The sequence below is a fragment of the Ovis aries genome, chromosome 1 (assembly GCF_016772045.2).
Source record: "Ovis aries strain OAR_USU_Benz2616 breed Rambouillet chromosome 1, ARS-UI_Ramb_v3.0, whole genome shotgun sequence".
In the NCBI taxonomy this organism is placed as follows: Eukaryota; Metazoa; Chordata; class Mammalia; order Artiodactyla; family Bovidae; genus Ovis; species Ovis aries.
Genome location: NC_056054.1, coordinates 240008176 through 240069123, shown reverse-complemented (window position 1 = coordinate 240069123; position 60948 = coordinate 240008176). Strand labels below are relative to the sequence as shown.

The 60948-nt window shown below is 38.0% G+C and overlaps 1 protein-coding gene across 1 annotated transcript; it reads left to right on the top strand.

The window, feature by feature from the left end:
- Window positions 1-1798: 1798 nt before the first annotated feature.
- Window positions 1799-34194, top strand: CPA3 (carboxypeptidase A3). The gene is made up of 11 exons (XM_004003271.5): window positions 1799-1877; window positions 1975-2050; window positions 5099-5223; window positions 13477-13579; window positions 13689-13790; window positions 15164-15265; window positions 17190-17300; window positions 18407-18497; window positions 19838-20040; window positions 21716-21800; window positions 33609-34194. Exons 1-11 carry the CDS (start codon window positions 1810-1812, stop codon window positions 33794-33796), a joined length of 1254 nt encoding a protein of 417 aa, XP_004003320.2. The 5' UTR covers window positions 1799-1809; the 3' UTR covers window positions 33797-34194.
- The last annotated feature ends 26754 nt before the right edge of the window (window positions 34195-60948 follow it).

The following is a 60948-nucleotide window of genomic DNA, read 5'->3' as shown; positions in this document are numbered from 1 at the left end:
AAGAGTCAGACATGACTGAAGTGACTTAGCAGGCATGCACTTGGAGGACACAGGCATGTTTTTTGTCCCTACAATCTACCAAATCCCTTACATATATATTCATCTCACTTAACCCTCATAACCACTTGATGAGGTCCCATTTGCATGCCCAGGAAACTAAGGTCTGGAAGGCAGCATGCTCAAAGTAAAGCAGCTAGTTCTTCCTTTTCCTCTGTTCTCTTGCCAAACACACCCTTAGAATCAATGGAGCAAGAATCTGCTCTGGAATTTTCTAGTGCTGATACACTTCTCCAATATCAATAACATGAAGGCATTTGTAATCCCCTCTTCTTCTTTACCTGCAGGATCATGGCAAGGGGACCCTCCTGAGGGACAAGTCATACTGTACATCCCTCAGATGGAGAGGAATGAAGCTGTCACTGCTGTACATATAACAGGAGTACCTCCCCAACAGAGTTATTTTTATAATAAAAATATAAAACTTGAGAAGTTTCATTTATGATTGTCTATACATCTGTCAATGTGAAGAGGGAGTTTTAAAAGGAAATCCTAATGAGCTATCTGATCAGACAACTTCATTCACTTTATTACCTTACCTATAATTCTGGATAAAGCTGCTGCCTTCTCCAATCCATAATTAATTGAGTTGTGTTCAAGATTAAAGATCCCCTGCCAGACACTTTAAAAATGACTTATAAATGACGTTTATAAATTCAACTTTCAAAAAGCACTAATTGGGCATGTATAGCATTTAGACCCTAACCAGAATAGCCAATGAATAAACATTTGAGCAACCATGTTATCTTGCCCTTTATATGTCTTCAAGTTGCTTTATGAATAGGGGTTCTCTCTGAGGATGAAGGGATAAAAAAGGGGAAAGGAGCAGGGAAGTAATTCATCAATTTCTGTAATGTTTACTTCTTTACCAAGAGTAATTTAGCAGTTACAGTCAGGTTCACTTCATTATACTTTTGCCATCATTTATATAATCATCATTTATATAATGATGGTAAAAGTATAAAATTTAGACAGTGACCATAACAATGTTTTCCAGATTACTTCTAATATTTTTAGTATATTCAAAATAATTTGTAATATAAACATTTTTAATTTAACAACTTACAATGGGGCTTCAAAAGCATAGTTTTTGCCATCAAGGTTCTGTGGCCAGATACCCTAATTCCTCCAAGGTTCCAAGTGCAAATTTAAACCGATTTCTTCCATCATTTACATCAAGTGCACGATAGAGTAATATTTTAGAGCAAAGAATTGGATTCAAAGGTCAACTTTGTGAACTTACTAACTCTGCTCCCTTGGGCAAAAGTGAAAGTGTTAGTCGCTCAATCGTGCCAGATTCTGTGCGACCCCATGGACTATAGCCCGCCTGGCTCGTTTGTCCAAGGAATTCTCTAGGCAATCAAACCGGAGTCGGTAGCCATTCTCTTCTTCAGGGGATCTTTCCAACCCAGGGATCAACACCAGATCTCCTGCGCTGTATGCCGGCTCTTTACCATCTGAGACACCAGACAAGTTATTTGCTAAACAAGGAAATTTGCTTCCCATTCCATCTATACATTGGGAATTCTTAATTATAAAAGGTCTGTGAGTAGCATGGAATTCACCTGTCACAAAGAGGGCAATCAGTGTTAACATTGCCACCCTACTCCCCTCCCCAACCAGAAAATGGTGGGGCAAAGGAGTGGGGGCACATTCTATCCACCAGAACCCAAAGAGGAAACTAGCTGTTCCTCCAGATAAGAGTTGAGACATAAAACCAGCAGAGTGTCTTTGGACAGGCAAAGAAGAACCATGAGGTTCCTCCTGCCTGTGGGTTTGATTGCCACCACCCTTGCAATTGCTCCTGTCCGCTTTGACGGGTAAATCTCACAGCCCTGTGTTCCAGACTGTGTTTGGGAAGACAATGAGGAAATGCTCCTTTCCAGTTCACAAGTTTCACCTTTTGCGTTCTTACAGGGACAAGGTACTCCGTGTGAAGCTCCAGGATGAAAAACAAGCAAACACCATCAAGGACTTAGCCAAAACCAGCCAGGTAAAGCATGTAAAGGGCTATCTTATCTTTTCTATTTCCTAAAAGCTGCTTCCTTTGCCTTTTATTTTTAACAGCCACAGAGCTACCAAAAACAAAGATTGGGGGAAATGGTGATAATTGGATAACTCACCTCACTGCTAATCCTTTCATTGTTTCTGTTTATTTTTCTCCAAATTACCACTTCTTTTTCCCAGCCAAAAACTTTGCAAACAACAACATTTTCTAGGTGGAATTGTGAAATAGGGAGACATTCCTGGCCTTATCATGGCCTCTTCTTCAACCTTGACAGTGCCTGCCTACTCCATTCTCCTTACTACCATCCAGATCTATACCAGTGGTCTAATTTCTGTGGCATAATCATAATTATGATTACATCAAAGTACTGGCTTAACTGATAACATCAATGCACTGTTTGATAATACCAAGAAGTGTCCCTTTCTAAGAGCAGGTCCATTTTGAAAGGAAACTTTTAAAGTTAGCTTTGTCTTTTAAAATCCAATGGACTAAAGTAATCATTTTATCATTTGTTCAACTGCTCCTCTGTACAAGACACACTGTTCCAGCCACCTTGTTGTTATTCAGTCACTAAGTCATGTCCAACTCTTTGTAACTCCATGGACTGCAGCACACTAGGTTTTCCTGTCCTTCACTGTCTCCCAGAGTTTGCTCAAATACATCATTTCAAATTCATTAGATTTTCAATGTCTGTGTCCTAATTTACTGTGTTTAAAACAGAAGAATTGAAGTTCAAAGTCAGTAAATTAAATGACCAAGATGACATGTCAAATTTAAACCCAGAATGGAATCCGAGATCTGTCTAGTCAGATACTCCCTTATTTCCACATCAAATCAATCTGCCTATACTAATTCCCAGATGTTTCTCAAATCCATACTTTCCTCTTCATTCCCCTGTCACTGCCAAATTCATGTCAGCTCTATCTTTTTCAGGGACAACTTCAATAGACAATTACAATTTCTCCTATGATCAGGGTTCTAGCCTTGCCTCCCACAAAGTTAAGCTGCAACCTGATTGCTCTAAAATTGGACACTTACATTCCTCTGTTTGAAGGTTTTCAGTGAGAGGTGGCCTAGTACGAAAAGAGCATGGTCTTCAGAGGTTCAAATCTTAGTTTTACACTAGCTCTGTGTCCTTAGGCAAGTTACTTAACCTCTCTGGGCTTCAATTTCCTCCTCTATGAAGTGGGGACATAATAATCATACCTTCTTTCTAAAGTTGCTATAAAGACTAAATGAGCTAATATTTGGGTAATGCTCAGCTGGCCTGGTCATAATAAGTACTGTAGAAAGCATCTTCTATTGATATCGATGTGGTATTCCAAGAACTTCATAATCTCCAACCTCTTTACTCCACCCTCTTTCTTACCCTTTAAGCACTATTAATACCAAACACTCACCCACGTTGGCCCTATACACCTTTTCTCGGGAGAGATGTATTTTCCTCTTTACTTGGCTAAATGCTACTTATTCTTCAAGATCCAGCTCAGGCAGTATCTCCTGGAGAAAGTCTCTCTCTGTTCATCAGCTCTCATGACCCAGATGGGTTGCTTCTTGTGCTCCTAGAAGCAACCTTGTGCTTGCCCCTGGCACGGGTAAGCATGTTGGAAATGCATAGATGGCCTGTCTTCCACATTAAGCTTCTTGCTTCTCTATTATTAACCACCACAACCCTGGCATCCAGCTCTGCACCCGATGCTTATTTAGTTCATGAAAGTCCAGTGAGCCCTAAACTCTTGCACTGTGCTTCCCTGGTGGCTCAGTTGTAAAGAATCCACCTGCCAATGCAGGAGACTCATTTTTGATTCCTGGGTCAGGAATATCCCCTGGAGAAGGGCATGGCAACCCACTTCAGTATTCTTGCCTCGAGAATCCCTTGGACAGAGGCGCCTGGCAGGCTAGAGTCCATGGGATTGCAAAAGAGTCAAGGACATGACTTGGCAACTAAATGACAACAAATCATGCACCACATAACCCTGTTAGGATAGAGAAATTGCTATTGTGATGGCCTAACTCACCTTTAATCATTCTTATACCTCACAGATGTCTAATTTATACTGTAGCCTTTTGATCAAAACAAACCAACAAATATTGGTTGGTTCACAGCAGCCTAATACTGGAGCAGGACTGACCTAGAAGTAGAGTGGGATTCATCTACAGAACAGCCGGGCAGGCTCAGCTATGCCCACAAGCTTGGCACGATGGGTGGAAAGTTAGCATTTTCTCCACATTTCCAAGGTTGGGAAATGATACATCATTTGGTTTCATGATTGAGTATGATTTTCAAGAATAAGAACTGGGAACTTCTCAAATTATTTTAATCTGAATTCTATCTTTACAGTGCTGTTCACCAAATTTCTGAAATTCTCAGCTAGCAGAAAATAAAGAGAAGGGAACCAGCAGCTGCTAAATACTGTGTGGCCCAGATGTCATAGCTGCTTCATAACCTCCACAACACTCCCAATGGAAGGCTGTTAGCTGCGTTTCTTAGGAGGAGGATTGAAACTCGAAGAGTTTTAGTAACCTTCCCAAGGACATACTGCTGGGAAAATGACAGGGCTAGAGAATATGTCTTCACTGGACACAATCTTTCCAGGAATTCCAGAGTTTACAGGGACATCTGGTTCTGAGGGATGCCTGATCCAAGAGCAGGGGCAGGGGAGGGAGAAGCCACATATGAATCCATATTCCCAACCAGAGGCAGATGCTGTGGCTAAATCAGTTGTGAAACAACTCCAACCGGTGGTAGAAGAAAACAGATTACCGAAAGCTGATCATTCTTTTTGCATTTGAATATATTATGTCCAAAAAAATATGATCATTATAGTAGCTTTTTTTTCCCACTGCCTAATATTCAACAGTTTTTAAATACATTTGCAAAAATCTCATTGGTTTATTAAGAGAAGAGCTCATACTTAGCCATGTTGAACCCAAAATTCTTTTCATTGCGTATCACACATGGTCATTTATTAATAAATATGTGTTGCATGAACAAATAAACAACTGTGAATAACACTGAACTCATCTGCACAGCTTGACTTCTGGTACCCAGATGCCACCCACCATGTAGCTGCTAACATGACTGTGGATTTCCAAATCAGTGCGAAGGAATCCCAGTTTGTTCAGTCTGCGTTGGATCAAAATCAAATGCACTATGAGTAAGTCCTATGAAAATATGCAAATGTGTTAGATACTCAAAGTCTGAGGAGTCTTGAAATTGAGAGTATAATTTTATACTGGGGCCCCTCAAAATGAACACTCTAAGAAGTAACACTTATTGTTGCCTACAAACAGAGTATGGAGGCCTGCTTATAAAAACGATGAGCTCAAACTTGGCACTCAAGTTCTATCTTATGTTTATTATGATCTGCAAGAATGACAGTTATGGTATCTGCCATCCCTAAAACTCAACCCCTGGTGAGGACAAAGAGCACGTGAGCAGACATGGATGGTCTGGTCACATTCATTACTCCTGACAGGTAATCAGCCCGGAATTCAGCACTACTGATGACTACCAGCATTGCATTTTTTTTTCATTATTTAAACTTTTTATTTTATACTGGAGTATAGCCAAGTAACAATGTTGCGATAGTTTCTGGTAGGTACACAGCAAAGGGACCCAGCCATAGACATATATGTATCCATTCTCCCCCAAACTCCCCTCCTATCCAGGCTGCCACATGACATTGAGCAGAGTTGTTCCTTGTGCCCACACCAGATTCTTATATTCAAATTCTCCTGATACATAAAAAGAGACCCAAAGTACAATGTTTATCTTTGAGTCAGAGATGTGGGAATATAAAATTTATAATAAATAATTCTTTATGAAAGAAATTCTTCCTCAGAGAAAGCAAAACAACACAGTAAAATAAGACTTAAATCTAAGAGGAGAGAATTCTCAAAAGGCCTAAAATGCAGAAATGAGTCACTGTGGTCCCATAAAGAAATAAGAGGAAATTAGAAATGATCAAACACTAGCCACGGGTCATGCACACACAGTCTGGGCCCTAGGGCAACAAATAAGAAGGGAGCTCAGAGATGAATATCACAAATCAACATATACTAGAGAAAACAAAGTGTGTTTTTATACTTTAAAATATTTAGCAGTTTGATGTACTGAGGGGTCCTGTTTGAACTCCCCCAGCCCTTGTCATTCCAGCAGCACCCTTTACAGGGACCCCATCACTCAAAACTGCTACACATCAGTTCTTTCTTTTTGATTTAACATTTCATGCTTCTGCTACCTAACTTAGTGCTATTATCTCAAAAAACCTTCTACTTCTGGTTCAAAGATCCTACAGTGTCATATTAGAGAGCGGGATTTATTGCTGCTCATCATGACTTGATTGTATTTATTAAATTGCTACAATATCCCTAACAAATTTAAATACTATTAAAAGAAATACACACACAGACAAGTAAACAAAAAACATTCTTGCCTATGGCTTAGAGTCACAGGTTATTATGTGTGATTATTGTTAGTCACTATCTTGGTTTTTGCCATTGTTTCAAGAAGGCTGTGAAACAAATGTGTAAGTTCATGTATGGTGAGAATATATTCAAAAGTAAGTTATTCCTTGGTGTTTAATCACTGTCATATTTGACTCTCTTGCAACTCCATGGACTATAGCTTGCCAGGCTCCGTTGTCCATGGGATTTTTCAGGCGAGAATACTGGAGTGGGTTGCCATTTCCTTTTTCAGGGGATCTTTCGGACCCAGGGATTGAACCCACGTCTCCTTCATTGACAGGCAGATTCTTTCCCACTGAACCACCAGGGAAGTTAATATATGAGAAGAACATATTCAAAATTGTTAATCTAAACATTTTTAATTAATACATTGATAACTTTTTCTATAATTTTATAAACTGTGCCATTAAAATTAGAAGCAGAAACTCTATAAACGTAAGATCACAGAAATTAGTAGGACATTACAGACTCTGGGCTTATGTTGAGGTTGATATGCTATCTTGAATATTTCTAAAAGAAATCACCTCTCTATACTATATACTTCCTGGTGACCATCTCTTGAATCACTTGACAGCCAGATTTCTAAAACATGTGCCTCGATTTATACAATCTTTACTTTACTCCATTAATACAAACCTGACCCAGATTCCTTATGCTCAACTAATTCTTACAAAGTATCTGCTGCTGCTGCTGCTGCTAAGTCGCTTCAGTCGTGGCCAACTCTGTGCGACCCCATAGACGGCAGCCCACCAGGCTCCCACCATCCCTGGGATGCTCCAGGCAAGAACACTGGAGTGGGTTGCCATTTCCTTCTCCAATGCATGAAAGTGAAAAGGGAAAGTGAAGTTGCTCAGTCGTGTCCGACTCTTAGCGACCCCATGGACCACAGCCTCTCCTCCGTCCATGGGATTTTCCAGGCAAGAGTACTGGATCTAGCCCAAGCTAAAATAAATTTTAGCTAACTTTGTATAATTTGATTTGAACAGCAGGTTAAAAATAAAGTAGTACATTTTCCTCAATATCCTGATACTGTAGACAAGAAGCTGACTGCTTGACACTGAGTGTAGTTAGTGGAATAGATCACTGTGACAGGAGACTCCAAGGCAGGAGGCTGCCAGCCATCCACTCTATCGGCCTTTATTCCTCTTCAGCCTTCTCCAAGCTTGGCACAAGTCTGACTCAAACAGAGGTCTGAATCCAGATCCTCATAAACAGTGTGCTTTTTGTTTTGTCATATGCCAAGTACTTTCTTTCTATTTACATCAAGAAGCAAAGTGTTAAACTACCTATAAAAATTAGTTTTATCTAATTAGGATATGATTTCTAGAAATTGGTCCAAATTAGACACAGTTGTGGGAAAGCCACATAATCAGATAGCTACCTCCCTTGGAAATATAAATATGTAAAGTGATCTGTACAGACAAGAACTATTTAAAATCTTATCTCCAAGTACTAATTATATAGATAATTTTATTTGCATATTAATTACATGTGTTACTTGGTGTCAGTCAGTAACAGAAGTGGGTTCTAAGCACAGAAACATCTGGTTGGGCCAGACACCAGTTTGAATAAAACCACATTAAGAGGCTGGTTTGACACAATGATTTACTTAGACACCCTTCATTAGACAGTGCATATAAACTACTATTTAGTTTAAAGCATCTGTGTGATTTTTTTTTTTTAATTTCCAGAAAATTAAATTACCAAGACAGATTTTACCTTAAAGTAGCACGTTTGCTCCCTTTCCCACAGAAAAAGAGCAACAGGATAACTAGAGACTGTCAGCAGTGGCACACACATCAGCAGTGGCACCCTTTCCCTCCTACTGAATAAAAACTAGTGCCTTAAAGTTTATTATCTAACATAGAAATATGCCTCCAATGTTGGGGGAAATCCATGTCCATACGTGCCGAGTAGGATACAAGGTAATTCAATTAGGGAGTCCCTGGAGAGAATTGAGATCATGCAGAAACCTGGAATCATGCTTTTTGAGTAGACCTGCCGTCTATGGGGTCGCACAGAGTCGGACACGACTGAAGCAACTTAGCAGCAGCAGCAGCACCCTGCAGGAATGTGGGTATCAGGGAAAGGTAGTCCAAACCAATTTATAACATGACTCTGCCTCCCTAAAACATCCTTCCCCACTGCACTTACACACACACACACAAACACACATACGCACACTCCAAAACTCATGGTAACACATACACTGGCCCACAGTTCTCCATTCCTTCTTTTTTTAAAATTGAAGTACATTTGAGTACAATATTAGTTTCAGGTGTATAGCACAGTGTTTCCATATTTTCATAGATTATACTCCTTTAAAATTTATACCAATGGCTGGTTCATGTTGTGGTTTCACAGAAAACAAAATTCTGTAAAGCAATATCTTTCAATTAAAAAAATAAAATTTTTTAAACTTATTACAAAATAATGGTTGGTTATAATTCCCTGTTTTATACAGTATATTCTTACCTATTCTTATAAAAGTAGTTTGTATCTCTTAATCCATACCCCTATCTTTTCCCTCTCCCTACTGCTTTGCTTTCTAAATCTGTGAATCTCTTTCTATTTTGTGATGTACACGTTCATTTGTTTTATTTTTTTAGATTCCATAAATAAGTGATATCATACAGTATTTGTCTTTTTCTGTTTGACTTATTTCACGAAGCATATTATTATCTAGGTCCACCCACTTTGCTGCAAAAGGATAATCTCATTCTTTTTATGGCTGAGTAATGCTCCAATGTATATGTATACCACATCTTCTTTATTCATTTGTCTACTGATGAACACTTGGTTTGCTTCCATATCCTGGGTCTATCTTTTCAAATTAGTGTTTGTTTTTTTCTGGATATACACCCAGGAATGGAATTGCTGAGTCACATGGTAGTTCTATTTTCAGTTTTTTAGGGAAGCTCCATACTGTTTTCCACAGTGTCTGTACCAATTTACATTGCTACCAACAGTGGCAATGGACTCTCTGGACTCTCTATTATGTTCCATTGATCTATGTGTCTTTTTTTGTACAAGTACTCTACTGTTTTGATGACCTAGCTTCATAGTATAGTCTAAAGTCAGTCAGAAAGAGTGATATCTCCAGTTAACCAAATCCAACAATATATTAAAAGGGTCATACATCATGATTAAATGGGATTTATTCAGGGTTGCAAAGACGGTTCAACATTTGCAAATTACTCAATGTGATATACCACACTGACAAAAGGAAAGATTTAAAAAACTCACTTGATCATCTCAGTAAAGATGACTAGGTACCTGCAGTCAGCTAATCTATGCAAAGGAGACAAGAATATACAGTGGAGAAAAGACAGTTTTCTCAGTAAGTGGTACTACAAAAACTGAACTGCTACATGTGAAAGAATGAAATTAAAACATTCCCTAGTACCATACACAAAAAGTAACTCAAAATGGATTAAAGACCTAAATATAAGGCCAGACACTCTAAAAGTTTTAGAGGAAAACATACAGAAAACATTCTTTGACATAAATTGCAGCAAAATCTTTTTTGACTCACTTCCTAAAGTAATGAAAATAAAAACAAAAGTAAATAAATGAGATCTAATACAACTTAAAAGCTTTTGCACAGCAAAGGAAACCATAAACAAAACAAAAAGACAACCCTCAGAATGGGAGAAAATATTTGTGAACAAAGCAACCATCAAGGAATTAATCTTCAAAATATACACATAGCTCATGCAGCTCAATATCAAAAAAACAAATAACCCAGTCCAAAAAATGGGCAGATCTAAACAAACATTTCCCCAAAGAAGACATACAAATGGCCAAAACGCACATGAAAAGATGCTCAACATCACTAATTATTAGAGAAATGCAGTCAAAACTACAATAAGGCATCACCTCACACTGGTCGGTCAGATGGCCAGCATCAAAAAATCGATAAACAATAAATGCTGGAGAGGGTGTGGAGAGAAGGTACCCTCCGACACTATTGGTGGGAACGTAAACTGGTACAGACACTATGGAGAATATTCATGGAGGTTCCCTAAAATACTAAAAATAGAGCTACCATATGACCCAGCAATCCCACTCACGGGCATATACCCAGAGAAAACCATAATTTGAAAAGATATATGCACCTCAACCCTCATTGCAGCACTGTTTACAAAAATGAGGACTTGGAAGTAACCTAAATGCCCATCAACAGAGGAAAGATTAAGAAGAAGTGATACATCTATACAATGGAATACTATTCAACCATAAAAAGAACAAAATAATGCCATTTGTAGCAACATGGATCTACAGATCATTATACTGAGTGAAGTCAGACAGACACAGAAAGACGAATATCATATGATATCACATGAATGCAGAATCTAAGAGAAAGGGTACAAATGAACATATCTACAAAACATGAGTCACAGATATACACAACAAACTTATGGTTACTGGGAGATAAGGGGCAGGAGGGATAAACTGGGAGACTGGGATTGCCATATACACACTACTGTATATAAAGTAGGTAACTAATAAGAACCTGCTGCATAGTGCAGGGAACTCTACTAAGGACTCATAATGGCCTAATTGGGAAAAGAATCTTTAAAAAAGAGTGGGCATATATATTAATATATGTATAACTGATTCACTCTGCTGTATTCCTGAAATTAACACAACATTGCAAATCAACTATACTCCAATAAAATTTTTTTAAATTGGAAGGAGACAGGTAAAATTATCACTATTTGCAGAAGATAAGATACTTTACATAGAAAATCCTAGTCTCTATCCAAGAACTATTAGAATAAATGAATTCAGCAGTTGCAGGATATAAGATTAATAAGCATTATCTGTTGCTTTTCTATATACTAACGTGAACTATCAGAAAGAGAGTAAAAAAAAATTATGCTTAAAATTGTATCAAAAAGAATAAAATACCTGAGAATAAACTTAACTAAGGTGGTGAAAGACCTATACTCTGAAAATTATAAAATACTGATGAAGGAAACTACAGATCCCATGCCCTTGGATTGGAAGAACTAATATTATTAAGACACCCATACTACTCAGAGCAATCTACAGATTTAATGCAGTCCCTATGAAAATACCCAGGATGTTTCTCACAGAACTAGAACAAAATAATCCTAAAATTTTTATGCACCCACAGGAAAAAAAAAAAACATACACACACACACACAAATTGCCAGAGCAATCTCCATTCCTACTAAAAGCAGCATATGGAAGGAGCCATGAAATTGTTAAAATAAGATTCGTTTTGCTTCTTCTCTGAACTAACCTGCTCCCTGATCTTGAGACTTGGGCTTTCTGGAGAGCTAGTCAACTGATCTGGAGAAGGCAGTGGCACCCCACTCCAGTACTCTTGCCTGGAAAATCCCATGGACAGAGGAGCCTGGTGGGCTGCAGTCCACAGGGTCGCTGAGAGTCGGACACGACTGAGCAACTGCACTTTCACTTTTCACTTTCATGCATTGGAGAAGGAAATGGCAACCCACTCCAGTGTTCTTGCCTGGAGAATCCCAGGGATGGTGGGAGCCTAGTGGGCTGCTGTCTATGGGGTCGCACAGAGTCAGACATGACTGAAGCGACTTAGCAGCAGTCAACTGATCAAACTTTGTAGAAGCCTCAGTAGACTAAGGAGAGTTTAGATCTGACAGTAATACCCAGGGCTTTCCCTCCTTATGATGGATAACTGTTGTATAATGGTTCACAGCTAGAGTACTGAAGTGAGACATTTCTAGGTTCAAATTTCAACTTCTGTATTTTAGTTATATCAATGTTGGAAATCTACCTAAAATCTATGAAAATGAGAGTTATAATGGTACCAGATTAATAGTATTGATGTAAAGATTAAGTGATAAAATGTAAATATCATGCTGAACAGAATTGTGCATAAGAAAGACTCAATAAACACTGGCCATTTACATCACTAAATCCTCAGGGGTGATTATTTATCCTTTCACCTATATTTAGGAATATTTTTAACAAGTTAAGTAAATCTTGGAGTGCTAAAATAATATTTAAGAGAAAGTATTTTGGTTTCGTCTACTTAAATCTGGCTGCTGGTTAGTGGAATGCCTCAGGAAAATAACATCTGGACATGGATCTTAATTTCCAGCCTTAGGCTTAATTTCTAGTTCCCATCAGCAGCAATCTGGCACCATTCTGATGTCCTCATGCAGCTGCATATGTGGGAAGGTCGTATTTCAGCTCACACGATTCTCTTTTGCCACTGTTATCACAAGAGCTAAATTGATATGTGTAAGTCTAAAAATATTCTTAGATACGAGCTTCCTGTGACTAATTAATACTGCCATATGTTACCAATCAACCTCTGAGACCATAAAAATCTCTCTTTTGCCTGATTCCTCTGCTTTTAATGCAGGTGGAGCAAAAGCCACAAGCCCTCTTTAGAGTTTAAGACAATTAAATATGGCTGCAGGGACAACCCAAAATATAATCTCCAAACTTTTCAGACTTCATATGAGTTTTAGTGCACAACAGGCGCCCCTTGATTCTAAATGTGTTGTCAAATTTTTCTTTCTCAAAAATCCCAGATTCATCCTAAGTCAAAAGCCAAGCATACAGTGAGATAACTATAATATGCATAATAAAGTGCTTGTCAGTGATGTTAATGAGAATCAATATTCATGAGCAGTACATGGTCTCATGTCCTAAATAAACTCTAATTAAGAGTATACCTCACTTCTGTTCTTCCTCTAAATTCAGATCAGTCAATCAGCAAGAACAGCACTGCTCTAGATAAATGGGAAGATAGGAATCCAGACACACAACATATCTAAAAGACACGGTTAGAGAATCATGAAGAAACAGTGTAAACTTGATCAAAGACGGAGATGAAGGAAGAGAAAATTTCTGCAAGTGAAAGATAGCTGTTTCTCTTTCCCCTGTAAGTGTGTATTTTATCATTTCCCCCTGTCGAACAGAATCTTGATTCACGATGTACAAGAAGAGGTTGAAAAACAGTTTGATGTTAAAGAAGATAACCCAGGCAGGCACAGCTATGCAAAATATAATAACTGGAGCAAGGTATTGTATAAAATGCCTGTACTTCCAAAGAGAAAAATGTCACCCTCAACATTTGTTATCACTTGGTTATCTTTTATTCTAATCTCTCAAAATTGGTTTTGTTCCTAAGATTGTTGCTTGGACTGAAAAAATGGTGCATAAGCATCCTCAAATGGTCTCTCGTATCAAAATTGGAACTACTGCTGAAGATAATCCACTGTACATTCTCAAGGTAAAAGTAATTCAAGAACTACTGATTCTTACTATTGTCCAAAAACATGAATCTAAAAGTTACTTTGTGACACAACTAGCTAGTTTTTATTTATTTGGTGTTTATTTTTGGCTGTGCAGGGTCTTCACTGCTGCTCCGGCATTTTCTCCAGTTGGGGTGAGCAGGGGCCCCTTTTCATTGCAGTGGCTTCCCTTGTTCCGGAGCACAGGCTCCAGGGCACACAAGCTTCAGTTGCTGGGGCTCCCAGGCTCTAGAGCACAGGCTCAATAGTTGAGGCACATGGGATCTTCCTAGACCAGGAATCAAACCCATGTCTCCTGCACTGGCTGGCAGATTCTTATCCACTATGCCGCCAGGGAAGGCCCTAGCTAATTTTTAGACAATAAAAAGTCTTATTTCTTTGAAGAACATGTAAGCTTTAGACAACCATTCACAAATAGAAGTGACAGATGGTTTTAGGTGGGACCAAGAAAGTCTGTGAATAAACCACTTGACAGACACAGTGGACAGAACCAGACAAGTTTCTTATCCTATATCTTTATTACAAGAGCATATGATGTCCCTGGTGCATAAAAGAGTTTTTCATCCATTAAAATTCGGGGAAATGGACAACCAAATGTCAAGCAGAAAAGAAATGTAAGAATCATATAATTGTAGGAGTCCAGTACAGTAAGTGAGGCATTTTAACTGTGTTGATAGGGATTTCTGTCTATGACTGAGTTGACAACTGCCATTCAGCTGCCGCTGGATTTCTGTACATCTGAAGACATTGCTCCCTAAAGCATCCTCTCAATAACTGAGAAGCCCTTCCATACTCTGAATTCCCATCCATTCATGCTCTCCAACCACTCAAAACAAATATAAATTCTCCAAATGACAGCCCTTCAAATATCCAGCCCTGTTCCTCCTCCCCACTGCAACACAACTACAGAGTCTTTCCCACTTCTTGTTTATGAAGTAAGAAAAACAAAAGAGAGTGGCAGAAACAGAAGCAACTTTATAATCTACATCTCAGACCAAAGGATGTTAGCAATAAAACAAGAAAAACATAGATTTTGATTTTTAAACTGATTTATTTAATTGGAGGCTACTTTACAATATTGTGGTGGTTTTTGCCATCCATCGACATGATTGTTTAAAACTCTAAAAGCCACTCTGACATGAAGAAAAATTTTTGAAAAATAATCTGTGAAATAGATGATGAAAAGATACGTACCATGGTCCTCCCTGAGAAAAATAAGTGCACACGCAATGACTCATGCAACAGGAGACAGGTGAAATAATTGCTTTGAGACAATGAATGAGCTCTTGGACAACAAGAGATCAGCGTGTGAGTTCATGTAAAATAACATCTCAGATTTATTTTTTAAAAGATTGGGGGAAAGAATAAAAGAAGAAAGGCTATTTTTATGGACTGTGGCATTCATGCACGAGAATGGATCTCCCCAGCCTTCTGCCAGTGGTTTGTCTATCAGGTAAGTCAATTGGAACATTCACACAATTCTCCTTGGACTGTCAAGCCTCCAGCACTTCACTGGGTGGCAACACCCCTTTACAAATGAATGCAGTTCCACTTAACTAGAAGAGCCCACATTTGGTGCTGTCAGGGAATAAAACACTCTAGATTTTACTCATCGTTGAGGTTTTCTATATAATTGACACCTTCCTTCAAAATTCTTGAAATCCAGATGATGCCTTATAAAATTTTTTTAAATGGCTACAATATGGTTTATCCTATAGTTAAGTATGGAAAATCTGAAACTATCTTTATACTTAAAATCTACAAAATTGGCCCTACTTAGGTGAATTCAAAGCACAGAACACTAGTTCCCACTTAGATATTTAATTGGTACACACACTTTTGGAAGCTTCATACTTAAATTTCCTTTCCAAGTGAAAAATAATTCACTTTTTAAAGAAGTAAATCCAGTTTATGGGCTTCCCAGGTGGCATAGCGATTAAGAATCCACCTGTCAAGCAGGAGATGCAGGTTCGATCCCTGGCTTGGGAAGATCCCCTGGAGAAGGAAATGGCAACCCATTCCAGCATTCTTGCCTGAAGAATTCCATGGACAAGAGGAGCCTGGCAGGTTACAGTCCATGGGATAGCAAAAGAGTCAGATACAATCTAGTGACTAAACAACAACAAATCCTGTTTATAAGTTTGTTGTTCCTCTCACTCTATTTCTATTGTATTCTAATTCCCATGATCTTTTAACTCTCTCTTTTCTGCCAACTCTTGCATATAACATGCTGCTGGAATACAACATCACAACCACTTTCAGGGCAAGTTTATTTCCACTAGGAATGAATCTGCCAATCGAACTGATTTATCCCAGCAGTTGTTTTAGTTCTTCAGCTGAGGGCTGAGAGCTCTGCTTACTTAAGCCATAAGGAACACACAAGATAGGCCTATAAGAAACATCTTTTCTTGGGACTTCCCTGCGGTCTAGTGGCTAAGAGTCTCAGCACCCAACGCAGGGGGCCCAGGTGCAAACCCTGCTCAAGCAACTAGATCCCACATATCACAACTAAAAATCCCACTTGCTGCAATTAAAACCTGACACAAATAAGTAAACTTATTTTTTAATGAAAAGAAACATCTTGGCTCTAGTGCAGATAAACGTGGAAGAGATTGTCCAAGAATAATGAGAGATTTTAGTGAGCAAAAAAAAGGCCAGATAATCAGAGAAATTTCCATCTGATGTGAGAAAAGTTGATTGATCAATCTAAATATTCTAATTTTTTTATTAATAGAGTGTTTTTCTCTTTAATCCTACTTATAATTAATTCATGAATCCTCTCCAATATTTACATGTTCCTATGCTTACACACTCAACCTCTATTTACCTAAAGATGTGAGGGCAAGAATCTACTTAAATTGTACTGCTAATTTCTCAATTGGCCTCTATTCTTTCTATGAAATGTTTCTTGCATTTGCATTCTACATTTGGAATGCTACTAGTCTCGGTAATTCAATGATCCTTTAAAGAATATCCAGTCTTCCCTTGTGGCTCAGCCGGTAAAGAATCCGCCTGCAAAGTGGGAGACCTGGGTTCTATCCTTGGGTTGGGAAGATCCCCTGGAGAAGGGAAAGGCTACCCACTTCAGTATTCTGGCCTGGAGAATTCCAAGGGGTCGCAAAGAGTAGGACATGACTGAGTGACTTTCACTTTAAAAAATATTCAGTCAAATTCATTTCACTAGTCTGAATAAGTGTAATTTTTTCTGTCATCTATATGGGTCATTTATCTTTATGCAGTTTAGGTGAAATATGTTTGAAATAATGTGACCTTGGGCAAATGACTTAAGGAGTTGTCGTCATTACAATTATAACCACAGCTCTCCATATGGTAACTAAACTTTATACCAATAGCTTAATTTTTTCCTACTCCTACAGGCAACCAAAACTTATGGTAAAAACAAGATTATGACCAAACTCCTGAACCAGATGAATTTTTATGTTCTTCCTGTATTCAATGTTGATGGATATATTTGGTCATGGACACAGGTACTGATCTATAATCTCCTGTTTGAATTTAGATAATATATTATGTACTGACTTTCATGCACACTGGGGCTTCCTAGGTAGCGCTAGTCGTAAAGAATACATCTGTTAATGCAGAAGACAGAGCCGACGCAGGTTTGATCCTTGGGTCGGGAAGATTCCCTAGAGAAGGGCATGGCAACCCACTCCAATATTCTTGCCTGGAGAATCCCATGGACAGAGGAGCCTACAGAGGCAGGCTACAGTTCATAGGGTTGCAAAGAGAGGGACACGGCTGAAGTGACTTAGTACGCATGCATGTTGATTGTTAGGCATTAAGTTTAACATTTAGCTAACCAATTAATTCCAATTCAAAAACTCAGTTTAGACTAAGGACAGCATGATTTCCTGGTTACACAAGAGTCCTTGAAATAATATGAAATTTCGGCTCCTGAAGCTAATAATGGAGAAAAATGAAATAAAGCAGTAATTATAAAGGAAATGTATGTTACACAATATGGTGAAAGTATTTATAGCTAAGAATAAAAGTCACTTAGAGACATTATGAACATACTGACTTCAAAACCAAAACCACTGTATTCAATCAATTTGGGACAGAATCTGAGGTGAAATAATTATATCCAAAAAAAATCAATAAAAAAGTGACACAGGTATCTGTCTTTTATATAATTCTTTATGCCCTGCTGCTGCTAAGATTAATTTTGAGATTTCAGACTGATACTATCACAAAAAATTCTTTTCTGAAAATTGTGCTGCAACAATCACAATTTGACCTGAATTATATCTGAATCTTTAAATGGTAAAAGGTGTAATGAAGTTAAAATTCAAACTACAGATAATTTCAGAACATCAGGGATTACTTTTTAATACTCAGAACTAAACAACAGTTTTTAAAACTGTATTTTTTATCAAGGCCTTATAATAGTAACATAAAAACAATGTTTTTGAAAATATTACAAGTTATAAGAAAAATGTATATTTTCTTTAATGAGTCTCAGGTTAACTAGATAAATTTCAAATAAAGCTATAGACACCTGCAGAGAGAATCTGAAATGATCAAACTGAAAAATGTAAACTTGTGTAAACACGCCCATCATTCAATCCTGTAGAACCGCATGTGGAGAAAAAATCGTTCCAGGAACGAAAATTCCAAATGCATTGGAACTGACCTCAACAGGAACTTTAATGTCTCATGGAACTGTAAGTAGCAGACAAGATCTCAAGGGAAATAGCTATAAAGAGTGTGTAGACACTGAATTTAGTTAAACTATCTACTTATTTTAGGAAAGATAGGTATTAACTAAGCATTAATTTTCTAATCTAAAAAATGATAGATACATGTCCATCCCAAACTTCATAACTATCCCATCTCCCCAACTTTCCCCCCAGCAACCATAAGTTCACACTGCTATATTCAAAATGGATAACCAACAAGGACCTACTGTACAAAACAGGGAACTCTGTTCAATGTTATGTGCCAGCCTGAATGGGAGGGGAGTTTGGAAGAGAATGAATATATGTATATATATATATGGTTGAGTACCTTTGCTGTCCACCTGAAATTATCACAACATTGTTAATCACTATCCCAATACAAAGTAAAAAGTTTAAAAATAATAATAAGTGTAAAAGAAAGCTATAACTAAAAATAAATGAAAGATAATCACCACTACTTTAGAAGTATTATGAATGTTTTGTTGAATGGGAGGAAGTAGGGGGTAGGACTGTTTATAAAACCATCTCTTATTTAACATATCTAGTTTTCTAAAAATCAGGTGCAACCCAGAAATTCAGATCATCTGAACAGAGGTCTCAACTCCCTTCCTGCCCTGGTCTGATAAAATTTGAGAAATACCAGTGGTCAGAACCAACAAATAGGCAGTTCCTCAAATGTTTAGTGAAAAGAAACATCTGGGGCAAAGAAAGCAGAAAGGTTTCATAGAAAAGCAGAGGCCTGCTACACCAGATAATATACAGCTGCTACACAAATATGATTTTATAATTACATTCACTCAAGGAGAAACTACCAATATCCCAATTCATAAATTCTTCTTTATCTAATATTGTTAAAAATACCACCTCAGCATCTAATTATATTCTACCATAATGAATATGATAAAAGCATATATCCCTAAGTGAAAGCTGCCTGATGAAACAGATTAAAGAAACTCAGGCTCAAAGAAGGTAAGGTACACCAGCCTCCAACAAGCCAAATCTGAGGCTGAATTGGAACAGACTCCAGGCCCCTAAGTGCTTCTGATGCATTATTCCCATGACCCTTAGAAATGGAAGGAAAATAAACAAGGCTAAGAATAAGAATATTCAAGTGGACTAAGTCTGCCATACTCTGTGTCATGTGTGCCAAGTACTGTATAGTATCGGTAGCACCAGGGACACTGGGAAAGCCCTATAAACCTGGAAAACTAAAATGTTAGAAAGAAAAAAAAATGTGAATCTATACCAAAATAGGTAGAGGCTGTACTGGGGGGTAGGGAGAGAGGGAGACAGATTTTGATCTCAATCCTCCATGTCCTCGGCAGCTTTCCCTAACACCAACGATCCATGTCAGGAGATCTATCGGGGTCCTGCACCAGAGTCCGAGAAAGAGACCAAAGCTGTCAGTGACTTCATTCGAAGCCACCTAAAATCAATCAAGGCCTACATCACCTTCCATTCCTACTCCCAGATGTTGTTGTTTCCCTACGGGTATACATCAGAACTGCCACCAAACCACAAGAACCTGGTATGTAGGAAAAAGCCTGCGGTTTATGCATTGGTACCACCACTGCCTTCCAGTCTGTTCATCATTAATAACTTGGGTTATTTTGAAAAAAATTCACATTTTAATACCAAAGAAGAAAAGTCTACCTTAGAGTTAAAATCACAGTCTTAAGTTAGTTTTTCATGTGATAAACGTATATAGATAATAAAACCTTTTGATGCGATTTTAAGTTAAGCCACTGTGAAGAAAGGTCTAGCCTACCAAAGCAGAATTCCATTATTATCCAGATGACTGTGCAGTTAAATGTTTACCATGAGTCATAACATAAAACATAAAGAGCAAGAGCCTAAGGCAACAGCAAATACATCTTGCTATTCCTATCCCAAGACACCAGATTTAAGGAGAGCCATTGTATTTTTATCTTCTTGATCAACTTGGAAATTATATTAATTTTAAGCTTCTGCACCAAAAAATATACTCTGTCCAAAATTTTGATCCACTTGGACTGCAAGTAGATCCAAACAGTCCATCCTAAAGGAGACCAGTCCTGGGTGTTCATTGGAAGGACTGATGTTGAAGTTGAAATTCCAATACTTTGGCCACCTGATATGAAGAGGTGACTAATTTGGAAAGACCCTAATGATGGAAAAGATTAAAGGCAGGAGGAGACGGGGATGACTGAGGATGAGATGGTTGGATGGCATCACCGACTCAATGGACGTGAGTTTGGGTGGACTCCCAGAGTTGGTGATGGACAGGGAGGCCTGGCATGCTGAAGTCCATGGGGGCGCAAAGAGACACGACTGAGCGACTGAACTGAACTGAACTGAAGCATTCTTTTCCTTTCTATGAGAACTAGTTTGACCATGTTAGGTTAAAAAAAAAAAAAAAACTGCATTGAGTGATATTAAATACGTCTAACTGCTACAGAAGAAATAAAGCAGAAAACAGTCAATGTCCCAGATCCCATGGGGCTAGCAAATATAATATCCAGTAAAAGCTGTAATTCTATCCTGCCTCAAAAAAATTTTTTTTAATTTTTTAGAGGTTACAATTGTCCTTCTGACTTCAGTCAACTGTTTTCAACATTTCCTTTTGAGTAGGAGCAGAGATTTGAATCAGTAATTAAAACCTTCTGTGTATATACAATAAATATACAGGTAATATGTGGTCCATATGTGATCTGACTTTGGGAAAGACAAATATCTGACACCAAAAAAACCTCAGAGGAAAAAGAAAGAATATGTTTCTTTAGAAGGAAGGCCAGAAGGAAAAAGGAAGGGAGAGAGGAAAGAGGAGTGAGTATAATGGAAGGACAGAAACACAAAATGAGATATGACTTTATTGTGTATAACTAATTTCACATTTAGAAGGCCTCACATTAACAACTGGAGAAGGAAATGGCAGATGGGAGAGGCTTCTCTCCCATATTCTTGCCTGAAGAACTCCATGGACAGAGGAGCCTGGTGGGCTACAGTTCATGGGGTCACAAACAGTTGGACACAACTGAGCAACTTTAACTCACTCACATTAGCAATATTTGTATCTTACTTTAAACAAATTTCTCAGTCATTTGTTTTATTTTGAACTTCAAATGGCAAATATCTAGTAAAACTGACCTTTTTTAATTCCCAGTAAATTAACTGCATTTACATAGTATCCAGTTACTCTACTCTTAACTTCCCTCTCTCTCCAGGCCAAGGCTGCAAAGATCACCACGAATGTTCTATCAACTCCATATGAAACCCACTACACCTATGGCCCAATAGCATCAACAATTTGTAAGTTTTTCCTATTACTGTGTCGTTTCCCCTAATTCTCTTTTACAGATATTAAGGAAAGCTAAAGAATTCATGACATAGAATTAGAACATATGGAATTGCTAATTTAAACTTCAGTTTTAACAGGATATTCTGAATTACAGGTGAACTCAGAAGAGAGATTCTACCTTATGATAGGATAAGATTTTTCTAGAAGCACATTATACTGAACCTTTACAAGGTGACAAGGTCAATAGGAATAATTACATCAAGACAAATTTACAGTTTAATTCTTCCACCTTCCTATTCTCTACCACCACCACCACAGCTGTGGCAGAGTCCACCTTTTTTTTTTTTTTTTAATCGTTTAGCTTTGACTGAACTCTTTCTTCCCTGGCCTTGTCCCTATGCAAGCACAATCTTTCCCCTAGCTCCTGAGTGACTAGGTAGGCCAACACTTTCGGCCACTTTGATCACGTAAAAACAGTCTCCGGTGGCTCGCATCAGTCATTTCCTACTGTGTTCAACTGAAATCTACATGGTGAATTAAGAAAGGAGGTCCCAAGGTCCTAGTTCTGCAGCTTTTTTTTTTTTAATATCTCAAAATCACTTCTTATTCTTCACTTTTTAAACTTTCATTGTCTATCCATTTTGTTAATTATTGATTTAAATTTCTCACAAGTCAGGCACTGTGCTTAGCCCTTGATTTTCACAATCTCCTCACAATCTCCTCTCTTTCACAGTTACTCCTCACAATATTCTATGAGGTATGCAGTACTTGCAGCCAGCTTAATGGGGATACAAGCCCAGGTTTAAAAAAAAAAAAAAAGTCCATGATCTTAACCACTGCGCATATAATCATTTCCCATTTGGTTTTACAGCTAAAATAATTAGGCGTTTCCATTTCCAAGCAATAAAAAAAAATTCACTTGGTTTTCACCAAAGACCCTTAATTCAGACCCTGGGAAGTGAGACCATTTCTTCTCCGATTCCACCGAACTCAGTTTGGAAATTCTTTAGTAAAAACCACCTCTTCTCCAAACTATTCCCAAGCTTAAGTCCTTATGCCTAAACTTTAAAAGAAATTTCAATGAAACTGCTTATAGTCTTAACTTCTTACAAAGTTTAATTTCTCAAAAACAAGGATTATACTTCAGAGGTCCTTTCAGATCATATAATATCTAGTACAGGGCATGGAACAAAAGCAGAATTGATTCTCATAAACTTACTCAATGAAATGGTGTCATAACTTGTCCAAAAGAAGTGAACATAGATTTAAACCACAACAAAACTAGACTTGATATAGAGTAACCTATATTACTCTCTAGAGCCATGATCGGAGAAGGCAATGGCACCCCACTCAAGTACTCTTGCCTGGAAAATCCCATGGACGGAGGAGCCTGGTAGGCTGCAGTCCATGCGGTCTCTAAGAGTCAGACACAACAGAGCGACTTTATTTTCACTTTTCACTTTCATGCACTGGAGAAGGAAATGGCAACCCACTCCAGTGTCCTTGCCTGGAGAATCCCAGGGACGGGGGAGCCTGGTGGGCTGCCATCTATGGGGTCGCAGAGTCGGACACGACTGAAGTGACTTAGCAGCAGCAGCAGAGCCATGCTAGCCAACATTTTTAGCACAAAGACTATTGCTTAACTTTTAAACACTTCACGGATCAACTGACCAGCACTAAATACAAATGATTATTTCCATTATACTTCTGGAATGTATGGATTGAAAAAATAAACATGTGCATTCTGTGGGTCCCATGTAATAACTCTACTTGGGCATACATTATAAACCACTTCCCTAGCCCAAGCTGAAAGAATAAACTGTAACTAAAAGTCTATATCCTCAACAATTGCTGCGGAATTTGAAAATGTTGCAGTCATCGCAGCATTTCTAGAGCCCATTTACTGAATGTTCCCTTGGTGGAATTGGAAAAATGACTTAAAAAGCCAGACAAGTTCCATTCTTAGAGAACATTCATCAGCAATCACATATCAACCAGCTGTGAGCTTAAAAGGGCTGAAGAGAAAATCCAGTGACACAGCCAATCGCCAGCATCCAAATAGATCTTGCTGCAACATAACCAGGCCAGGGATTCATTACACATACACGTGGATAACAAGATTTCAAAACAGGTGATATACTCAGCTATATGAGTGGACAAAAGTAAGTAAAGAACTGAAGGACAGAATGTCAGCCTACTTAGTGGATACTGGGAAATAGCAGGGCCAGATAAACCAGCCAGGTATGATGTAAGAGTAATTTCTACATCATACTGAGGGAAAACACACAAATATTCTTGGCAGCAAAGAACAAAGGGTTGCGAGCAGGAACAAACTTTGCAAATGGCAGCTAGGGCATCAAAGGATTATTACTCTCACACTTTCAATATACATACATATATACACACACATACATACATACATGTATATACATATATGTACATGCAAACATACATGTATGTGTGTGGGATGTGTATTTGCATCTATGAAAATTATGAGCATACTAGAGTTATGCATTTGCTTTGCATCACAATCATTTAATAAGCAAGAATTTATGGAGCACCTGCCTAATAGCCAGGCACTTGAACCTTTGAGAGATAGTTGAAAGACACAACTGCGTTCAAAGAGTTACCTTCTAACTGGGAGGAGGAGATGCCTAAAGATAACACAGCTCCATGCTATCATATGTCACTTTAAAAATAGTAGGATAAAGAGGAAGTATTATTCTATACAACTGTGTTGTATTTTAAGCTTTTTTATTATATATTATAAAGATTTTTTAAGCAATTCAGATTTAAAAAGAATTGCCTCTTCCATATATGGGCTGCAGCAACTTGATAGAGGTATAAAACTCTAAGGAGTCACTGCTTTAATAAAGCATTTGATTAAATGTTAATCAAATATTCATGAGAAGCAGGGGTAGCCAAGCAGTTGACTTGGTAAGAATAGAGAAGAAATGCACCCCACGATTAAAGTTTAGTCATTCCAGTATTCTAATTGTCATTTAACATGTTCCAGGATTTAGGGGAAGCAACTAGCATTTACCAGCATTTTTCTCTTTGATTTGATAGAGACAGAAAAGGAAAACTGAGAGAGCATTTTTAAAACCCAAACCGTGGAAAGATCCCTGGCCTCCAGAAGAACATAAATATATCTGCAATTTTAACCTAATAAGCAAATAAGTTCAAACTGTAAAATCTAAAACCAGGAGGAAACCTAGATGATCTAATTTATGGATCTCAAGCCTGACTTCTAATCAGCATTATCTGAGGAGCTTTTACAACCTGGAGATGATCAGGTCCTATCCCCAGAGATTCAGATTTCATTAGTTCATGATGAAGTCCAGGAATCTGAATTTTCTTAAAGTGGTTGAAGCAAGTAGTTTCTAAGATGAAACTAGGGTGGAAAACCACTGATATAAGCTAAACCCCTCATTCATAAACTATGAAACTGAGATATAGAAAGATTTGATCCTTTAGGGGCAAAATAGGATCAAAACTAAGCATTCCAGATCACAAACTGTACACCATGAAGCAGCACTATTCAGATGACACAAAAATTGATATTAAAAGATCACGAAATGCTGATATTTGCATACTGACAGCATAGCCACTCCTTTACCATCTTAGAAATAACTGAAGATAGTACCTGGTTAGCAAGAATACTTCACGAATTGATGGAAACCAAGAAGTTTGCATCAATAATATCATCTGTCTATGGGTCGCATCATGAATTAAAAAGTTAATTTCAAAGTGCCGTTCTTGTTGCCTTCCCACACATCAAAATCACTAGCTCTGCTCTTGTTTCTCAACTCTAGAGTATCGTTCTCTATACTCTTTCAGTTCAGTTCAGTCGTGTCCGACTCTTTGCGACCCCGTGAACGGCAGCACACTAGGCCTCCCTGTCCATCACCAACTCCTAGAGTTCACCTAAACCCATGTCCATTGAGTAGGTGATGTCATCCAACAATCTCATCCTCTGTCATCCCTTTCTCCTCCTGCCCTCAACCTTTCCCAGCATCAGGGTCATTTCAAATGAATCAGCTCTTTGCATCAGGTGGCCAAAGTATTGGAGTTTCAGCTTAAACATCAGTCCTTCCAATGAATACCCAAGACTGATCTCCTTTAGGATGGATTGGTTGGATCTCCTTGCAGTCCAAGGGACTCTCAAGAGTCTTCTCCAACACCACAGTTCAAAAGCATCAATTCTTCTGTACTCAGCTTTCTTCACAGTCCAACTCTCACATCCATATATGACCACTGGAAAAACCATAGCCTTGGCTAGACGGACCTTCACTGACAAAGTAATGTCTCTGCTTTTTAATATGCTGTCTAGGTTGGTCATAACTTTCCTTCTAAGGAGTAAGAATCTTTTAATTTCATGGCTGCAATCACCATCTATGATTTTAGAGTCCAGAAAAATAAAGTCAGCCACTGTTTCCACTGTTTCCCCATCTATTTGCCATGAAGTGATGGGACCAGATGCCATGATCTTCGTTTTCTGAATGTTGAGCTTTAAGCCAACTTTTTCACTCTCCTCTTTTACTTTCATCAAGAGGCTTTTTAGTCCTTCTTCACTTTCTGCCATAAGGGTGGTGTCATCTGCATATCTGAGGTTATTGAGATTTCTTCCGGCAATCTTGATTCCAGCTTGTGCTTCCTCCAGCCCAGCGTTTCTCATGATGTACTCTGCATATAAGTTAAATAAGCGGGGTGACAATATACAGCCTTGACGTACTCCAGTCTGTTGTTCCATGTCCAGTTCTAACTGTTGCTTCCTGACCCGCATACAGGTTTCTCAAGAGGCAGGGCAGGTGGTCAGGTAGTCCCAGCTCTTTCAGAATTTTCCAGTTTATTGAGAGACACAAAGCCAAAGGCTTTGGCATAGTCAATAAAGCAGAAATAGATGTTTTTCTGGAACTCTCTTGCTTTTTCCATGATCCAGCAAATGTTGGCAATTTGATCTCTGGTTCCTCTGCCTTTTCTAAAACCAGCTTGAACATCTGGAAGTTCACAGTTCACATATTGCTGAAGCCTGGCTTGGAGAATTTTGAGCATTACTTTACTAGCATGTGAGATGAGTGTAATTATGCGATAGCTTGAGCATTCTTTGGCATTGCCTTTCTTTGGGATTGGAATGAAAACTGACCTTTTCCAGTCCTGTGGCCATTGCTGAGTTTTCCAAATTTGCTGGCATATTGAGTGCAGCACTTTCACAGCATCATCTTCCAGGATTTGAAATAGCTCAACTAGAATTCCATCGCCTCCACTAGCTTTGTTCTTAGTGATGCTTCCTAAGGCCCACTTGACTTCACATTCCAGGATGTCTTTACCACTCTACATTTTGAAAAGATGAAAATCAACACTCCCAAATTTGTAGCTTAACATCCAATATCTAACCACTAAGACATCTGAACCGAAATTATACAAGGGGCAATAGATGTGGGGAAAAAAAAATTCAGTCCATGTGCACGCATCTAGAGCTCCAGCTCTTGCTGAAAAAAGAATTTTTACTCTTGTTGACATAAAAGTGCATGTTATCAGTTTAAAGCATATTGATATGTTTTTTAAAACATATAAGTTAAGCCACCAGTGTCACTTTATGTGTATTTCTTTGGGATGAAACCAGATTGTTGGTTCAGTTCAATTTTATTTTGACTTGGTTTGAGTGTATTACAGTGAGTTCCTTGTGCTTAACATGCCTTGAAAAGAGTAGGAAATTTTCTTCTTATTGTAAATATTTAAGAAAATGTTGTGAGCAGAGCAAAAGTTTACCCTGCAGAACTTGATGAAGACTTTTTATTAAGAGGACTGCAGATTGACATTTGGTGGGTAGGACAGTACAATGGTTAGTCATACAAACTCTGAAGATGTGCAGCTTGGGTTTGGTTCCTCATTCGACCACTTACTAGCTATGGATCTTTTTTGTAATTGAAGTATTTTTTTTACTTACACTATTATATTAGCATCAGGCTTACAGTACATTAATTCAGTATTTTTGCAGATTATAGTTTATTACAGGTTATTATAAGATAATAGCTATAATTCCCTGTTATACAGTATATCCTCATCACCTATCTATTTTCTACATCTAACTATCTTGTCTTTGAGTAAACTGCTTAATTTCTCTGTGCCAAAACTTCCTCTTCTGTAAAACAGCAATTGGTGCCAAATCATAAGGTTTTGATAGGAGTTAATGAAATGAGTTACCATACATAAAGCACTTAGAAGGGTGCCTGGTATTTAGCAAGTGTTTGTTATTATAGTTTATAAATATATCCACATATTTTAGTGGGTACAGATGAAGATAAATAAAAGGCTAAGCAACATGTTCAACTAACTTGTATAATAATATATTCTTAGCAAGTAAAAAGCTTTCAATGTTGTATTTATATTATGTCTTAATATAGTTTTCATTTGCAAATTTAAGGTTTTAAAGATACAAAAAGTAGTATCATAAAAGAAAATGTATTACACTCAATAACATCACACAATTATGAAAAGTCACAAATTACAAAAACTCTCAATCACCACCATTAATCTTAATGAGAGATGTCACATAAAGTAAATTTGTAAAAATGAAATATCCATATTCTTTAACTCTGAAATCAAGAGCAGTTTACTTAACTGCAAATGGGAGGCTGGTACAGCTAGAAATTGGCCACATTTATTGAAATGTCTAGCATGCATTGGAGAAGGAAATGGCAACCCACTCCAGTGTTCTTGCCTGGAGAATCCCAGGGATGGGGGAGGCCTGGTGGGCTGCTGTCTGTAGGGTCACACAGAGTCGGACACGACTGAAGTGACTTAGGAGTAGCAGTGGTAACACACTCTAAATCATCATGCAAGATACAACCCCTATCTTCCCTACCTCCATTGCTATAGACCTCTTACCTTTATGTTCTTTTTTTCTAATGAACTTAAACTCAACCCTAGCTGAAAATGGCAGCCTTCTTGATCACTAAAGCTAGTGTATTTATCTTAGCTAACATGCTCCAAAACCTCCCTGCAACACTGGACCTTGTTGCTATACCATTCTTGCCACTCCCTTGGCTTCCTTGACACCAAACTCACCTGGTTTGCCTCTTCCTTCTTCTTTTCTACTCTGTCTCTGCTGACTGCCTCCAAAGCAGCTATTTTCCCAAAATAGATATCACTCAGGTATTTCACCAGGTTCTCTCTTCAGGTTTCCCGCTTTCTTATTCTTTCCTGGAGAGGGAAGTGCTCTCTACCCTCACAGGATGGAGCCTGCATTTGCCACCTAGAGGCTTCAGATGCCCAGCCAAGAGATCACCTTTCACTCATGCAGCAGTTACCTATAGGGATCAGTGGGAGCCCAGCAGCATCAGAGGAACCAACAAGATGAAAACAGCAAGTCAAAGGCTCTGAAAACTATATTAACACTGGAACCAGAAGTCACTAAAGAAGAATAGAGCCTGTATGCTAAACCTAAAAAGGGTGACTGCCTGCTAAAATAGATTTCCATTAAGATTTGACATAGTAGCCAAAGTGTCTAAGATACAGTCAAAAATCACTTATCCTGACAAAAATGAAAAAAAATCACAGCTCGAATGAAAAAAGACAATCAACAGATGCCAACACTGAGATGATTTCAGTGTTAGAATTATCTGACAAGAATTTCAAAATCATTATCAGAAAAATGCTTCAACGAGCAGTTACAGATAGCCATGAAACAAATGATAACATAGAAAATCTCATCAAAGAAATGCAAAGAAGCAAATAGAAATTACAAAACTGAAAAACACAATAACTTAAATTTTAACAACTCACTGGAGAGGATCAATAGCAGAATGAATATGATGGAGAGAAGAATCAGTTAACTTGAAGACAGAACAGTAGAACTTAACAAATCTGAAGAGAGAAAACAAGTTGTAAAAAAAATAAACAAAGCCTAAGGGACCTGCGGCATAATAACAAATGATCAAGCATTCATGTCATCAGTTATCAGAAGGAGAGGAGAAAGAAAAAGTTGGACAAATTATTTGAGGAAATAAAGACTGAAATTTCCTAAATTTCATAAACACATATACCAACATACTTGAGAAATGACTGAACCACAAACAGAATAAGTTCAAAGAAACTCACATCAAGCCACACGGTAAGGAAAGTACTGAAAACTAAAGACAAAATAAAAGCTCTTGAAAGCAGTGAAACAGAAATAATCTAAGGGGGAGAAACAATTCAAATGACAGCAGATTTCTCATTTGAAACCTAGAAGGTCAAAAGGAACGGATAACATTTTTCAAGTGCTAAAAGAACTATCGATCATAAATTCTATATTCAGCAAAGACATCCTTCAGAAATAAAGAGGAAATACAGACATTCTCAAAGGAAAACCAAGAGAATGTGTTACCTGCAGACCTACACTTTAAAGATGGGTAGGGAAAGCTCTCCAAATAAGAAATAAATAATAACAAAAGGCCTGAAACTGTGGAAAGGAAAGAAAAACAACAGATTAGGGAATGAATGAAGGATAAATAGACTATCTTTCTCCTTATGATAGTTGAATCAATATAACTCCATCTGATGTGAAGTTTAATATATGTAGAGAAGTAATTGAGACAATTGTATTTTAAAAGTGGGAAGGGGGAAAGAATCTAAAGGCAAATAGGGTTTCTGTATATCACGTGACATGCTAAAACACTGATACCAGTAGATTGTGATAAATTATGTGTACATATTGTAATACATAGAACAACCACTAAGAAAAGTATACAAACTGATACACTCAAAACCAATATTATAAATACATCAAAATGGAATCTTAAAAATATTCATGTAACCAAGAATAAGGAAATAAAAGAAATAGAGGAATAAAAAATGGAGGGATCAAATAAAAATCAAATAGTAAGATGGTAGATTTAAGTTATATCAATAATTTACCTACATATATGAATTAAAAGGCTGAAATTGGCGGAGTGGGTTCAGAAAAATACAACAATACATTGGCTACAAGAAACCCGCATCATATATAACATAGGCTGAAACCAAAAGGCTGAAAAATGATATATCACGCAAACATTACCCAAAGAAGGAGTGCTATACTATACATCAAATAAAATAAATTTCAGAACAAAGAAATTTGATAGAAACAAAGAACATTAATGATAAAAGGATCAATCCACCAAGAAGACATAATGACCCTGAACAAGTGTGTGTAAGCCAATTTCACCTAGGATGCTTCTGCTAGTTAATTTCCAAATCCATTTTCCCAGACACCTTCCTTTAAGGCACAGTAAATCAGAGAAAGGTGGCAGTAACCCCTGGCTTTCATCAACTTCCCAAACTTTCCAACTCACATGTCAATGCAGAAGCAAGGCTTCACATATCCTCCCGCGTCAAACACTGTGTATTTGGCAGGTGCTGTGCACAGAACTGAGGGGGAAAAGCACGCAAAGCCAACTATTGCCTCAGAGATCCTGCATAAGCCCCGCCCAGGAGTTCCCCCTACCTCCTACCCCAGGGCTACACAAGGTTCTTGCATTTTATCAAGGCTGGACATCCAATAGTATTTCTCCGGCTGTTTCAGGCCACACAGCTCCCAGTGTTCTGCCACCAGTTCCCAGATCCTAGTAGGAGGAAACTATCCCCTGACTGATGCTAAACACCTCCTTTTGTCTTCCTTGCTTTACCCTTTCTTTTCCCCATCACTGCTCTCTCTGAATTTCTGTTCCTGTTAATAGCATGTGGGTTTTTTTCAAGCTACCCAGATTGAAATATCTATCATTTTCTTCAAATTCTGTGATTCTCCCATTCCAGCTTTTCTTACAACAAGCCCCACCAATTCTGTTCCCTGTGTGATGACTCAATGCTAGTTCAGGTTTCACTCCATAATACCTCCTAACTGGTCTCTTTCCAGTGCCGTTGGAAGTACAGCACTGAAATGGCTATAACTGGTTTCCAAACAAAACATTTTTCCTGACTTACCAGGCTTTCTGAACTTTGCCCACAAATTCTTGCTGTTCCATTTTCTAGGCCAGCTGGAACTCACTGGTCCCTAAACCCTTCCATGCTTTCCATCCTTGTGGTTCACTGGCTAGAATGCCTTTCTTCAATCCCCATCTGGAAAAATGCTAGACTTTCTTCAAGGCTCTCTCCAAATACAATCTCCATCATGAAAGTGGTATTTCAGCAGGTGTTGAGCATGAAATGTCATCCCCTTCACCAGGCCTAATCTCTTTCCTCCTCTGAATCTTTACAAGATACTGTACCTTTCCTATGATTCTTTAATAGTCTGCCACATCTCTGCTGCTGCCGCTGCTGCTAAGTTGCTGCAGTCGTATCTGACTCTGTTCAACCCTATAGACGCAGCCCACCAGGCTACGCCGTCCCTGGAATTCTCCAGGCAAGAACACTAAAGTGGGTTGCCATTTCCTTCTCCAATGCATGAAAGGGAAAAGTGAAAGTGAAGTCACTCAGTCGTGTCCGACTCTTAGCGACCCCATGGACTGCAGCCCACCAGGGTCCTCCGTCTATGGAATTTTCCTACTGATTTGCATGTTTGACTTCTTTCCCCACCAACTCTAAGTTCCAAACACACCAATAGTATCTTCTTCATCTCCATACCCTGTACTACCCACCCTCTACAGTTCCCAGTAAAGTGCATTGCACATATTAAAGGTTTGGTAAATACATATTGAATAACTTTAAAGCCAACCCTATCTCTCTAACAAAATATTCTTTCTCTAATTCTTCATCACAACTTTGAATTCTTATCTTTCAAATCTAAAACGTTAGTATCAGTTAAGTAATTTTATATACAAAGAAAGTGAAAGTGAAGTTGCTCAGTCGTGTCCAACTGTTTGCGACCCCATGGACTGTAGCCTACCAGGTTCCTCCCTCCATAGCATTCTCCAGGCAAGAGTACTGGAGTGGGTTGCCATTTCCTTCTCCAGGGGATCTTCCTGACCCAGGGGTCGAACCCGGGTCTCCCTCATTCCAGGCAGATGCTTTAACTTCTGAGCCACCAGGGAAGATTGTTATAGAAATATATATATATATATATATATATATATAGTATATATATCTTTTTATATACAAAAAATATATTTTTTTCTATTATGTAAGTCAAAATGTATAAAAATGTATTTATAATATTTATATACACTTATAGAAAGCTTGTATATAACCTCTAGATATTTATATTTCTGGTCTTTTTAACAAATAATATTCTTAGTAAAATTTCACGAAAACTGACATGGGAATGTTGGATTAGGGGGATTAAACACATCATTAAAATAACTGATTTAAACTTTCTCCTAACTATGAAATATTTTATCCTAGCAACATAAATGAAACAGACCTGAACTATTAGAAGGAATCTAATTTCTCAAATCCCATATGCATTGTCCTCCCTAGTGGGTTTTCAGTGACCCACCCACTCCGGAGTTAGTCTCCTTAACTGCTTGCATTTGCTCAGACCACCTCCATCTATGACAACATGCACCTAGAAGACAGACTCAATTTAGACTCAAAATGATCCAAGCAAAATGTAATTCTGAATATACAGCACATATTTAAAGCATGTGGTGGATTCTAAAGCCATGATAATTTTTTGCTCAGCACTGCAACCTCCTGCACAGAGCAGCCTGGCGGGCTATAGTCCACAGGGTCGCAAAGAGTTGGACACAACTGAACACACAGCCACGCACTATGCTATGCAGACCACTACTCTCATTCATTACTGCAATTAATTATACATATAATTATTTTTCATTGCTAATTTTACACCAGTGAATTTCTTTTTCAAAAACATGTTAACATTTGTTTCTAATTAAATATTTACTGCTTATGTTTTACAGACCCAACATCAGGTTCTTCTTTAGACTGGGCTTACAACCTGGGCATCAAACACACATTTGCCTTTGAGCTCCGAGATAAAGAAAGATTTGGTTTTCTCCTTCCAGAATCTCAGATAAAGTCAACATGTAAAGAGACCATGCCTGCTGTCAAATTTATTGTCAAGTATATCCTCAAGCATACTTCATAAAGAATTGCCTCTGTTTGGAATAAACCAGTTAATTCTTCCCATGCCTTTCACTAGAAAGCCAAGTCTTTGCTTATACCTAGATTGGTTTCCACATCACCTGAACAGGTCCTTTCTTGCTCACTTAAGTCCTATGTTATTTCTTTTTGCTCTTATTTACTCTCCATAACATCCTAACTAATAGCTTTAGGTGAAAGTTTAACCAAGTTAAGCTGTAATACAGCATAAAGCATTATTTTGAGTATTTTGAAAGGTAGTAGACTCTGGGTCATGAGACGAAAATGAGAACCTTCACTTTCTTCAGAACCACTGTCACCATGTGGCTTCATCATTTCATGTTCCAATATAATAAAAATAAATCATACTCTAAAACTTAAAAATAAATCATATTCTAAAACTTACCTTCTGTTTTTTACAAATTATGTTCTCTACTTTCCTCTATTAGTATTAATAATCATCCATTAATTCTTTATATGCATTCTGTTAACACAGAAGAATATCTTCAATTTTTAAAAACATTTTGCCTGCATATATTTAATACAAGCAGACCATGTTTATATCTTCACAATAGCAAAAGGATGTTCTAGAAGGAAATAAAGTAGTTTATTTGGAAATGAATCTCAGTGCCTTAAACAACCAATCCAGTTCTTATCAACATTCTAATCAATGTATATTAAATTCAAAACAGTTTAAAGTGTCATAATCAGAGGAATTACCTGCAAGAACACCTCTTGGCAGTTTCAGACACAGCCAGAACGTCTGATCAGCTGCAATCCCTAATATAGTACAAATTGGAAAGAGAAAGTCATGTCGACTAAGGTCAATCGGAGTAACTTATTACCTTTATACGTCTATAACCGTATTGCTTAAGATAGTGCTACAGAATACCTTTTCCCTAACTTTATTCTTCTATATCTCATCATATGATAACACTGGTATCCACATTCTGAAAATTCAGAAAGAGATGATTGACGAGAATTTGAGGGAGATTTAAGTAGAGAGTTCCTTGACTTTCTAAAAAATTCTCAAGACAATCTGTATAAAAATTTAGAGGATCTTAAAAGATTCTGAGAAACCATGTTAACAAATAATCTGGGACATTCCTTATGGCTCCTTTAAGGCCCCACAAAAGAAAGAGTGTCATTAAATCTATAAGGTGATGGTATATCTGATAGTTAGAAGGTAGGTAAAAGTTTCCCATGCAAAATTGTCTAAAACCTATATAGGGAAACCTATATAAAACTAATAAAATTGCTCTACAGATAGAGGAGGAAAATGCGACAGAGGCAAAAAAAGATAAAACATAAAGCCCTGATTATATGACTAAATTGTCCTTTATTAAAAATTTAATATCTATACCTAAATATTTAGCATTCAAAACGGGCTCAGAACACAGGAATGTAAATGTGTTCCATTAAATTTGCCATATGAGAATTATACACTCATTCACACTTACTCAGCTGATAAAGGACTGAAAGAAATCATAATCTTAAAATGTACATAAAATATTTCTAATTCCATTAGGCCTTTAGGTAGTAGAGATAAGAGAGATAATCCCAATTGTTGAATATCATCCAGTGTTCACCCAGTTTATAAAAGGCACTAAAGTTTTACTCACCATTTTATTTGAGCCTTTATATAGCTTAATATTTCTTTTCTCAATCAGAAAGCATTTGAGTGACAAAAACTAAAAATTCCTTACAAGATCGTTCATATCTTAATTAAATACCTTTTGGATGATATCTTAGATATTTGCTTGACTTCATGTGAATTGTGAAAATAAATATGTGAAGAAAATACCTACAATAAAATTTAAAAACTAAAATTTCATTGTATTTATGAAAAAGTTTGAGTAGTCAGTAGTTGATTCTTCCCTTGTCATTTCTCATTTATCAGTAAAATGACTGAGTATCCAAGTTACAAGTAGAGCTGTCTCTTAAAGTATTCTGGACAATGTCTCACAAAAAATCTGCTAAAGTATCATTCCTATTCTAGTGTTCATACCACCAAATTCACTCAAGAAACATTGTTTTATATTTTGAACAATTTTATGGCAATGATCTAGTAGCCGAGACATATGTCTTCATTGCAAGAGAAACTGAAATATCTAACTGATTATTTTCAGTAGTGCAAATAAATTTTAGTTTCCAATGGGCATTATGACTTCAAACTGATTTTAAAATGCCACATCAGGGACTTCCCTGGTAGTTCAGTGGTTAAGAATCCACCTGCTTATGGAGGGGACTCAAGTTTGATCCCTGGTCCAGGAAGATCCCACAAGCTTCTGGGCAACTAAGCCCAAGAACTGCAACTGCTGAGCCCGTTGTGCCCCAGAGCCCATGCTCTGCAACAAGAGAAGCCTCTGCAATGAGAAGCCCGTGCACCAAGAGAGTAGCCCCGACTCACTGCAACTAGAGAAAGCCTGTGTGTAATCAAAAATAAATAAATAAACTTTTTTTAAAAAAAGAGCCATAATAGAAGTATATTCCCCACCCTCAACACACTGGATACATTCTATAGCTACATAAGTACTCACTGGCTAAATAAATATGAGACTTACTGACAAGAGTTTGTTTCTCACTTAAAACAAACATTTATGCTTGATTTTCTTTAGATGAAATTCCCAAAGAAACTTGCAGGAGCTCACTGAAAATGTACAAGTTCTCTTTATTCTCAGGTTCTGCTGACTTGTTCTTGCTAAGTGTTTAAATTATTCTGGTCATTCAAATGGATGAGTGTTGGGTTTCTGCAGACATAGGAAAAGATCAAAGACAGAGAATTTGTTGATTTCACCATGTGGTTCTCAGTACTATAAACTAACCTTTTGCCTTTAACATAGAAAATAAAAATGAAAGTTTTTCTAAAAGAGACCATGCCAAAAACCTACAGTGAAATATGGTAGTATTAAATTGATGCTAATTTCCCAGGACACAAATAATAAAAAGCAGTAGTAGTAAACAATCTCAGTTGAATACTCATTTATACAACTGTCTATAAGTAATAACATCTAGAAACTGCCCAAGTTTATAAATTGCTACATGTGAGTTTGTGTGCTCAGTTGCTCAGTCATGTCCAACTCTTTTCAACTCCATGAACTGTAGCATGCCAGGCCCCTCTGTCCATGGGATTTCCCAAACAACAATACTAGAGCAGGTTGCCATTTCCTCCTCCAGGTGGTCTTCCGAACCTAAGGACAGAACTCGTGTCTCCTGCATTGCAGGAGGAGTCTTTACCGCTGTGCCACCAAGGAAGCCCGATTTAAGGGTTATTGATCCTCAAAAGTTTATCAGCACAACTGAAAACAAAATCCAACAATTTGAAAAATACATGCACACATAAAAGTAAAACTTAACTCCAGCCCTGGGATCTCAGAGTTTGTATACTAACTTACATCTCTTTTGTAGTTACTTGTTACCATTGATTTTCTCCTTTGTTTTTTTAAACAATATTCAGAAAAAATACATAAATGTATATTAGATAGCTTGAAAATATAAAACATTTCCAATTATAAAAAACAATTATATTAGATATCCTGAAATTTTACAAAATAATTATAGCATGCCAATGCATTTGTTATAATAGGTGGCCTGAATATCTCCCTGCTCTGAAGTGCCACCTACAGCTTCCCTAGTTGTTCTGACCCTAAGCTGGTGCTTGTTCAAATGTAATATATGGAGAGTGACATTACCAAGACGGCCAAATACTCACTAATACATCCCCCTCAACAACAATAATTTGGCATCCATCCCAGGGACAAAGATGCAGAATCCAGCTCCTTATCCCAAGGTGAATAGACATACAGACCCCAGTACCAGTTGTGGACCCTGAATGGCCCATGAACTGGCTCTAGCTCCTCTTGGCCACAAACCAGGAGTCCCTATAGAATACTGACTTGAACAATGAGCTACTTACTTTATGGAAGCCCAGGAGTTCAGTGGAGAAGCTTCAGTATACCACCAGAGGAAAAAAAAATCCAAGATTAGACACATTGGAAAGGAGAAGAGGAATAGTTTGACTTTACCCTCATCAAATTTTCCCAAAGGTGCCACAACTCAGTCTAAGAGAACTCTTCTTGGCCTGTGATTTATCCCACAGAGGAAAAGGAGGGTATGTGAGTGAGCACCTGGCTCCCTCAGCTATGTGGGACACTATCCTGGAGGCCCATTTCTCTCTGGTCTCATCCAGCATACTGAGTCATGAGCTGCACGGCTGGGAGCAGTGAGCAGCTAGAACAGCAGCTGGGAGTAGAAAGCATCCAAGAGACATGAATGATTCCAACCACATCACAGATTCCATTCTGGAGGCTTACCTATGAGTCACTGGGATATCCTGCCCACAGATTTCCCCAACCAGCACAGCTACTCCAAGCACTTCACAAACACACACACAGAAACACAAATATACACACCTCACGGCCAGCTCCCTGTGTATGCTTCCAATAGTAGTAGTGAAAACACACTTTAGCAGATAATGAGCACATACTCAAAACAAAGCAGGTCTGAATCTGTGGGCCAAAAAGAAACCACAAGCTTAAACTTGAGCACTTCTCTTGAGAAAGTAAAAGGGAGGGTGTCAGCACCCAGCATGGTATACTGCAGGATCAAGAGAAGATATACAAGCTTAAAAATTCTGCCATAAGAGGTAGTAAACAGTATGGAGCAGGCTATAGAAAGTCTAAGAAAGTCTCAGAATTCTTAACAGGACTGAAGGAGAGTTATTTCTCTCCTGAAATCAGTCAGTAAAGACTGGAGGAAGTGACTGCTACTTCAAATGTGAAGACAGCAACATACAACTTCAAGGAACATTGAAAGTCAAGGAAACAGGATACCACCAAAGGAAAACAATAATATTCCAGTTCAGTTCAGTTCAGTTCAGTCGCTTAAGTCATGTCCAACTCTTTGCAACCCCATGAATCGCAGCACACCAGACTTTCCTGTCCATCACCAACTCCCAGAGTTCACCCAAACTCATGTCCTTCCAGTCCATGATGCCATCCAGCCATCTCATCCTCTGTCATCTCCTTCTCCTCCTGCCCCCAATCCCTCCCAGCATCAGCGTCTTTTCCAATGAGTCAACTCTTCGCATGAGGTGGCCAAAGTACTGGAGTTTCAGCTTCAGCATCATTCCTTCCAATGAACACCCAGGACTGATCTCCTTTAGGATGAACTGATTGGATCTCCTTGCAGATCCTGGGACTCTCAAGAGTCTTCTCCAACATCACAGTTCAAAAGTATCAATTCTTCGGTGCTCAGCTTTCTTCACAGTCCAATTCTCACATCCATACATGACCACTGGAAAAACCATAGCCTTAACTAGACAGACCTTTGTTGGCAAAGTAATGTCTCTGCTTTTTAATATGCTATCTAGGTTGTTCAGGGCTTCCCTGGTGGCTCAGAGGTTAAAGCATCTGCCTGCAAGGCAGGAGACCCGTGTTCAATCCCTGGGTTGGGAAGATTCCCTAGAGAAGGAAATGGCAACCTATTCTAGTATTCTTGCCTGGAGAATCCCATGGACGGAGGAGCCTGATAGGTTACAGTCCGCAAGGTCGCAAAGAGTCAGACACGACTGAGCGACTTCACTTAGGTTGTTCATAACTTTCCTTCTAAGGAGTAAATGACTTTTAATTTCATGGCTGCACTCGCCATCTTCAGTGATTTTGGAGCCCCAAAGATAAAGTCTGACACTGTTTTCACTGTTTCCCCATCTATTCCCCATGAAGTGATGGGACCAGATGCCATGATCTTCGTTTTCTGCATGTTGAGCTTTAAGCCAACTTTTTCACTCTCCTCTTTCACTTTCATCAAGAGGCTTTTTAGTTCCTCTTCACTTTCTGCCATAAGGGTGGTGTCATCTGTATATCTGAGGTTATTGATATTTCTCCCAGTAGTCTTGATTCCAGCTTGTGCTTCTTCCAGCCCAGCGTTTCTTATGATGTACTCTGCATATAAGTTAAATAAGCAGGGTGACAATATACAGCCTTGACGTACTCCTTTTCCAATTTGGAACCAGTCTGTTAACTCACCCCAAAAACATGGAGATCTACCATTTACCTGAGAAAGAATTCAAAATATCTGTTTAAAGGAAGCTCAATGAGCTATAAGAAAATACATACAAAATAATCCAGGGAAACTGAGAAAACAATACACAAACAAAATGAGACATTTAACAGAGATAGAAATCACACACACACAAAAAAAAGAGTCTAGCAGAAATTCTGGAGTTGAAGAATTTAATGAATAAAATGAAAAAATACAATAGATAGCATCAACATCAGAATGGATCAAGCAGAAGAATCTGTGAACAGAAGAAAAGAACTTTGAGCTTATCCAACCAGAGAAGAATTAAGAAGAAAAGTGAATGTTTATGTGAATTATGAAACACCATTAAGAAAGGAAATCTGCAGATTAGAGAGTCACAGAAGGAAAAGAAAAGGAGAAAGAGAAAGAAAGCTTCTTTAAAGAAATAATGGTTGGAAACTTCAAAATCTGGGGAGAGATTTGCCCATTCTAGTTCATGAAGCTCATAAGTCCCCAAACAAATTCAATGAAAAAAATCTTCTCCAAGATACATTGTAGTAGAACTGTCAAATATTAAAGACAAACACAGATGCTTAAAAGAAGCAAGAGGAGGAAAGCTTGTTATTTACAAGGGAATCCCCATAAGTCTATTAGTGAATTTCTTCAAAGAAAACTTACAGTTCAGGATCAATTGGAATGATATATTCAATGTGCTGAAAGAAAAATACTGCCAACCACAAATACTTTATCCAAAAAAGTTTTCCTTCAGAAATGAAGGAGAAATAAAAACTTCCTGAGATAAAAATTGAGAGTCCATCACCACTAGACTTGAGTTACAAGAAATGGTGAAAGAAATTCTTCAAGTTGAAATAAAAGGGCGCTATTAGTAACATGAAGACATATGAAAATATACAATATACTGGCAAAGACAAGTATACACTCAAATTCACAATGCTATCTTTAATATGGTGGCATATTAACCTATTTAACTCTAGTAATAAAGATTAAAAGACAAAAGTATTTAAAAAAATAACAGCTTCAATAAACTGTTAATAAATATATAATATAAAAGACGTCAACTGTGACATCAAAAACAAAATGTGGGGAATTAAAGGGTAGAGTTTTTGTATGCAATTGAAGTTAAGTTGTCATCAGTGTAAAACAGACTGCAAGGTAATTTATGTAAGCCTCATGGTAATCACAAAGCAAAACCCTATAGTAGATATACAAAGGATAAAGAGATGGGACTCAAAGCATACCACTATTGAAAGTCCTCAATTCTAAAGGAAGACATTAAGAGAGGAAAAAAAGAGCAAGGGAAGAACAACAGAGCCAGAAAGCACTAATTTGGCACCATAATTACTTATCTATTAATAATTACTTTGAACTGAACTGAATGTAAATAAATAAAATTTTATATTAAATTATATAATCAACAGACATAGAATGAATAATAAACCAAGACCCAACTATATGATGGGCTTCCTTAACGGCTCAGACAGCAAAGAATCTGCCTGCAATGCAGCAGACCTGGGTTCAATCCTTGTATTGGGAAGATCCCTTGGAGAAGGGAATGGCTACCCACTCCAGTATTCTTGCCTGGAGAATCCCATGGACAGAGGAATCTGGTGGGCTAAGGTTCGTGGGGTCGCAAAGAGTTGGACACAACTGAGCAACTAAAAGTTTCACTTTCACTTTCACCTATATGATGCCTACAAGAAACTCACTTCAGCTTTAAGTTCGCCCACAGGTTCAAAGTGAAGGAATAGAAAAAGATATTCCATGCAGATGGAAACCATTTTACTCAAAATGGATTAACGACAGAAACATAAAATCTAAAACCATAAAACTAGAAGAAAATTTAAGTAAAAGGCTTCATGAGATTGCTCTTGGCGATGATTTTGGAATATGATATTTAAAACATAAACAAAAAAAGCAAAAATAAATAAGTGGGGCTACATCAAACTAAAAGGCTTCTGTGCAGCAAAAGAAACAATCAACAAAATGAAAAGGCAACCTGTGGAAATAGAGAAGATATTTACAAACCATCTATCTGATAAAAAGTTAATATCCAAAATATACAAAGAATTATACAACTCAATAGCAAAAAAAAAAAAAAAAACCTGAATTGAATAAAAAAATGGGCAGAGGATCTGAAAAGACCTTTCCGAAGAAGACAACATTTCCATTAGTGTTTAGCAATCCAGTACTTTGGCCACCTCATGTGAAGAGTTGACTCATTAGAAAAGACTCTGATGCTGGGAGGGATTGGGGGCAGGAGGAGAAGGGGATGATAGAGGATGAGATGGCTGGATGGCATCACTGACTAGATGGATGTGGGTTTGGGTGAACGCCGGGAGCTGGTGATCGACAGGGAGGCCTGGCATGCTGTGGTTCATGGGGTCGCAAAGAGTCGGACACCACTGAGCGATTGAACTGAACTGAACTGAACTGAACACTAACCGTGAGGGAAACGCAAATCAAAATCACAGTGAGATATCACTTCACACCTGTTAGGATGGCCAATATAAAAAAGACAAGAGAAAACAAAGTGTTGGCAAGGATGCAAATAAAAGGGAACTCTTGGACTCTATTGTAGGAATGTATATTGGTACAGCAACTATGGAAAGCACATGGAGGTTCCTAAAAATCTTAAAAAGAGAACAACCATACGACTCTCCTTCTCTGTACATATCCAAAATGTGGTGACCCAAGGACCAAAGAGCAGATAAAACCAAGGAGAGTCTTGGAATGCAGGAACAGAAGAAGATGCTTATCATCCTTCCCTCCCTCATGTTGTAACTGTTAATGGATTTCAGATCCTCCTGGAGAAATATCAATAACCTCAGATACACAGATGACACCACCCTTAGGGCAGAAAGCAAAGAAGAACTAAAGAGCCTCTTGATGAAAGTGAAAGAGGAAAGTGAAAAAGTTGACTTAAAACTCAACATTCAGAAAATTAAGATCATGGCATCTGGTCCCATCACTTCATGGCAAATAGATGGGGAAACAATGGAAACAATGAGAGACTTTAATTTGAGGGGGCTCCAAAATCTCTGCAGATGGTGACTGAAGCCATGAAACTAAAATACTCTTGCTCCTTGGAAGAAAAGCTATGACCAAACTAGACAGCATATTAAAAAGCAGAGACATTATTTTGCAACAAAGGTCTATCTAGTCAAAGCTATGGTTTTTCTAGTAGTCATGTATGAATGTGAGAGTTGGACTATAAAGAAAGCTGAATACAGAAGAATTGATGCATTTGAACTGTGGTGTTGGAGAAGACTCCTGAGAGCCCCTTGGACTGCAAGGAGATCTAACCAGTCTATCCTAAAGGAAATCAGTCCTGAATATTCATTGGAAGGACCGATGCTAAAGCTGAAACTCCAATACTTTGGCTACCTGATGGGAAGAACTGACTCATTGGAAAAGATCCTGATGCTGGGAAAGATTGAAGGCAGGAGAAGGGGACGACAGAGAATGAGATGGTTGGATGGCATCACTGACTCGATGGACATGAGTTTGAGCAAGCTCCAAGAGTTGGTGATGGACATGGAAGCCTGGTATGCTGCAATTCATGGGGTCACAAAGAGTTGGACACGACTGAGTGAACTGAACTGAGCAGTATAACCTATCCTATAGAGAGAAGGTATTTGCCTTACTCTTACCCCCACCCAGTATATGTGCCTCATCCAATCAGCAAATGATCTATAAGACCCTTATCCCACTCCTTGTACCCTGGGTATAAAAGTGGACCCCTTCTCAACATCAGTTCTCCCTTGAGTTAGCTCACTGCTTTAACAGCATCTCCCACTCTATATAAACTTTATTTCCCTCTCATTCTGTCTCATGTCTGGAAACTCTTTTCCAACCTGCACCCAGACCATGACACAAAGAAAAAGAAATCAGGATCTCAAAGAGATATTTGCACCCCCTATGTTCATATCAGCATTATTCACAATAGCCAAGAAACTGAAACAACCTAAGAGTCGAGCTATAGATGAATGGATAAAGAATAGTATTATTCAGCCATAAGAAAGGAGAAAATTCTGCCATTTGTAACAACATGTATGGTCTTGAAAGCATTATGGTAAGTGAAATAAGTCAGATAGAGAAGGGCAAATAATATATATCACTTATATGTGAAATATAAAAAGCCAAACTCATAGAAACAGAGTAGAATAATGAATGGTTGCTAGCCATGGGAGGTTGGGGAATGGGGAAATACTGGTCAGAGTACAAGCTTTCAGCTATAACATGAATAATTTCTAGAAATCTAACATGTAGTATGGTGACAACAGTTAATGAAATTATATCCTATACTTCAAAGCTAAGAGAGTACATCTTAAACATTCTCATCACAAAAATAGCAATTATGTGAGTGATACAGGTGTTAACTAACCTATTGTGGTAATCATTTCACAATATATGCATATATCAAATCAACAGGCTGCACGTCTTAAGCTAACACAGTGTTAGGTCAATTATATCTCAGTAAAACCAGAGGGAGAAAAAGCAAAAGTACTTGGTCCTTATAGATGCTGTGACATTTTTAATTGCACATGTTACAATATTATGAGACAACTTAACATACTTTCCCTAAAGGAAAAAAAAAAAAACACTGAAAAGAGAGAAGAAGCAGTATTCTACCACTCCGGGAAGAAAGAACTTGGATAATTTAAATTCAGATTACCTCTTGTTGCAAAGGATGCCTTATTTCCATTCCACTAGTGACAAATAGAAAATTATTAGTGAAACTCAAATTAGGATAAACAAATACATTCGACCTTCTAAATCAGAGGGTTTTATTGTGTAAAACCATTTCAAAAGCAACAAAATTTACCAAATAGTACAGCTAATGAATACATGGCAATTTTTCAGACTATCCTTTATGCTTCTTTCTCCTTTTTTTCAACACAATTGTATCTCATGATTAAAATACCAAGTCACTTTTCTATAATGAGTAAAAATGAGTCATAATAGCATCTTGAAAATTTCGGCAGCATATAGGCTACTGACAGAAATACCTTAGGCAAAGCTTTTGGGAGACTTTCTTGCATTTCATTGTCACAAAATCCATTATACCAGCACAGATATCACCCTGCCTGAGTAACATCTATTTGAGGGTTATAATTTTGTCATAAAAATGTACTCTCACATGAACTTAGCATAAAAGGTCTCCGTCCAGAAAATAGGAATTGAAATGGATATATTATCACTTGAACTGCTTTTTTGCTCACTTATCCTTCAATTACAAGCCTTAAGTTCACTGGTGTCAAGAGAGGTTAAACCAGAAAAATGTAAAACAATTTTTGAAATATGTGAGGGAAATTTGACAGTTAACGTTCCAAATGCATTATTATTGCCATGGTATTACTGAAGGGTGTTACTGATTCATTTTACCTTGTGGATTAAAGGCTTAAAAGACTGTTCATGAAACAAAGAAAAAAATCCATATGTATCATTTCATATATAAAAGAAACTGCAAGTACGCTGGTTTCTTTTCTAATTTGAAAAGTCTCCCATTTCTTTTTTTTTAATCTCTGCTTTGCAAAACAAATTTCAAGAGCAATCAAATTTAATGGGGCAAAGAGGGGGAAGGTGAGAAGGAAAAATCTGGGGTATTGTAATCATACTGGCAGTAATGATCATATGAGAAGTAACATTTGCATAGCATTGGATAATTTAAAAATTGCCCTCACTTGCATGTCTGCATTTGATCACAACTCCTCTATGAGACTGAGTTGGGAAGAAGCTAGGATTATCCCATTTTATGTATTAGAAATTAGAAACCGTGGCTCAAAGTATTTAAGTGACTTGCATACAAAAAGTTGTCACTTAAAACTAGACCTTCATACTTAAAATTCAAATTCTTTCTCTTAGACCACACTGTCCCATGGTTATCATGTTCCTAGAAGGCAGAGAGAGAAAGAGGTTGTCTAATTTGTGAGTCATCAATTTAGGTTCTAATTCTTGAACCTTGCCAAAGGTATATCATCTTAATGACCCATCAGACACTCTTCTAAATGGTTTAGACTTGAACCTGTACTGAAACCACCTAAGAAGTTTAAAGGACAGACTGCTGGGCCCCTCCTCCACAGTTTCTGAAACTAGATCTGGGTGGAACACAATAATTCTCACTTTTAACAAATTTCTAGATAATGCTGATGCTGCTGGCCCAGGAATCACACTTTGAAAAACACTGATATAGGGTAATTATAAATGTTCTACAATAAAAATAACTCATCTTTCAATGACTGTTTTTCTCAATAATTATAGTGATCTTTACTGACATGTGCAGTTTATTTACAAAAAGTAATTTACTCACACGTCTTATCTCCAATTAAAATTGTAGACAAATCAAATAGTTGAAATGGGGGAAATATTTTCATTTCACTTTCTATCTTTCCAAAAAAATATTTGTAAATAAGTGTTTGAACAAAGATTTACATGTTTCAAATCCATTACACACTAAAACAGTTTAAAATATACATAAATAGATATGTATAGTAAAGAGTCCTTCCTTTGAAATTTCATTGATTCTACAGATTTTAAGATAACTGGCATCACTTTATTTTTATTATTTATATCACATATTTTTATTTATTAATGTATTCAATTTTTAAATGTTTAAAAGCTTTTATGTTAAAGTCGTGGCCAAATCCATTTTTAGAACATAAAAATAAGACTTCTGCCAAGGCCCAGGTTCACTGTGGCTACATTCAACTGAGGAAAACTGGTTTGGTTTAGAGTTAAAAATTCCTTCAGCAATGACAGTAGCTTTCTTAACAGTAAAACTGAGCAAATTCTATGCTCAGTATCTGCAGAAGTCTTTTCGGAGTTAACAGCATTTGTTTCAGGGAAGACTACGGGGAGGACTCCAACTGACATGGTTCTTTGGTTGTTACAGAAAAAGCTCAGACAGGACGATGGGATAATCTGAGGGCTTTCTTACGCCCGGGCATCTCTTGATGTTGCCACTGGACAAAGCTCAATTGAATCTGCTCCAATTAATCTTTTACAAAGACAGAGAAACGAAGAAAGATAAGGAATACATGTCTGGTCATTTTTACAGAAGACTAGGAAAAAAGGGTCAGGAAGAAAAAAAGGAATAAAATCAGATTTTCCCTAGCTACTTCCTCAAACATCTACCCTCTCCCAGGATTATTTAAATATTCTGCCTCTAAGTTTCATCTTAACCCAACTGTCCATTTCATTTGGTCTACAAAAAGCAAGGTTCTGAGATGAGTCACCTTTCCTCAGACTGGGGAGCAGGGTAGCCTCATGATTCTGGCATGTCTAATGTGTTCTTATTTACTACTTACTGGGTTTTTTTTATTAAAATAACCTCACAGAAGTTAAAGATCTTTTATTCCTTTATCTTATTCTAAACCAAATAGGCTTCTTACATACATTTTGAAAGTATGAAAGACTAATAATACAGGAACATTTTGAAAGACTAATAATTCAGGAACATTTGAGCATACAACAGATGTAATGGAACATAGAAGGACTCTGAAGAAGGACTCAATGGCAGGTCTGAAGAGAGGTTTCACCTGTTATGAAGTTACTGTGAAGATTTCAAATAAGTATATAAAGCATGTGAAAGTGTTAGTTGCTCAGTCATGTCCAACTCTTTGTGGCATCATGGACTATAGCCTGCCAGACTCCTCTGTCCATGGAATTCTCCAGGCAATAATACTGGGGTGGGTAGCCATTCTCTTCTCCAGGGGATCTTCCCAACCCAGGGATCAAACCCAGCCTCTCATACTACGGGCAGATTCTTTACCGTCTGAACCATGGGTGATCAATTGCTCTTATTTGCTCAAAAGAAAGACGTTTCCTGGGATATGAGCCTTACAGTGCTAAAACCAAGACTGTTCTGGGAAAACTGCAACAGTTGGGCACTGAAACACTTCTCAGGCAAAAGTAAATAAATATTAGGATGCCTTCCTCTGCCCCTCCAATTCTTGAGAAACATTTCACCAGATAATATTTCTATCGATATTTATCAGTAGTTATCATTTTGCTATTAGGTGTTAACTCCTTTACATGAACTGTAACCGTTGTTCTTTAAGTGAACCCTTAGAGCTAAATACCATTTTAATTACTCCCATTTTGACAGATGCCAAAATTGAGAGACAGAGCAGCTGAATGCCCTACTCAAAGTCACAGAACTAAAAAATGGAACAACTGGCATTCAAATCCTAGCAGAAAAAATTTTGAAATGTGCAGACTGAACACTTCCTACTCAGTGTAGTCCTCAGACCAGTAGCCTTAGCATCGCCTAGGAGCTTGTTAAAAATGCAGACTCTCAGCACCACACCCACCCTGGACTAACTGATCCACAATCTGTACTGAAACACTAATGCCTGAGATGTTTACAGCTTAAATCATGAGCTGTAGATAACATGAGCAAATTTCCTCATTCCATGCCCCTAATTTGTGAGGTCACAAATCTGAAGTCTAGAACCTCTAAAAGCCCCACAGAGACTTAGCAAAGGAAACTAAAATAGAACTTGCATCTCCAGAAGTAAACAAATACACTAGGCACTCTTGAAACTGAAATAAAGCCAAATAGTGCTTTGTTAAAGCATGGGTTTAGGGAGATTTCCCCCCAAAACACATCTATTTAGAATAGGACCAAAACTAGACCTTTCTTCTGGTATAAGTGCATCAGGAATTGAAGAGAGCAAAGACCAAAATATCAAAGCACTTTGCAAAGGAACTTTGAGCTGATCTACTCTTTGTGCTGTGCCAGTTCTTGGCTTTCACATAAAACTGAAAATAGAAAGAAAATTCATAATTAGGAGTCTAGCTTATGTTTAGCACAGATTTAGACTTTTGAATATAAATATAAATTAACCAGTATTTAATGTTCTTTTCAAAAACAGGAACTCAGCAGAGATAGTCTATCAAGCACTCTTACAGAAAGCTGAAAGCACAGCAATAAAATCTCATTCCAGGCTGAAACCAGACACACAAAGTCAGAAGTGATGAAGTCATTATCATTTGCTAGATTAAAAACATTCAGTCTCAATAACAACTCAGACCCAGTTCAGAGCAACAGCTTCAGTCTATCAAAGTAAATATTTTATGTGCCAGAATATGTTGGGTACACAGTCTGTACCAAATTATGTGTTTAATTAGCTGCACTTCATCAGATGCCTTTATACCAAGGCCATCTCTTCTGTATGACACATTTCTTCCACATAAAAATGAATAAAATAGTCACTGAAAATAACTGCATTTAGGAAATAAGGCTATAATTCCACCTTCAAAATTCCTTGGCTTAAATATAAAAATTTTTCTCACAGTGTTTCTTTTTAAAATAATTCATTCAATATCTTAGTTTTTCATTAATTTTAAACTGGACTTTTAAGACTTTCGCTTCAGGTATCACATATTAGTCTGTATGAGAAAGGAATTGACATTTCTGGAGCTCCATGCCAGATACTTTATATCATTTGATTTAATCTACCAACAGTGTTATGAGACAGGTATAATTAACCGCCCTATAAAGAAGAAATCAAGACCCAGAGAATCTAAGAGAATTACCCATGGTTCATGGTTTTCACTGGACGGGCAGCATTAAGATTTGAACCCAAGTCTGAGCCTCAAACACAATGCCTTCCAAAAGTGACCCTACGTTCTTGTGGTACATCATTCAGGGCCTTCGGAGCTTGCAAGTGAACTGTTTCCTAACAAGTGAGAGTTTACAGGCACCACAGGCTCACAAGGAATGAGCAGACAAAGGGAAGGTTTAATGCTCCTTCCAGCCACCTTAGACCCTCGGCTTCATCCCATGATAGCCATGGAAAAGCAAATGGTTACAGTTCTTTCCTGGAGATGAAGAAGAGGGTCGCATGGCTCCAGAAGGTACAGGTCCACCCAGGAGCTGGTCAGTGTCACCCACTGGGCCAGGGACAGCAACTTCCCCAGGAATCTGGCTGTCTCAAAGAGCAGGTTGCCAGGTTCTCGCTCAGATGGGTCCCACTGAATCTACGACTCTTATTCAGACTTTCTATACATAAGTAAGCCACCAAGCCTCTCTAAGGACACTGCTAAATAGGTCAGTCACCAACCTCCTTGCAAACATACATTCAGACCTACATTCAAACCTCAATCCCACAACCAAGTTGCCTGCTCGTAAGGTCTATAGACTTCAACTAACTTATCAGACAATGTGGTGACCAGAAGGGAATAAGATCGAATTGTAAAACGGCATTTGCTTGGAAGGACCCGGTTCCAAAAGAATGTGTCCTAGACTCCCCCAATTCAAAACCACTGCTCAGACCTGGGCCCCTTATGGAAATTTTCCCAAAGATTCCGGTCTATATGAGCATCCTCCTTTGCAACTGCTCCCAGAGTTTGACTCTGGTAAATTACCCCTTGTGCAGGGTTACTCCTGAGCATACAGCTATACTCCTGGCAATCAGCTGCTATTGCAAATTTCTTTTTTCTTCCCTGTGAGACCTAACACATCTATGGCATAGTAAAGGAGAAGACCAGCGCTGACTGAAGACCAGGCTGCTTCAGCAGGGTCTCCAGGGATGGCAATGCCTAGGTGGAGAGACCAGAGTTCAGAATCCGATGTGCAGAAGTGTGATGAGGAGTGAAGAGGCTCTGCTAAATGAATGCATGTCAACCAGACTCACTAAGGTCTGACTTCTACAGTGAGATTGCCAAGTTATTAATTGACGGTGGGCCGATAGGGGTCTGGAGTGAACTAGAGAACACAGAGTAGACACGCTTAGGAGAAACAGACAATATCCATCCCAAGCAGGTGATGAAGAAGCAGAAATGTGAACAAAAGCTGGGGGAATACATGTCACAAAATTATGCTAAGTCTCAACTGTATGCATTTTGGCCTAGCAAGTATCACGGAAAAAACAAAACCAGCAGAGCACCTCCCAGCAGCTATCACTCTGTCTTCATCATCATTCTTTCCATTTCTTTAAAATAGTAAGGGTGCTTCTGCTTTTCTCCCTCAGAAAAGCCTGGAAATTGGGGTGCAAGGGACAGTAAATGTCCCCAGGGGTGACATTAATGCCCCTAGACCACCTGCCTTCAGAGCCCACTTTCCAAATATGTTCTCTATGCACCCATGTCCTTGCCTCAGGCTCTGCTTTTAGGGGAACCCAAACTAAAAGGGAAATAAAGGCAGGAGAACTGGCCAAATCATCCAGAAGAAAGAAAGGCTTATGCAAATAATCCATGCACCACCCAGGATTACCCTTAAGGCCCTACGGATCAATTTGTCAGAAACTTTGCTGATTGGGAACAGAAGGTGCTTAATTTCTAGCAACATGTGATTCAGTTGAGGAAATTAATAAAACTAGTTGTTTATTAGTCAAACAGAAAATGCTAAAGAAACTCCAGTGATGACACTATCACTGACGGTCCTTGTTGGTTATTCATTTTAAATATAACAGTGTACATGTCCATCCCAAACTCCCTATCAATAAGGTTGGGGGAGAATGTATACATGTATATGTATGGCTAAGTCCCTTTGCTGTTCACCTGAAACTATCACAACATTATTAATCAGCTGTACCCCAAAACAAAATAAAAAGTTTAAAACAAAAAGAGGAACCGAAACCTATAAAGCTATGTATAGTTGCCAATAACTGTATTTGTTATGGGAATGCAAAGCTGCTGTTATGCTTAACTTTCAATAGACTTTATTTTTTGGAGAAAATTTAGATTCACACCAAAATTGGGCAGAAAACACAGAACATTCCTATAGAACTCCTGCCCCTACACATGCAGAGCCTCCCTCATCAACACCCTGCACGGGGGTTACATTTATGACCACCAGTGAACCAACACTGATACATCTCTGCCACTCAAAGTCCTTATTTACATTAAGGTTTACTCTTGTTGTTGTACATTCCATGGGTTTCATATTTAATTGCAAACTGCAAAATGATAATGACAAAAATAAGCTCTTCCCCCAAAATGTTATGGTATGTGCTCAAGAAACATGAACGGTTTGCCACTGAGCTAGCTCAAAGTCCTCTGAACAGATTTATCCAGAAAATCTACCCAACCCATCAGTTAGGTTAGTTCTTGAGACATTGCAGAAATGTGTATTAAGATGGGTAAAGAATAAGCTCATTGACAAGGACAGAATCTCAGTTATTCCCAGTGGCCTACCTGAACCACTGCAAATCCTCACAGACCATTCAAATACTCTTTGAGGATATAATAGAATATGAGTTGACATAAAATCAAGATTAACTCCAACCAGAATGGCAGAGCAGTTGTTAGCAGGTTAGAAGGAAAAAGACAGGAGATAATGATGGAGCACTCTTTTAAGAAATGATCTGTCACCAATGCTGATGGGTGGAAAAACACAGACACTGGGGCCTCTAAATGGAGAAAAATGATTCACAAGAGCAAAATTCTGAATATGAGGTTATTTCAGGAATAACAGCAAATTGACAGTGCTCATATTTGCATCTTTATATATGGACAACTGCGATATGTGTTTTTTAGCACACATATTTTTGAGAGCTGTCCAAATAAGTCTAAGAGTCTTTTTTCCAAAGTGTGGAATAAAAATCCTCAGAATTAAAAAATTTTAGCTTTTTAATGGTAGCTTTTTTCTTTCTTAGTGACACCATGGTTGGCATCTTAACTTCAGTAAAATATAATAAGTGCTTACAAAATCAGGTAAACCACCACTGCTTTCAGAAGTGAGAAGACTTAAGCATCATGGAAAAACCTCTGCTTGATGGCCCATCTCAGCTGCCCCAAGCACCAAAACAAGTGATTGGGAAAAGTGGTCAGAATTCAAAGTAAATTCATGCTCTTTGCCCTTTACCTGCCCACCTGCTGACAGACAATGTCTTCTAATTTTCAACACTGGATATCCCAATTAAGTGTTTCTCATTAACAGAATCTGATCTAGCAGGCTAGGGGTTTCAGAAAATATTGCTCTTGGGTATTATGGTCTGAAATGTGTCCCCCCACAATTCACATGTTGACAGCCTAACCCCCAAATGTGATGATATTTAGAGACAGTCCCTTTAGGAAGTAATTAGATTTAATAAACAAGGTCATTAGAGTGGGCCCCCCCATAATGGAATTGGTGCTCCTATAAGAAGATACCAGAGAGCTTGCTCCCTCTCTCTATCCACCACATAAGGTCACTGTGAAAATGCAGCAAGCCAAGCAGAGAGCTCTTACCAGAACCCAACCATGCTGGCACCTTGATCTCAGGTTCTCAGCCACCAGAACGTGAGAAATAAACGTCTGTTGTTTGAGCTGGCCAGTCTATGGCATTTTGTTATGGCAGCCGAAGCCAATTAATATGCGAAGCTTTTCCCCTGAAATGCAGTGCAATCGGTACCTTTAATATAAGGGCCAGGGATGAAGGTGAATTAACAATAGACAATCTACAGAGCTGCCTTGAGGTTTATGATATACAAGATTATTGCTCTCAATTCTTCACTCACTTCCTAATAAAGTTACACATCCTCACTCTTTGCCATGTGACTTTTCACTGCCTCCCACTGCAGGCACAGTATATATCCCAGCCCACTACAGCTGGGCTTGGCCAAGTGATTTGTGTAGGACAACAGAATGTGAGCAAATGTGATGCAAGCAGAAGTTTTAAATAAGTCTGCATGGTGTGGCCGGCTGACTTACATTTCTGTGGTCTGCAATGAGAATAGCATGCCCCAGACAGCCACTGGTATTGGTGAAGCAGACGAGACCCCAATCCACAGACTCGAGCCAACCTAAGCAACAGAAAACCTAGGGAGAAAAGGAATGTTTATTATTGTAAATCCCCAAATCTTTGGCATGGTTATGCAGCAAAAAGTAATGCAGGGGTTAACACAGAGTATCTAAAATAGTGCTTACCACATATTAACCATAATTATTTCAGGAATCCTATAAATTATACTGAACAATTAAAATGTAAGCAAGATATTCAGAGTCTCTGTTTAAAGAAAATAGCAGGTATGAGTAGCAGGCCTTCACCGTGTAAAAATGGTACCTTTTTGCATTTTTCTAGATCAAATTAAATCTAGTTTGAGTACCAGTCTTCAGAGCTGGAAAGAAGCCTAACAGCTGTTCTTTTCAATTCCCAACCCTTTCTTACATGACACAAAACCCCAGGACTTATATGGTTCTAAACAGAGGGGGAGAGTCATAATTTCAGACAACTTCTGGAAGTAACACTGACTACAAAAAATACTTTCTACATTTCTGGGAGATCTAAGACTTCAAACTATATCAGTAATATGTGCTCTCTATATTGGTAGAATCTGAGGGAGTAAACATCACCCATTGTCTTAATTTATATTTATATTCCTAATTACTTAAATTAGAATTAGAATTAAGAGGATTTTACAGGGCTATTTGGAAGTAATAGTGGTTTTAAAAAAAAGAGAAGATGGTCTATCACCATTTTAATTTAATGTATCCTTAAAAATGTAATCAGACTAGTGTAAAAAAGACAGAAGAGGATTTGTCTTAAGTGATATACAACAAGTCTGTGCATATGCAATTAAGTATACATCAGAATAAGTGTATAGAAAACCATTCAAAGAATAACATCATTCTTTGAAGGGCAATTTGGTAATACTTATCAAGAGCCATAAAGCTTTTATATCCATGGACCTTGTAATCGCATTCTTAAAATTAATCTAAGCCAATAAATCAAAAGAAAAAGATATATTTTTAAAGATGTTATACTTATCTCTAGTAGTAAGAAGTAAAAATAACCTAAATACACTCAAAAATAATCTAATCATAACACAGTTTTAATAAATTTTAGTATATAATTTTTAGAATATTATGCACCATATTAAGAATAAACACTGCTGCTGCTGCTGAGTCACTTCAGTCGTGTCTGATTCTGTGCAACCCCGTAGACAGCAGCCCACTAGGCTCCCCTGTCCCTGGGATTCTCCAGGCAAGAACACTGGAATGGGTTGCCATTTCCTTCTCCAGTGCATGAAAGTGAAAAGGGAAAGTGAAGTCGCTCAGTCGTATCCAATTCTTAGCGACCCCATGGACTGCAGCCTACCAGGCTCCTCTGTCCATAGGATTTTCCAGGCAAGAGTACTGGAGTGGGGTGCCATTGCCTTCTCCAAAGAATAAACACTAGAACCATTAAAATAAAAAGAACAAAGCAAAAGAAGTATACTCAATATAATAAGGTGGAAAAAGCTTGCAGGATAAAAAAAAATGTTATTGTATATGGTTAAAGATGGGGGATGGACACAGACAAAGAGCTTTGACATACCATTTGATATTCTACGTTTATATTCTAAACACTTTGTAAAAATAAAATCATGAGACAAAATCATATGTTACTTTGCGCTGGGGGAAAAAAAAAATCTTGGCCCCTAAAAACAAAAGCAAAGGGCGGTGGATCCATTTCCAGGTCCTACTAGGAAGGTAAGCAGGCAGTTATTGGATCTCACACCCAAGATCAACCAAAGACACCAAAAAAGATATAAGAAATCCTTGAAATAAAAGACAGAAGGCTGTTCTGAATTACTGCAAGACAGAAGGAGTGGCTTTAGCCAGCACAAGGAGCAGCCCAGTATAATGTAGAAAAATGTACTCTTGGGACAAGGAATGCCTACCCTACTTCTGCAGCAACTCAGACTTGGTCCAAGTGTTCCTCCCCACCAAGGCAAAATCAAAGGCAAAAGCCACTGTGACATGGTGTAAAAAAGAAAAAGAAAAAAGAATAAGGTAATGACTTTTGGAAGTTGTTACATTTAAGAAAGATCCTCACCTAAAACTGAGAGGCAAAGAGCAAAACCCTGCTTTCTTTTTTTATTTATTTATTTTTTAATTTTTACTTTATTTTACTTTACAATACTGTATTGGTTTTGCCATACATTGACATGAATCCACCACGAGTGTACATGCATTCCCAATCCTGAACCCCCCTCCCACCTCCCTCCCCATAACATCTCTCTGGGTCATCCCCGTGCACCAGCCCCAAGCATGCTGTATCCTGCATCAGACATAGACTGGCGATTCGATTCTTACATGATAGTATACATGTTTCAATGCCATTCTGCCAAATCATCCGACCCTCTCCCTCTCCCTCTGAGTCCAAAAGTCCGCTATACACATCTGTGTCTTTTTTGCTGTCTTGCATACAGGGTCATCATTGCCATCTTTCTAAATTCCATATATATGTGTTAGTATACTGTATTGGTGTTTTTCTTTCTGGCTTACTTCACTCTGTATAATCAGCTCCAGTTTCATCCATCTCATCAGAACTGATTCAAATGTATTCTTTTTAATGGCTGAGTAATACTCCATTGTGTATATGTACCTCAGCTTTCTTATCCATTCATCTGCTGATGGACATCTAGGTTGCTTCCATGTCCTGGCTATTATAAACAGTGCTGCGATGAACACTGGGGTACATGTGTCTCTTTCAATTCTGGTTTCCTCAGTGTGTATGCCCAGCAGTGGGATTGCTGGGTCATAAGGCAGTTCTATTTGCAATTTTTTAAGGAATCTCCACACTGTTCTCCATAGTGGCTGTACTAGTTTGCATTCCCACCAACAGTGTAGGAGGGTTCCCTTTTCTCCACACTCTCTCCAGCATTTATTGCTTGCAGATTTTTGGATCGCAGACATTCTGACTGGTGTGAAGTGGTACCTCATTGTGGTTTTGATTTGCATTTCTCTAATAATGAGTGATGTTGAGCATCTTTTCATGTGTTTGTTAGCCATCCGTATGTCTTCTTTGGAGAAATGTCTATCTAGTTCTTTGGCCCATTTTTTTGATTGGGTCGTTTATTTTTCTGGAATTGAGCTGCATACATTGCTTGTATATTTTTGAAATTAGTTGTTTGTCAGTTGCTTCATTTGCTATTATTTTCTCCCACTCAGAAGGCTGTCTTTTCACCTTGCTTAGATTTTCCTTTGTTGTGCAGAAGCTTTTAATTTTAATTAGATCCCATTTGTTTTCTTTTCTTAGAATGAGGAGAGACTGACTCAGTTTTTCATTGCCGGGACCTCTCCACACTAGGACTCATGCATATACTTTAACACCCTGAGCTGGTGGTAGTGATAGAGACAGGGGTCTGGCCTTCCCATACATTAATGGCTTGATAAAGTGAAAAATACCTCCAGGAAGTACAAGCCCACTAACCAAGAAGATAAGATATTTAAGGAGTACAGTTATCTGTATTCTAGATTCCATCAGAAGCAAAAGGATTTAAACTTAATAATTTTAAATCACATTAATGAAATACATTTTTAAAAGAGAAGAATGTATCAATATGGTAAAAGAAAAATGCATTATAAAAATAAGCAAATACTTTAAAGATAAGATTACTGTAGAAACAAAGAACAGAAAGATAAGGTACATTTTAAAAAGGACTATGCTGAGAAAAGAGAGAAAATGCAGAGAAATTAGAAATAAAAAGAAGTCAATAGGTATAAAGAGTAGATATACAAGTGCTAAAATCCAAATAATATAAATCACAGAAAGAAAAGAAAATTTTTAAAGAGGGGTAAATATTTGAAGAAATAATGAAGATAAATCTCCCAGATTTTTTAAAAGATAACCAGACTAAGACTGAAAACACCTACAGAGTGCCAAACAGGATAAAGAAAATTTTACACATTATACTAAAATTTAAGAATAAGAAAGAGAAAATTCTAAAAGTGAACAACAACAACAACAAAAAGTGTGTGTTAGTCGCTCCATCTGTGTCCAACTCTTTGTGACCCCATGGACTGTAATCTGCCAAGCTCCTCTATCCATGGGGAGTCTACAGGCAAGAATACTGTAGTGGGTTGCCATTTCTTTCTCCAAGGGATCTTCCCGACCCAGGGACCGACCCAGGTCTCCTACACTGCAGGCAGATTCTTTACCATCTGAGCCAGCAGGTATTCTTCAAGAAAAGCAACACTGACTGCAAGAAGACTATAGGAGTAAAATATCCAAAAATATTGAAGGAAAATAACTTAGAAATTTGAATTTTGTATCCAGCCCAATATCAGTCCAATGTAAAGGCTTGATAAACATGCTATGTTTGTTCTCTTAAAAAAGAGAGCAAACAAATACAAGAGATGCTGTGATGTATGAATAAAAGAGACCCAATATCTCTATTACCTTAAAGTTGGCTTAAAGCTCAACATTCAGAAAACTAAGATCATGGCATCTGGTCCCATCACTTCATGGGAAATAGATGGGAAACAGTGTCAGACTTTATTTTGGGGGGCTCCAAAATCACTGCAGATGGTGACTGCAGCCATGAAATTAAAAGACGCTTACTTTTGGAAGAAAAGCTATGACCAACCTAGACCGCGTATTCAAAAGCAGAGACATAACTTTGTCAACAAAGGTCCGTCTAGTCAACGCTATGGTTTTTCCAGTAGCCACGTGTGGATGTAAGAGTTGGATTATGAAGAAAGATGAGCGCCAAAGAATTGATGCTTTTGAACTGTGGCATTGGAGAAAACTCTTGAGAGTCCCTTGGACTGCAAGGAGATCCAACCAGTCCATCCTGAAGGAGATCAGCCCTGGGTGTTCTTTGGAAGGAATGATGCTAAAGCTGAAACTCCAGTACTTTGGCCACCTCATGCGAAGAGTTGACTCATTGGAAAAGACTCTGATGCTAGGGAGGGATTGGGGGCAGGAGGAGAAGGGGATGACAGAAGATGAGATGGCTGGATGGCATCACCGACTCAATGGACATGAGTTTGAGTGAACTCCAGGAGTTGGTGATGGACAGGGAGGCCTGGCATGCTGCAGCAATTCATGGGTCACAAAGAGCCGGACACGACTGAGCAACTAAACTGAACTGAACTGGCTGCTATTTTAAAGAGAGGCCAAGAAAGAATTTTATTTTCAAAGTAAAAAAGAAACATATTCATAACCACCCATATTTAAAAGCTTAGATACTATCAGGATATTGAAGGTTGGGATCTCACAAAGGATGTGAATACACACTAAATGGTCTTCCTCAAAATGTAGTCCACCAAGCTGGTCTGTGAACTGTTTAGCACTTAACAAGAGAAACGGAGAAGGCAATGGCAACCCACTCCAGTACTCTTGCATGGAAAATCCCATGGACGGAGGAGCCCGGTAGGCTGCAATCCATGGGGTCGCACAGAGTCGGACACGACTGAAGCAACTTAGCAGCAGCAACAAGAGAAAGATTTTGTATCACAGTGTACGTGAACCATGGCATCAACCACACTGCTCTGTTCAGCTGACATGATTTTCACATACTTCCTCAATGAAAGGAACAGTGCTTTAATTTACATTCAGATATGAGGTCCTTACCTTGCTGGATCAGTAACAAAAAATTCCTAGATCAGCATTTTGAGTAGATATAGCTATCAATTTAAAGGTGGGAGGGAAATGAAATGGGTGAAAAGAAATAAAAATTAAAGAGAAAACAGAAGTAATAAGCCGAGATATTTAAAATTGGTCCAAGTATATTGGTAATTAGCATACATAAATACCAACTAAAACTTTAATAGATAAAAATCACAATTTGGATTTTATAAAATTTAAAATAGGTTATTTATAAAAGATATACCTAAACCATAGGAAAACATGAAGGGTAAAAGTAAAAGAAAAGAAAATTGAATATGAAGCAAATACAACTAAAGAAAGTTGCTGAAACTATATTAATAACAGATAAAATAAATAAAGTAACATGTATTACTAGGGACAGATAATTCAATTCACTACTTAATTCAATTCTCCAAAAAGAAGTAATTCTAAATACATAGTTACTAATAAAATTGCCTTAAAGCATATAAAGTTAATTTTATTGGAACTGCAGGGACAGAGCAATAAATCTACCATCATAGTAAAAGATTTCAGCATACTTCTCTCAACTTTTGAGAAGTCAAATAGACAAAAAAAAAAGTGAGCAAGGATATACAAGATCTGAAGGATAGAACTAAAAATCTTAATGAACATACAGTGAATTCTGCATCCACCAAATAGAATTAAAATGTTGTTTTCAAGCACATATGACTATTAATAAAATTTATCATGAATTCAGTTCAGTTCAGTCGCTCAGTCGTGTCCGACTGTGACCCCAAGAACCGCAGTGCACCAGGCCTCCCTGTCCATCACCAACTCCCAGACTTCACCCAAACCCATGTCCATTGAGTCGGTGATACCATCCAACCATCTCATCCTCTGTCGTCCCCTTCTCCTCCTGCCCTCGATCTTTCCTAGCATCAGAGTCTTTTGAAATGAATCAGCTCTTCACATCAGGTGGCCAAAGTATTGGAGTTTCAGCTGCAACATCAGTCCTTCTAATGAACACCCAGGACTGATCTCCTTTAGGATAGACTGGCTGGATCTCCTTGCAGTTCAAGGGACTCTCAAGAGTCTTCTCCAACACCACAGTTCAAAAGCATCAATTCTTCGGTACTCAGTATTCTTCATAGTCCAACTCTCACATCCATACATGACCACTCGAAAAACCATAGCCTTGACTAGATGGACCTTTGCTGGCAAAGTAATGTCTCTGCTTTTTCATATGCTGTCTAGGTTGGTCATAACTTTCTTTCCAAGGAGCAAGCATCTTTTAATTTCATGGCTGCAATCACAATCTGCAGTGATTTTGGAGCCCAGAAAAATAAACTCAGCCACTGTTTCCACTATTTCCCCATCTATTTCCCATGAAGTGATGAGACTGGATGCCATGATCTTAGTTTTCTGAATGTTGAGCTTTAAGCCAAGTTTTTCACTCTCCACTTTCACTTTCATCAAGAGGCTCTTTAGTTCCTCTTCACTTTCTGCCATAAGGGTGGTGTCATCTGCATATCTGAGGTTATTGATATTTCTCCCAGAAATCTTGATTCCAGCTTGTGTTTCCTCCAGCCCAGCATTTCTCATGATGCACTCTGCGTATAAGTTAAATAAGCAGGGTGACAATATACAGCCTTGACGTATTCCTTTTCCTATTTGGAACCAGTCTGTTGTTCCATGTCCAGTTCTAACTGTTGCTTCCTGACCTGCATAGAGGTTTCTCAAAAGACAGGTCAGGTGGTCTGGTATTCCCATGTCTTTCAGAATTTTCCACAGTTTATTGTGATCCACACAGTCAAAGGCTTTGGCACAGTCAATAAAGAAAGCCTCAGTGATTTTATAAAGATAAGTAGGCA

Excerpts from the sequence above, each read along its gene's own strand:
- CPA3 (XM_004003271.5), top strand. The coding sequence starts at position 1,810 with ATGAGGTTCCTCCTGCCTGTGGGTTTGATTGCCACCACCCTTGCAATT. Across the intron at positions 2,051-5,098 it reads ACTTAGCCAAAACCAGCCAG|CTTGACTTCTGGTACCCAGA; the intron begins GTAAAGCATGTA and ends TCATCTGCACAG. Across the intron at positions 21,801-33,608 it reads CCCAATAGCATCAACAATTT|ACCCAACATCAGGTTCTTCT; the intron begins GTAAGTTTTTCC and ends TATGTTTTACAG.